Source organism: Sphaerodactylus townsendi, linkage group LG12, assembly GCF_021028975.2.
Source record: "Sphaerodactylus townsendi isolate TG3544 linkage group LG12, MPM_Stown_v2.3, whole genome shotgun sequence".
Lineage (NCBI taxonomy): Eukaryota > Metazoa > Chordata > Lepidosauria > Squamata > Sphaerodactylidae > Sphaerodactylus > Sphaerodactylus townsendi.
In genome coordinates this window covers 14628025-14690767 of record NC_059436.1, presented here as the reverse complement: position 1 = coordinate 14690767, position 62743 = coordinate 14628025, and the positions used below count along the sequence as shown (strand labels likewise).

Sequence of the window (62743 nt, the reverse complement as noted above, 5' to 3'; positions counted from 1 at the left end):
CATGCAGATCCATTTGGGTGATTTGTATATCAAACAGGAAGTGATGGTAGGGGGAAATGTTACAAAGAAAGACTGGTTCAAAACAAGAGCTGATCCGAAGCATAATCTGTTCACTCACAGCCCAATCCAAAGTGAGCCGCTCTGCCACCACCCCACCCTCTCCAAAGAACTTTCCCGGGGTGTGGGAAGGTCAAAAGAAAACAAAACCCAAAACTGCCACCAGGAATCCCACATAGGGGATAACGGAGATATGCCACAAAAAGTCTCCAACGCTGGCTCTGCCAGAGCATGGGGGTTAGGCGGGCAGTGGGAGTTGCCTAAGGTCAGCTCCGCTCTGTGGCCCGCCCTGGAATGCCCCCAGCCATGTCAATGCATCTTTTTGCACTGGCAGGCCTAGGAACAACTGACGGCTTCCAGGTTGGGCATCATGGAGCCGTGCAAAGCCTGACCACGCATGTAAGTTGCCCCTCCACTGGCGCATTTGCCCTTGCACTAGCAGGGTGGGGACCCATGCTGGCGCAGGGTTTCACCAGCTCCAGAGAAGGGTCTCCCCCCTCCCCACTCTGGACTGGGCTGTATGAGACACTCCCAACTCTTTTTGGATCTGCAAAACACAAAGCCTAGTACAGAATGAAACGGGGCGTTGCAGCTGAATAATTAACATCTGGAAAGAATAGGAAAAGCTGAAACGCATCCTGCTAATCTTTAAGGTGCCACTGGACTCCTTTTTTGTGGCTTCTTTCTAAGACTACATCTGAGTACATCTGAGCCCGCAAGGGGAAGGGCGGGATACGAAATCCAATAAACATAAATAATAATAACCTTCCCGTTCATATTTGGTGCCAAGGATCTACAAAATCTCTTCTGAATGCACGTGTGACCGGCTCATTCTATTTGCAGCCACTGGCGATGAAACTGCAGATGTAGACATGAAAAAAAAGACCAGTTGGATTCTCAACCCTTCAGTAACCTCTGCTCTATCTGTAACACCATCACACCAGCCTACCATGCTGACATCAGCAGAGGAACGAGACAATGTTATTCATCTCCCCCCCCCCCCATTTATTTATTTTTTGCAAAACAGTGTGATGAAAGTTGGCCAAAGTATAAACTTGAATCACATTTCTGGAAAGCAGCTCCGCGTTGTAAGTTATTACCTACCATCTGCCCTTGAATCAGATTCAAAAGTCGTTTAATGAAAATAGCCAAGCGGGCATTTATTGACTTGCCCACTAATTAAGAATATTACTTTTGTGCTATGGTTTCATTGGCACTTGTGTATGATTAATTAAGAAAACAAAGATGAAGGCAGCCGTTATGGGGGAAAATGACTGTCTTGAAAAGAGTGTGTTAGTTAGTGGGGAAATAAATTGTTACTGTGTGCACGTACATTAAACTTGCTTCAGTTTCTGAGTCATTACAGACGAAGCTACAGTTGGTAGGCATTTTCTGATTCCAAAAAAAAAATGCTACCGTCCTATATGAAAACCTGAAGGCATCCTTTAGAACAGGGGTAGGGAACCTGCGGCTCGAGAGCCACATGCGGCTCTTCTGCCCTTGCACTGTGGCTCCACGAGCCGAGCCGCTGGTCCCATCCTTGCCTGCCCTGCAGGCAGCAGGGTGGGCGCACCAACTGCCTGTGGCCGGCTGGGCACCGCCACGGGCTTCCCCTCTCACCTGCCCCATTGGAGCGGGGCAAGTGCTTTCCCGGCGGCCGGCAAGGCCGAGCCACTGGCCCCATCCTTGCCCACCCTGCAGACAGCAGGGCGGACACATCCATGTGCTTCTCAGAATGAGCGGAGTAAAAGGTAAAAAAAACCCCAATATATACAGTGTTATCTTTATTTTAAATGTCAAAAATTATTTGCGGCTCCAAGTGTTTTCTTTTCCCCTGGAAAACGGGTCCAAATGGCTCTTTGAGTGTTAAAGGTTCCCTACCCCTGCTTTAGAAGATCCTGACAGGTAGACCTAGAAAACAAAGCTGTCCAAAAGCATAATGATCGTTCACGCTCCTTCACAATCCTTTTGCAATTTTGTGGCCATGTTTTATTTGATATTTATCTCTCCATCAGGATTAGTGACTTAAAAAAAATAAATGTTGGGATTCTGAGAATTCTAACTCATCTTCCTGGGGGACCATACGCAGATGTGTCTGATGTTATCCATCCCAGCTATGGATTTCATTAACTTTCTCAGAGTAGAAGAGGAGGCGCATTAATCAAGCAGAGACAGCTTAAGTTTTCTTGTTTTTTTAAGTGTTGATGCACAGGATTGAACGTAATGATCCCAAAGGATCCTTCTGGTCTCCCTGCCATAATTCTGAAACCAGTCGGAAATTCAGGGAGGAATCGTGCATATTTTTAACACCCCAGCCCAAAATGTTTCCACTACACATGCTAAAAACCTTACAGTGTACATACGGACAAGGTAAACATCCTTATTCAGTTGTTGAATCCTACACATAAGTCAAAACATGGATCATATCATCTCATTCTTACTGTTCGCTGCCCAACTTGAACACAACACCGGGCAGCTTTGCAGTTGGCCAGTATTTTCAATAGAGAAGTTTGTGCCTTGCGGCGAATTCTGTACAAACATGGCAAGGGCTTTGTTTAGTTGTTAGCAGTACATGTGCTGTAGGCAAGTCAGCCCTTTATTATTTTTGAGCTTTAAAAAAAATGTAAAAAGCCATATTTGTAAACTGATGCAGAAAGAAGAAATAGACTACAATTCCCATGAGGCAGTGTAAGAACACACGTGCACCAATTGCTCCATATCCGGACAGTTTGGCAGCCATTATCAGTCGATCTGTCAGGACTCAGCAGAACACTCAGAAACAGATGTACCGAATGAATAAAAATGAGATGTTTTTCTCATGATTCTTTTCAACAATGGGGGACAACAGAATTCATTTCTGTGCATGAATTATATCGTATTTCTATGGTGGACATGATTGAGTGGATCCAGGCTAAATAACCTAAATGCCCAACTCCCATGACAGTAACAATTTATTAGTGGTCCCTGGCCCCTCAATGATGCGGCTGGCCTCCACGCGGGCCAGGGCCTTTACGGCTCTGGCCCCGGCCTGGTGGAACACCCTTCCTCCGGCTGTCCGGGCCCTGCGGGACCTTAACGAGTTCCGCAGGGCCTGTAAAACGGAGCTGTTCCGCCGGGCCTTTGGAGGGACCAGCCGCTGAAATGGTGCCCCCCAGCCGGCCTTTTCATCTAGGCCACCATCTATTATGACTCGCCGCCCTCCTCCCTCTCTCTTCTGGGGAGAATTTTAAAAGTAGGGTTGATCAGGCGCCCTGGTACTACTACTACTGTTGTTGTTATCGCTGTTTTAAAGATTTTAATAACTTCTTTTATCTATATTTTGTGCTGTACACCGCCCAGAGCCCTTCGGGGATGGGGCGGTATAAAAGCTGAAACAATAAATAAATAAAATAAATAAATAACATGATCAAAAGAGCAGCCCAAATGGTGGGCATTCAAGCACTTATATTTTGCACTGGCATTTCTTTTTATAGACCCAGCCAGCAAACAATCAATCAGCAGCGGTTGCTCAGGAAGGACATCATTTGTGTGCAACACGTCTGTGCAGTTATTCCAACTACATAATTAGGGTTTCTGATTATGAACTGATTCTTCTGCACTCTTGAAAACAGCCTTGATCTTATTGATGCTCATAGACACAAAATGTGCAATCAGTTGTGATTAGCAACATGAGCGCCTTCTCTTCTTGGTGATCACCCAGGAGAATTCCTAGCAGTCCACCCACTCCTGGCCAAAACAGTGTCATTTTCATTGCCTCTGTCCCCTGCAGTTCCCATTCTCCCTCCCAGTGCCTCTGGGACACTTTTTGAAAATGGCGATTGACAGTTGATTTTTAAAGCCCCTTGGTGGTCTGGAAGGGTGAATGTGCAGGAAACTATTGTGTGGATGCTCTGTTGCTGCTGCAGTCGGAAGGAACACAAAATTGTTGGTGTGTCTAAATAGCTTTGGAAAAGTATCACAGTGAGTTGTGCATGATCTAACAAACAGTAGGGCTAAGTAGAATAATGGACAACGTATTGTCAAAGGCTTTCACAGTAGGAATCAAGTGGCTGTTGTGTATTAACACTTTTTACCTTGACAGACCTCTGAAGACATGGGCCCTTTCACCTCTTACCCTTGTCGGAGGGTTGCTGCACGCAATTCCTAGTGCGCACAATTCCTGGCGCGCACCCCGGCTTCCCCATGCGGCAGAGCTTAGAGGAAACATCAAAAGGCGCTTTATTTGAAAAGGCGCCAGGAATTACGTTCGCTGAGCGGGTGCGAGAGAGGCAGCGTCGGGGCGGCTGCGTTCCCGCCCTGAAGTGGGGAGTGCAGCTGGACCCCGCGCTACTTTAGGAGAGTAGCGCGGGGCTTAAGGTAAGTGGGGAAAGGGCCGTAGATGCAGACAAAACATTAGGAGCAAAAACTAGCAAACCATGGCCACACAGCAGCCAGAATAATTGAACTTTATAGTAATGGAGTGATGGAACAGCCAGAATAAGGGAACATTAGCAACCAGTTCCAGCTCAAAGAGTTCTGGATGCATGCAACAGAGGAGGAAGGCAAAATAGACATGCTTGGAGCTTGAGAGCCAGCGTGGTGTTGTGGTTATGAGTGGTGGATGCTAATCTGGAGAACCAGGTTTGGTTCCCCACTCCTCCACACGAAACCTGCTGGGTGACCTGGGGCTGGTACAGTTCTCTCAAAACTTTCTCAGCCGCACTTACTTCACAAGGTGTCTGTTGTGGGAAGAGGAAGGGAAGGAGTTTGTAAACCACTTTGAATCTCCCTAAAGGTAGAAAAAAGCAAGGTATAAAACCAATTCTTCTTTTTCTTCTTCTTTACCGACGTGAGCGGTCATTGATTAATGTCAACATGATCACTAGTTACTAAATCCTGCCCTGTTTGACCATCACACGTGGTCCCATCCTTACGTACTGATTGGAACTGAATCACTCTTCCTCTGGTTTTGTGTCCCTTGTCCATCTTTCTTGCATGTTATTTCAGCTCCGAAGCTGGATGGCTTTCCACTAGAAGGGTACGTGTGCCTTTTTACACATCCATCCATCCCCTCTCCATCAAATTTGTCTGTATATAGGGCACAAAGACAGAATAAATTCCGTCATTTTACTGTCCAGAGTAAACATAATAGTAAATTAAGCCATCTTTGCAGACAACCTGTTTTCTGCTTTGATTTAAAGATTTGGCAGGGAGGTGGATGTAGCTGAAGAATGGTATGCATTTTGGAAATCTAAGCCAATAGGACTTTCTCACAGGAGGCTTGGAGCTCCCCCGAGCTGGATCAATCATCATTTAATCTCACTTTGGACTGAACTTGTGACCCACAAATTCTGTGTTCTTTATTTTGACTTGAGCTCATTGAATGGGTGAGTTTTGCTAATGAGCTCCATCAACTTAATGAAATTAACTCTGCATGCACAGCAAGCAGGATTGAAACTGGGGGAGGGGGTTAATTTGGATATTATGGGGGCAGAAGCTCAGTGATCCCGCCCAGAAGTTCACTCAATGGTACCCCTCTCTCATTCGTATGTCTAAGAAGAAAAAGAAGAGAAGTTTGAATTTATACCCCACTTTCTTCAACCATAAGGAGTCTCGAAGCAGCTTACAAAGCTTCTTTCCTTCTGCTCCCCACAACAGACACCTTGTCAGGCCCTTGTCCATCTTTCATGTTATTTCTTGTCAGGTCGAAAGAGTTCTGAGAGAACTGTGACTGGCTCAAGGTCATCCAACAGGCTTCACGTGGAGGAGTGGGGAAACAAAACTAGTTATCCAGATTAGAAATTACTCTTAACCACTACACCACGCTGGCAAAGAGTATTGCTTATTCTGGGATGTGACAATTTATGCCGATGAAAAGAAAAATTATAAATGGATTAATTTGGTAATTACTAGTCTGAATTTTTTTTAAAAAAAATTAGAACTATCCTCTGACAGAGTCTCATCCATAATTGTGTATGCCTCTTATTTCAGGCAATGCATGCCATATAACTCCCGTGCTATTTACACATGATTAAATGCCTTCCAAATATCTCTGGCAGGACAACACTGAGTAACGGGGTGATGCAATTCAGGCATTCAACTTAAAGAGGGGAGACCTGGATTCAAATTTGTACTTCCAAGGTCATTTCAGACAACTCATTCTCTTTTCCAGCCAGAAAAGACCCCTAAAAGCATTCATGGATTTGACTGTGCTTAATTCAAAGGCTGTTTATCTGCTAAAAATCATGCCCCCCCCCCCCCCATTGCATTTCTCTTCCACTTCCAGCCTTCTTGTGTTTGTGTTTAAAGAAAGAGAAAACATAAAATGGCAAAGAAATCAGGAAAGGCTTGTGGTTAATGGCTAAGTCAACAACAGGTGCCTGCCCTTAATAGGTACTTGAAAACTTTTGGCGCAGAGGTGGAGCGGAATTGGGCACTCCAATCTCCAACACAAAGGCCAGGTCAGTTCCATCCGGCAGGATGGCGGAATTTCAAAAGGCACCTGATAACAGTAGTATCCCACAGAAGTTAAACTAGCATTGAGTTCGTTAAATAATTAAGGGCAGAAACCCACACTTCACGTCAAAAGTACACACTATACAAAGGAAACCTGTGGGGTTTTGAAAGTGGAAGACAGGGAGGCCCTGGGCCACCAGCATGTGGACTGCTTTACCCATTGATATTGAGTGTTTTATACCTCACATTTCAAGTGTTCAAAGCCCTTTGCAGGCATTATCTCAGTGATCCCACGAGTGAACTCACACGAAGCTGCCTTATAAGAACATAAGAACATAAGAACTAGTCTGCTGGATCAGACCAGAGTCCATCTAGTCCAGCACTCTGCTATTCGCAGTGGCCCACCAGGTGCCTTTGGGAGCTCACATGCAGGATGTAAAAGCAATGGCCTTCTGCTGCTGCTGCTCCTGAGCACCTGGTCTGCTAAGGCATTTGCAATCTCAGATCAAGGAGGATCAAGATTGGTAGCCATAGATCGACTTCTCCTCCATAAATCTGTCCAAGCCTGTTATAGTGAATCAGACGCTTGGTCCACCTATACTCTTTCTCCAATAAGGATGTTAGGACAGTCAATTGAGGTTCAGCCATGGAGAAAACTGCATGTTTCCACATTAGAATATAGAATCAATGAGAATTATTTCCTGTGCAATATGTGAGACCTGATCATGATACAGGGCTGTCAGATCCCCCTCCCACCGATCACGGGCGGGGAATGGGGATGAGGTTTCCAGCTCCAGGTTGGGAAACTGCTGGAGATGTAGCCTGGGGAGGACCGGGTCTTCAGTGAGGGACCATGCCATCGAGTCCCCACCTCCAAAACATCCATCTTCTCCAGGGGAACTGATCTCTGTAGTCTAGAGATTAGCTGTAATCCCAGGGGATCCCCAGGTACCATCTGGAGACTGGCATCCCTATGGCAGGAAGAAGAACTAATCAAATGTCAACACTGTTTTCAACTGCTTCCTAAAGATTGAGAATGAGGGGTTCAGACCAATAGTGTAGTCCTTCTAACCATTCCCTACCTCTGTGCAGACGTTCCCTACAACCGAGCAGAACTTTGCTGCCAGCAAGAGTTTCCCCTGTTGGGCAGCTGCCCAATCTGCGCAACACCAATATTTATTTATTTATTTATTTTATTAGACTTTTATACCGCCCCATCCCCGAAGGGCTCTGTGCAGCCCACACAACTGCGCTGCTTACAGTGAACATTGGTCCAGGCATATCTTTGTTCCGTAATCTTTATGGGCCTGCGGGGTAAGAACCCCCCCCCCGGAGTTTTTTCCCCTCGTTCCCCCCATCCTTGGTAGCCCTGAATAAATCTTGTTTGAAGAATTGGGAACTGGAAACAAGGAAAGAGGAAGTAAAAGAAAATCTCCCCTCTTCTGTGTTCTGGCTAAAACAATGTCTACCATCCACCTGGTTTTGATTATTATTATTATTATTATTTATTTGACTTAATATACCGCCCAATCCCCGAAGGGCTCTGGGCGGTGTACATCATAAAATCACATAAAACATCATAAACATCCACATGCTATAATAAACAATTATAATAACAAGATGGCGTCCTGTTACCTCAGACCCAATCCCTTTAACAAGAGAGGTACGGTCCCGTGGTATAAGGGAACCATAGATCTATCAATGGATCCCCGCTGGCATTGGGATTCCAAATCCCAGGGGAAGGAAGGGGCACCAGCGGCGCTGCGTTTTTCTAAAAGCCCGGTGGAACAACTCGGTCTACAGGCTCCCTGCGAGTCCCCAAGGTCCTCGCAGGGGCCCGGACAGCTGGAGAAGAGAGTGTTCCACCAGGCAGGCCGAAAGGCTCCTGGCCCGGTGGAGAGGCCAGCCGCATCATTGAGGGCCAGGGATTCTCAGGGCCGCTTCCGTTTAACGCAGAGGTCGAAGCTGTAATATGGGTACGCGTCCGGCGTCGAGGAATCCTGCGTCAGCGTAAGGGCCTAAAGGTCAAAACCCACACCTTGGATCTATTCGAATAACTGGGAGCCAGTGCAGACGGCGCTAACACAGGTTGTATGGGGTTCGAAGGCTTCGTGAGCAGCCGGTGCCGCTGCTGAACGTTTCAGTTTCCGGATCAAACGAAGGGAAGGCCCGTGAGCAGTTACAATAGTTCAACCTGGAGGTGACCGCTGTATGGATCACAGTGGCCAGGTCCGTTGAAAGCGGCTGGTCGCCGGGTCGACGAGATGAAAACGCTAACTGTTATATGGGCCACCTGGGTTCCCATTGAAAGATTCAGGTGGACCCCCCAGGTGTGGGTCGCCGAGGCCCCCTCCCCACACCGGGCGCTTGAAATCCCCAACCCTCCCCACCAAAGGATCTCCTCGCTTCGATGGATTAAGTTTTTTAACCTGCTCTGTTGCAACCAACCAGCAACCGCCCAAACAATGCTGTAGAGCCGCAGGGCAGTGACGTTCTCTCCATCAACAGAATGAGTTGAGTGTCATCAGCGCATTGGTGACAGACCAACCCAAAGCATGCATCAACTGAGCAAGGGTCGAAGTTAAATAACAATAACAGTGCGCCCCTGGAGGTATCACCATTATTGAAGTGGGCATTCGGAGGCTTCTGGTCCCCACACCACATCTTTGCTGACAAATTTAAGAAACGAAGCATCCATTGAAGACACTGCCCGGATCCTGGAAGCGCCAGGCGGTGGGCTGGAAAGGTCATGATCGGTCTGCGTTCCACATAACCTCGGTTTGTTACAGTATTTAGCGTCTAGACAGTTGGACGAACCGGCTTCCGGCCCCATGCCTGTGCGCACGAAGCCCGGAGATCGGTGTATCCAGGAAGCCCTGAAGCGTTCAACACTTCACTAATACCTTTCCCAGAAAACTAAAGATTCAGACTGGCGTAATTGGCCAGGATTCCAATGATGGTCTTTTCAAGAGTATGACCACTGCTCCTTCAACTCCACCTCGAAAGACCTTGCTCAAGGGAGTCATTAACTATCTTTCAACAGGTGGGCTCTTAGCTCCCACCGTTTAATAAATGAGGCACGGATCCAGAGGACGAAAGGTCGTAGGTCTGGAAACCTGTCAACGCGCTTCGAGAGAAAACTGGGTCAAACAAGGACCAGAAGACTCAGTTCACTTATTGTAGTCAAAGTGGCGGAAGCGTCCTGGCGGAATATGCATTTTTATCTCTGCAAAAAAGCTCATAAAATTTCGCCGTTAATAGTCAATTGGGAATTTGTAGAACCTTCTGATAAGGAGGTCGTTCTAATTATAATGAATAATTAGAAATGCTTTTGTGAGCTGGGCAGATGCGGTTCTTCGCCTTCTTCGCCATCTCATAGGTTTTCATAAATTTATATGTTTCACAAGAAAGTTGCCACACGGTGATTCAATAATCGCCTGAGAGTACCGTTTCATATGGTTGTGCCTCGGTAACATGGAGCTTTTGTCGCGAACGGGCCAGAGGACGCCGGGAGCAACAACCTATGCCTCGAGTCGGAGTTCCAATCCTCCACCTGCTCATCGAAAAGTCGGCAGGCTCAGGGTCCCGCAGAGCATTCAGGAACCGCGGATCCATGTTCGCGGCGGCATAACGCCCATTGCCGCTTAGATCGGGTAGCGCCGCGCCCATCCGAACCCAGGGCATAATGGTCGACCATGGCACTTCTGTCAACAGAGTGATACGACCGTACCAACCATCCGAAGACCATGCGTGTGACCGCCTCATGAGTGGGGCCAATATGAGAGGCCCAGCGCTTCATGGATGCCACTAGTCCGCATCGCCGCAAAATAGTGGCGTTTATGGAATAAAGTCACCCAGAATAAGCCTGAAACCTCAACGCTATCCGCCACCACCTCCAGCAACCTAGTAGGTTGTTCCCCGGCGCTAGGGCGTCGGTATATACCAGTAGATAGCCACCTCCAAGGCCAACTTCACCTCCAGCCATACTCATGCCGGTGATCTCCGCCGGACGGGACTGCCCCGAAAGCAATAGAATTCGATCTAACATGCCACACTGCCCCCCCGCCCCGTGTTTCCGACTGGTGAAGTACGCGAAACCTGGTGGCGTGGTTCAAGGCGCATCGTCTTCACCCTCACTAATCTTTCAGGTTCGCGACAAGTTGTAGTCCAGTTCCTCGAAAGTCCTCAAAGAACTGTGGCGATGACCTGGCATTGATTAACACCAGGGACGAAGCGGGGTATCCTTGAACCAAGCCATCCTCGTTCCTAGGGATAGGTCGGAGGTCGGAAAGCGACACAACCCTCTCAAGAGTGCCAAGCCAAAGATAACAGTGGGAAGAACGGAAGGGTGGGCAAAATGCTGACTTGGCCTTTCTCTGGTTTGTCTTCATTCAAAAGGCTGGCAGAGATAAGAAACTGGATCCCAGCCTGAGAAAGTATAATCTACTTCCTTGTCACTATCTCGGCCAACAGCTCCAAAGCCAACCAGGAAAGATGGTTTCCTGTGTGGACTGAAATCAATTCCTGTAAAGAGTCTCAATGTGGCTTGCAAACTCCTTCCCTTTCTCTCCCCACAACAGACACCTTGTGAGGTGGGGGAGCGGGGGGCTGAGAGAGTTTGAACAGAACTGTGACTAGCCCAAGGTCACTCAGTAGCTGCTGCAAAAAACCAAAGAACTACATTCACCCAGAGACATGTTGGACCATTTCACACATTACACCGCAACCTTCCAGATTGGCAAGAACAGTGGTAACCAGTTCCAGTTCCTTGAAGAACGTACCTGTGCAATAACTTCTATACACCTGGTTGTTATATTCAGGCTTTGCAAATCATTTTAGATGCACCTTTTAAAAAGTATGAAGTGATTCCCCTGTCCCCAATCTATGCTTTTCTGCATTAGATACACACCTACTGCATTAGCTATACACCCCCATGCCATTTCTCCATATTGCTAGAACCCATGAACATGGAAGGCAGGTCACAGTTACCAGCAACCAGAGAAGATGCTCACCAGTGGCAACTCTGTGGCTCAGAAACATAGCCTGGAGTTGCCCAGCAACCACTTCTACCCCAGTCTTCCATTTTCGGGACTGGTTAGAAAGGAAACTCAATGAGGCAGCAATGAGAACATTTGCTAAAAGCGGAAGAATATTGGTAGTTGGCATGTTAGCATCATTCAAAAAGGGCAACACAATGGGTTGTCCCACCAGATCTCTGTCTATCACCTGGGGCAATTGTTCCATCCCTCCAATGCAGAGGTGGTCCTGGCTGGCTGGGCTTTGATAGAGTATCTCAGCTGCTGCCAAAAGGTAGAAGCCCACTGGAAATGTAACCACCACCATTTCAAGTAGATCGGCTCTTCTCCGTCAGCCAAATTGTATTGGTGTTAGGTTTTATCTTGTATTGGAAAGCCATAGAATTAAACTTGACAGGAAGCAAACAAATCAATGGGTAACACTTAGCAAGAAAGAACTCAAGTTCATTTTTCTCTCATCAGTGTCTAGCCAAATAAGTCTAGCCAAATCAATCTTAATGAGATCTGCAGAATTTTTAGGTCAAAACAGGGAATGGGGGAATTATATCGATCATTTTGCAATGGCTTCTTCTGTCAGCCACAGAGAATGCACTTGAGCAAAAGTATTCATAAATGACAAAAAATACATTTCGTATTGATTCTATTTATAATTATTAAATGCTCCAGGTAAGTGGCAGACACTTTTCTTTGATTGAGGAATCAGTGATCAAAGAATATTGGACCAATTTCCACCTAAAACTGTTCTTAGATGTTCACTAGCCCTGTTCATTTTACAGTGAACATACACACACAGTCTGTGCTTACAACTGTTAGTAAGAAACAGTCAATGTGCGCCCATTTTAGGAACCAATATGGATAAATGTGGCATTTATATCATATGTTCATCTGTACATACATTAACTATAACATGAGAATTATTCAACATGCATACAAAGAACAATCTAGTGTATACTGTACACAGATTGTATGTCCATTTGCTGTAACCTGTGAACAGGGCTTCTCTCTAGATTGCCCCAACTCCAGCCCAACAGATGTTTGGCACGAACTGGTTAACTGTGAATACACTCAACACCATTTCCCAGGACTATTGTGGGTAAAATGCTAGAAGATGTTCATGCCAATCTCACATCACCTCAAATGTAGTGGCTTCAATGTCCTGGGGTCACCATATGTACCTGTGGATCATGCCTGACAGGGCGTTCTTGTGAGAAAATATCCTCTGAATTCACAACGGTTTGCAAATCCCACTGACTGCCTTAGGTCGTGTACAGTTTAAGAACTTTACATACAGCAGAATGGGTATGGTGTACGGTGGCTACGGAGCTAGTGTCATCCATGGCGACGCTAGGCCTCTCCTTAGTAAATTCTGGCCTAATTATGAGCCGGGCATACAGCTGGATTTTGGTCTTTCGGTCGGGGTTAATTTGGTCGTGGTATCCTCTATTGAATTGATAGCGCCATGGTCCTACCTAGATGCTCTGAGGGTCCGATGGACACAACACTTCGTCTCTGGGCGACGCGGCTGATTCTATGCCGCCAGCATGACTGGCGGGATCCACTTGGTTTCCTGGACGCTCTACGGGACCCACCAGTACCCTGCCGGGCACACTCTACTGATGAGTGGAGGACTGGAAATCCCGGCTCTCCGATGCCATCGATGCTGTTGCCCTCGACGTCCTCTACGCCCTCGTTCTCGCGCGCCCGGTGGTATACAGAGGAGTTGGCGCCATATGAACGGGTGCTTCAGAGCCCTGCGGTAGTGTGGAGGAAATTCGCGTGTGACGAGGTTGGCACAACATCTTATAGGGCGTCTATGGTGCTCGCTATGAGATGGCTTACATTCGCAGTTTAAGAGGACTTTTCTCCTCCTCCTCCCTGCAGCATCCGCTAGCTCGCCTCGAGCAATATTGTACCCCAGATAATTCGGACTTTAACCTCCCTATCAGAGAGGTCGCCATTAGGTCAAATTCTGGTGAGTATTAGCCGTGAGGCTTTTATGAGCTTTTGGATAGGTGTGCTGCCGCCCGGCCATACGATCTTTCCACGCGCTAGCTGGCTACAATTTAGTAAACTGGAGGCTCCCCTGCGTCATTCAGGCCTTGTTTCGCCCAGTTTTCCCTGCTCTCTAGGCTGCTGTTAACAGGACCTTAGCTGCTGTTAGATCAACTTTACCTGTCCTTCTGGATCCGCGCCCCTCCTGGCTTGTAAAACCTGCAGGGCGGAGTTGCCAACCTTATCTGTTGAGTATCATCAATGGCTCCCTCGAGCAAGAGTCTTCCTCGGATGGGTTGGAAGCGGAGGTAATGGTCCCACCCACTCTTAAAAGGAACATCGTTAGATCCTTCTAGGGATCTGGCCACTACCCGCCCGTTCAATCTTCTCGTTTTCTGGGGAAGCGTAAATTGAAGAGTGGTGCCGGAGCAGCTTCAAGGCTTTCGGGATATCGCTGACGCAGCTTTTGATCCCTTCCATCCGCCCATGCTGGGCATGTGGTCGGAGATCGCCCTGCTCGTCGCACCGCAGACCAGTTTGGTTCCGGAAGAGACCCGCGCCAGCTGTCGCCAGACTTTGCCCTGAAGCGATCGACGTCTGGTTCCGGCAACGGTGCGGGAAGGCCGGTCCTTCAGTGGATTGCCTCGCCAGTCGAAGTCGTAAGGCGCAGAAAAGTGATCAGCCCCGAAAAGCTCCGCGACAGGGTGGCACCCAGGCTTCATTGATCCCCGCTGTTATTTAATATCTGGCGATGCACTCTGCTCAACTGGTGGCACGGAGTTTTTGGCTGATTTGTCACCAGCACGCTGATGACGTCTCCATTCTGTTGATGGAGGGCGGTTCACCGCCCCGCGCTTCTCAACACTGTCTGCCGGAAGCGTTGTTGGTTATGGCAGAACGGGTTAAAACTGAACCCACTAAATGCGGAGATCCTCTGGCCGGGTCAGCGAGGGAGAGGTATGGTCTTTTCCAGTCGCGCCCGGTGTGGGAAGGGTCATATTAAGCCTACCCCTCCGGCAGCATGCCTGAGGGTCCCACCTACAGTTCGTCTCTTTCAATGGAGACCCAGGTGGCTCCATATAACCAGGTTGTTTCACATCTCCCTGCCAGGCCCGGCGACGGGTTACCTTTCTCCCAAGCGACCTAGCCACTGTGATCCATATGCAACGGTCACCTCCAGGTTAGACTATTGTAACTTCGCTCTACGCGGGAACGCTTCCCTTCGTTTGCTCCGGAGACTAAAGCCGTCTGGCGCCATTTTAATAGGGTGAAATATTTACCGATCATATTCCAGCCTGTATTATGCCAGCCGCACAACCTCGGTGGATTCGATCACCTTCAAGGTATTGGTGTTGACCTTCGCTGCCTTTATGCCTGTATCCTCGCATCTTTCGACCGATCGGCCCCAGATAGCCCCGACCCGGCCTGTGGGATTAATTTATTCGTTCAACATGCAGCAGCAGCAGCACTCTGAGCAGCGCCATTTTACGATCATATTCAGCCTGTATTGCATGGCTGCATTGGCTCGGTGGAGTTCGGATCATCTTCCAAGGTATTGGTGTTGACCTTCCAGAAAGACCTTCACGGCCCTGGGACCCTGTTACCTTGGACGCATCACCCGTATGTCGAGCACGACCTCTTCGCTCTGTAGGCCAATTTGGTAATTGGTCCCTGCCCCTCAATAGCGGCTGGCCTCCAGCGGTGCCTCAACCTTCCGCGGCTCTGGCCCTCGCCACAGGTGGAACAACCTTCCTCCGTTGTTCGGGTTCTGCATGGGATACCCCAATCCACCTCAAGAGGGCCTGTAAAGCCGGAGTTTTGCTCCGCGCGGACGTTTCGGAGGGTCCAGCCGCTGAAATGGTGCGCCCCCCTCCAAGCTTGGCTTCCCTACGACGCTACACCAGGGCCTTCAATCTGGCTCATGGTCGCCACCTCTGTTTTCCTGGGGAGACGGTTTAAACTTGGGGTTGGCGGGCCGCCTCTTTTCTGCTATCGCTGTTTTAAAATGGTTTTGTGCCGAGCGGTAATTTATTTATTTAACTGCTGGTTTTAGGTTGTAATTGTACACCGCCCAGATTCTTTCCGGGGATGCGCTGCTTAAAAGTTTAAATAATAAATAAATAATAAATAAAATAAATAAATAAAGCAGAATTATTCAGGAGGGCAATTTTTATAATGGGAAGAAGGCTGTAGTTAACATCTGTGAATTTTAGGCAATTTTCACCTAGATGGGCAGTATGGCACCCTCCAACTCTATGATTCTAAAGCAGAATGGGGGGAAATCTGCTGTTCCTAAATGTTTTCCCAAAATGACTTTTTATTGTGCAATATGATAACTTCCATTCAAAGAATGAGAACTTAGTTTTATGCTAAAAATATTTCTGTTTTTTTTAAAATGGTTAGTGGATGAGTTCCACACACTTGCTCCCCTGCTCTGCCCTCCCAGCGTTCCCTGTCGTCGAGTACTTCCAGAGGGCCAAGGGTGCCCTAAAGCACTTATTATTCTCTTAGGCTGATTCGGCTTGGGCCAAAAACAGCGGTGTGAAAACAGTGTGAAAACAATATAAACCCTTTAACACCATTTTAAACCCTTTTACACCGTTTTCACACTGCTGTTTTTGGCCCATGCGGAATCAGCCTTACACAAAACATGTAGGAGAAAGCTGTGTTCTTGTTTGGGGTATATGTTTCTAATGCTGACAGTGCATAGACATTAAAATACAGTTAGACTTGGCAACAGAATTAGAGCTGTTCCTTTGGATTATGAATAAATCTCTGTTTGTTTGTTCCATTGAATTCTCTGAAGCCTTAGCAGGAAATGCAGCTGCCGCACCTATTACGAAAGGATGTATGCAAGGTTGTCTGTAACAAACTATGCAAAAACTAGCTCAGAGTTTGGCCTGGGAAGAAATATGCTGGGTATGTGGGCTGTGGGGAGCGTATATACCACCCTTGGGATGGGATAGATAGTTTGTTGTTGGGTGTGAATCTCTGAGAGGCTAACATTGCCAAAAGCCTCAGTCTGGGAATGTCTGCTTTGATAATAAAGGCCCAAGGAACCTATCCAAAGCTGGAACAAAATCATCACCCACACATAGGCATCCAGGTCAGAAATTTAATGGACAACCGTGGAATTTTCAGCCAAGGTCCATATAGCATTATATCTCACACACCTGTTATGCGCATGGATTCGTTCCATATTAATAAGGCTCACGCTGAGTGTTCCAGTTGGAAGTGAGTAGGTAGCACTGAAGGAGAGCTGCTTGTATAATATCACAAAAGCAACAGACCACAAGAGGTTGCTCAGAGTTTAGACATCTGGAACAAGCCTGGTGCCCAGCATGTTCACAAACCCAACATACCAAACCTGCACACTCAGGCTAGGCAAATGATTATACAGCTCATTCCTTTTTTCTGAACAGCCTATAAACCCAGCAACCATGCACTCTGGACAAAGGCCCTCTAACATTTGGGAATGGACTGTGATTATTAGGGTAATTCTTGTTGTGTTCATGCAACATCTGGATGTCTCACATGAGATCAGACCAGTCAGTGGACTCATCTCAATGGTCCTTTGATGGTCCATTGCAGAGGTCTCTCGAAAAACCTGCTACAGAACTATGAACCTGGACAGATCTCTTCCCCATATCCTAGGTGTGGGACCTGGTCTGGACTAAGAGGGACTAGTAAGTCACTTTGAGCTGGATGACCCAGGCAGTCCAAGGCCATCAGATCTCAGAAGCTAAGCAGAGTTGGCCCTGGTTAGTACTTGGATGGGAGACTACCAAGGAAGTCCAGGTCCTCTGTGCAGGGCAGGCAATGGCAAACCACCTCTGTTTGTCTCTTGCCTTGAAAACCCAATGGGGTCACCATAAATTGGCTGTAACTTAACAGCACATCCTGCCACTAGGATCAGGACTGGAAGTTCAAAGAGTTTGGTCTGGTCCATAGCATAGACCTAGTCCGAAGGACAACCCATTATCATTCACATCAGCCACCTTCTTCCACATGAGCTGAGACAGGGCAAAGGGTTCTTTGGTGACTTACATTCAAAGTAATAGCTGGTGTTTATGACAATAACTTTGCTTCTTCCTTTGTTATGATCCTGGTGCATGTGCCCAGAAAAAATGGAAAGGGATAATAAGGAGCACATAATGATGACACAACTCTACCAAGACCTTTCTTGCAATTCCCATGCGGGGAGAAAGGAGCTGAAGAGTCCTTTGCCTACACTTCCATTCCCACTTGGGTGAAAAGGCTAAAAGAGGCCTTTGCCTGTATTTGCTATTCCTACTGAGGAGGATGTTGATGTGCGATGGATACAGGGCCAACTGCCTCAAGGGAAACACACATTTATCTGTGATCTCTGCCATAAAACCCCTTATGTTATGCTCAGGAAGGAAAATGCACTTATGATAAATGGGGAAGAGAGCAGATTATTTGAAGATGATGTTAGGGATGGGAGAGATGAGTTACTCTTAATATTCTGACCTGAAGTGCTAAAATCAACAGTTCTTGGTGTGACATGATTGTCTAAATGCTGGTTTGGCAGAAAGTGGATAGCTCAGCCCGTGGATACAAGATTGGTCCCACAGAATCCTTCCCAACTGGCAAGGAAATGGTTAATCATTTAGCTTGATCATTAGAAGCACACCAAGAGCAGAGATAAAGTCTGCACCAATGCCAAGACCATCCTTTTATGGAAAGTCAGCATGGTGTAGCGATTAACAGCAGTGGACTCTGGGTAATCTGGAGAACTGGGTTTGATTTCCTCTCCTCCACGTGAAGCTTGGTTGGTGACCTTGGGCTCGTCACAGTCCTCTTAGAACTCCCTCAGCCCCACTTGAGACTCCTTACCGTTGAGAAAAGTAGAGTATAATCCCAAACTCTTCTTCTCTTTTTCTTGACTGTTTCTTCTGTCTTGTGTCCATTTCTCTGAGAGAAATGCCAATGTAACTCAGTAACCAGTCTAACTTAGCCGTATTCCTTCTGCATTTTATTTCCAAGTTTTCTGATTTGTATTCTGATAGATATTCCCCTGCTTTTGTGCTGTTAGTCTGCACAGGATGACTTGTAAAGAACTCAGGCCCTGACCTAGATGCCCAGGACAGCCTCAGATCTCAGAAGCTGAGCAGGGTTGGTCCTGGCTGGTAGTTGGATGAGAGACCACCAGGGCATTCCAGGGTTGCTATGCAGAGGCATGCAATGGCAACCCACCTCTATTAATCTCTTGCCTTGAAAACCATATAGGATCACCATGACTTCATGGCACTTTCCCCCACCAGAGATCTCAGACTGTGGTTAAACTTGCATCCGTGCATCTAGCTATTCCTTCACACAGAGATACAAAACACTTGGTTGAGCTAGAAAGGTTTATCTTGGTCTGGGAAGAAGGAGAATAATTATTCCATGCATGCATGCCCATGGAAACCCCACATTCTGTGAGTTGGACCATTGGAGGAGTTTATGGTGTGCATAGTTGTCTGACTGATGTCAAAGCACTCAAAAAGATAGGAGTGGGGCTCTGGTTTTCTACCAATGGGTCCAAGGGTCCTGACACAAACACTTCGCAGCCTAGAAACCAAGAAGAAGGGGCAAGAAGTCATGGGATCATGACCACCGATGGTAACTAAAGAGATTGTGGTGTTTTTTGCACCAGGGGGGAGGGGTGTGGGATGGCTAAAAGAGCCCTTTGCCTGTGGTGTTACTTCCACTGAGAAGGATGTGATTTTAAAAAACAGCTTTTCCCTGTAGTGTTGTTCCTACGAGGCAGAAAAAGAGTCCTTTGCCTACCTTGCTGTTTCTACTTTGGAGGAAGGAGCTGAAGAGTCCTTTGCTTGTGCTGCTGCTGCAGCTGGGGAAAGGGAAATAAAAGAGCCCTTTACTCATTGCTCTCCCTGGTGAGGAAGGAGTAAACCAACCCTTCACTTGAACTGCTGTTCTCGCTAAGGAGGAAGATGCTGAAGATCCCCTTATCATTCTTGCTGTTCCAACTGAAGAGGAGGGAGCAAAAGTGCCCTTTGCCCTATGCTGTTCTTCCTAGTTGGGACAAAGGTGTAAAAGAGCCCTTTGCATAGTTTTCTCATGGGGGAAAGAAGGTGTTAAAGAGCACTTTGCTTAGATCTTAAGACTGTGACAATGACCCTCCAGCACTCTGCTACACTAGTAATATTATCCTTGTTAAAAATGTATCATTGTTAGAAACATAAAAGTCCACCCAGGAAATGTCAGTTTTTCAGACTTCTTGTGAAACCAGTTTCATCTATTTTTAAAAAACAAACCAACCAAGAGTGCCCTCTGGAGTTTGTATAAAATTAAGTTACACCACAAAAGACCCAATAGAAGCATTGATGGTTTTCAATAGCCTAGCACAGTGGTGGCGAAGCTTTGGCACTCCAGATGTTATGGACTACAATTCCCATCAGCCCCTGCAAGCATGGCCAATTGACCATGCTGGCAGGGACTGATGGGTGTAATCCATGCTTTATCTGAGTCTCAAAAGCTTTCTCCTTTCCTACAAACCTATAAAAGCAAGAAATATTTTGGGAAGTTTTTTTATACATCATGCCAAGATTTGGTATCCTCCTTTTTTAAAACGTAATTGCCATTGTACTACTAGCAAAATGTCTGCTGTTGAGACCAGTGGGGACTTTTGCGGCAGGTATATTGCAAATACAAACTTCTATGAACAGAGGAAGTTGCCTTATGCTACTGACTGTTGAACTATCAAGATCTGTCCTGTCTAGGCATAACTGGCAGCAGTTTCCAGGGACTCAGGCTGAGGACTTTCATGTGTGTTAAGTACTGTCATGTCACTTCCGACTTATGGCAACCCTATGAATGAATGGCCTCTAAAACATCCTATCGTTAACAGCCTTGTTCAGGTCTTGCAAATTGAGGTCCATGGCTGTCTTTATTGAGTCAGTTCATCTCTTCCTCTTTTCCTGTTGCCTTTTTATCAATTCTATTAATGGGAAATGCCAGGGATTGAACCTACGACCTTCTGCTCGCAAGGAAGATGCTCTGTCACTGAGCCTCAGCCCCACCTGTAGGAGCCCTTGAAATGTGAATTATAGAATCCCCTGTATCTCACAGGAATGACAACTCACGTTAGCAAACTCTTAACATTACATCTCTAAATGGCAAATGAAATAGAGGATGAAATTGGGACAGCGATTTACCAGGCACAGGTAACATCCCTGAGAGATACTTGGACTGCAAGGTGGAATAGTTTGTATTTCTGTTGTTTGGGGCCACCAAGGTGTAGTAGCTGAGAGCAGCAAATTCTAATCGGGAGAATTGGGTTTGATTCCCTACTCCTCTACATGAAGCCTGCTAGATGACCTTGGGTAGCCATAGTCCTCTCAGAACTCTCTCAGCTCAGGCAAAGTCACACCAAGCACTGCCTAGTATCTCTTGCCTTGAAAATTCTACAGAGTCACCATAAGTCAACTGCAACTTGACGTCACACACAGAATTTGAACTGGTATTTCCACTTCATTGAGCATTCTCCGTATTTCTACATTTTCTTCTCACCATTATCAGAGCTAGTTATAGTTTACAGGTTGTATTGCCTTGGGTATGGAATATCTCTTGCATATTACAATCTATGATTGATTTATAGATTGTGTGTGTATGTGTGTGTGTGTGTGTTTTTCCTCTATTTTTTTAGCAGAAGGCAGGAGACCATGAGGCAAGACTGACATCTAGTGGTACATTCTGGAGGGATGGGCTTTGTTACAGGTGACGTTCATTCAAATTCAAGTCAGCCGCTCACATGGAGGAGCAGGGAATCAAACCCAGTTCTCCAGATCAGAGTCCCCCACTCTTAACCACGGCACCACACTAGCAATAGATCGGTAACTGTTCACAGTCTCTTCTGCAATTCCACAGGGTCTGCAAAACAGAGATGTTCCACCAGGCGTATCATTGAGAACAGCAAAGGGCAATATCTGTGCCTGGACTCCCTCCTTCCCATCCCCCCTCCGTCCCACCCACCCCCTGCTTTCTCCTTCCTCTTTGTTCCTGGCAGCATATGCCCTCCTGGTGTATGGTAGATGCAGACCATCTTCCTGAGAGATCACCTTTGGGATTATGCCAATCTAGGCTTATTACGATTACCATATTGCATTTTAATTGTACTGTGGTTTTAAATTGAATGTTTAATCTGCATTGCACCCTTTTAAGTACTGTAAGCCAGCCTGAGCCTGGCCTGGCCTGAGGAGGGTGAGGTATATGTATTTTTAAATTATTATTGTTGTCATTGCCTTTATCATCACTGTTATCATGATTTAAGTTTCTGATAGCTTGAAGGTTTAAGCATGGCTAGCGTGGTGTAGTGGTTAAGAGCGGTGGACTCTAATCTGGAGAACTGGGTTTGATTCCCCACTCCTCCACATGAAGCCTGGTGGGTAACCTTAGGCTAGTCACAGTTTTCTCAGAACTCTTGCAGCCCCACCCACTCCACAAGGTGTCTGTTGGGAGGAGGAGGAGATACAGGAGGGAAAGGTGCATTATAAGTCCAAACTCTTCTTTGTCTTCTAATTTGCAAGTTGCCCTGACCTGGACGGCCCAGGAGTCTCAAGAAGTCGGCTGTAACTCGATGGCGCTTTTCCCCACCAGTCTTCAAGTTATGTTGGGGCACGATGTCGCCTGCACAGTTTCGATGCCTGCATCTGCATCCTCAGGAATGAGGAGCTTATAACTAGCAGCTAGCAGCTGTCAAGCAGAACAGTTTCTGGCATCGTGGATGTATACTTTTCAGAGTTGGAAGATCACACAAGTTGTCATAGCTGACATCTACGAGCTACTGGCACATCTATTAACTTGCTCCTGTGAATACAGATGTGTGGGGAAGTTACTGTGCGTACAACATTCGGTGCCAGCATCCAGTGGAAACTAGCCCTAAAAGGAACTCTTTCTGCAGAATAGATCAGATAATAGCGGCTGTGCTGCACTCTGGGTAAGAGGGAGGGCTGTATTCATTTGCTGCTACACATCACTGCACATAGAGCGCTGGAGACAAACAGCTCTTGGATTTTCAGGATTTTAGAGCATCTCAGGGCAAATCCTGAAGGAAAAACATGAAAGGGGATACACAAAAGGAATAATTCCTGGGGACCAGCCATTCCAAAGGAGCCTCTTCACACCAATTCCAGCCTGCCCAATTATTTTTGCCCTTAATGTTGTCTTTGCATGGGACATTCAACTGATTGCTGGAGGGGGAGACTCAATCCAGCATGTATGGCTTTTTATCTGGAGCCCAGGTTAGTTCCAGATCCCAAGGATGCCCCCCTTTACATGTGAAGCTTGGACACTGAGAACCAGCATGATGTATTGGTTGGAGCAGGGTTGCCTCTAGACCAGGGGTGTCAAACTCATTTATTATGGGGGATGAATGTGGCATAAATGTGACTTGGTCAGGCTGGGCCTTGGGTGGGGAGTGGTTGCCACAGCTGATTCCAGAACGGCATGGGAGGGGGGTTGTCTGGACTGGTGAACCCACAGCAAGATGGCTGCCTTGAGAAGGTTGATCAGGCTCATGAACTAGCGGAGGCCACTCCCACCCTTGCTCCCAGAGCTGGCCCCCAGGCAGCATTATTGGCACCCATGCTTTAGATCATGCCTGGAGATCTCCAGCAACTGATCACCAAGCGACAGGGATGATGAGTTCACCTGGAGAAAAGGGCTGTTGTAAGATGGACTGAGTCATCACACCCCATTGAAGTGTCAGGATCTGTCAATCAGATCAGCAAAATCTATCTGACAGCCAGAAAGGGATGATGCAGTCTCCTTCCTGAGGAAGTCAGCAGGTTTAGGCATGACTCGTACCCTCGTGATGCACATCTGTACAGATAAGGTGCAACACTATCATTGGCTGTATATATGTATATATGTTGGCGAGGTGCTGGCAGTAGTGTGTGCTTTAGTTCACCTGTTGCTGCCCTGCACTCTGTCGGTCGGTTTTGTGATTTGCAAGAGGAATAAAGCCCTTCTGTGAAGTGAACAAGCTTATGTTCCTGTGCCTTACTTATCCTGATTGTCGTTACTGATACTCCCACGAACGCTGCCTGCTGGATCCTTAACATGAAGCTCTTTCCCCTTCCCAAACCCTGCCCTCCTCATGCTCCACCCACCAAAATCTCCACATATTTCCCAACCCGGAGGCGGCAACCCTAGGCTAGAGTGATGGACTTAGGCCCTGGATGATTCAAGTTCAAATCCCCTCTTCTGCCACGGAAGATTGCTGGGTGACCTTAAGCTCATCAAAAACACAAAGCCTGGCCTACCTTACAGTGTGGTTGTGAGTATGTGGAAGAGGGGAGAACAGTGTTCTAAAAACCGTTTTTCAATCCCAACGAAGAAGAAAAGCGGTATGTAAATAAATATATATATATGCAAATGCACAAATGCAATGGGCTTTCACACTTAGGCAATGTGAGATGTGATTCTGCTATAGCCTATTTTACTGGCCACATCTGAACAGACTGATGCACCCAACAGGTTTCTTAGAGGGATTACTACAACCCGTTGGCTCTTCCTGACATTTCTAACTGCTTGCTCCCCTTTTCCCTCTTTTCTCAGCTAAATGCTGGGATCTAACACCAAGTTGGGGGCCTATTCTGAGCTTTTGAGTGTTTAAAAAAAAAGATGTAGATTTATCCCTACAAAGCTCAAGGCAGCTAACAAAGAGCCTTAAAACAGATTATTTAATATCAGTTAACAGCCACCCACTAGCAATAGCTTAAAAAGTAAACAGTACAGAACCCAAAAAACCAACAAATGGTCATATGCACTTAATGCCTCTGCTTGGAAAGTTATAAGTTCAGTAGCACTTTGAAGACCAACAAGATTTCCAGGGTTAAAGCTTTGGCGAGTCAGAATTCCCTTTATCAGGTATCAAATGCTCTTCTGTTTTCAACTAATTAGGATTGCCAAGTTCCTTCTGGTCACTGGCAGGGGAGGGGAGTAGGATTGCCTGGAGATTTGGATATGGAGCCTGCAGAGGACAGGAACCCCATTGAGGTATGGTACCACAAAGCCCACCCTCCAAAATATCCATTTTCTAAAGGGAAACTGATCTATAGTCTGCAAATGAGCTGTAATTCCAAGGGATCCCCAGTTCCCACCTGGAGGCTGGTGTCCCTACATCTCCCCACCTGAATACAGCTCCCCACCTGAAACTTCCTCTGCTTGGGGGCTGTAAGGAACTGACCATCACTGGCTAAAGCCCCTAAAGATCATTGGGAGGGGGCTTCCCCTTTAACAAGCAGCTTGGCTCACTTGCTTGAGTTATTTGGAGCCGATATCTGCTATGCAGGATGGTACTTGCTGATTTCACATAGCACTCCTTCACCTGTAGAAATCCTGTTCCAGTCATCTGTTGTAGGAACAATGCTTTGCTCTAAAAGTTTTTCATTTACAGTGTCTTAAAGCCCACCCCCACCCCCCAGCAAATGCTCTTCTAAATGGCTCACAGCTTACTTCATGCACACTTGAGGGAAGCTGCAAATGCAACACAAAGGATGTAAGTTGCAAGCTGAACATCTTCTGAGCTGACTGATGACCCTTGTGCCGTATCTGTATCTGAGAGCTTGTGCCGTATCTGTATCTGAGAGCTATCCTGTTGTGGTAATCACACCAGCAGAGGGCCTCTTTGCCGGGCAGTGGGCCTCTGTCTTCAGTTCCAGTACTGGTTGGCCACAGTAATTCTCCTCGATCAACACAATTGGCCACACAACTGTGCATTTTACGCTGCTGTGGCTCTCCACTCTTCTTTCGGTCTTCCTCCTGCTTCAGCACAACCTGTCCCCACTTTTTGTCCAGGTTCCATCTTCCCCTTTCCTGATCTGAAAATCCCACCCACAGCTACAGTGCTGAGATCTCCCTCTTGCTGGGTCAGCCCAAATTCACTTCAGAGACAGATATCAAGGACAAATTGCACTAGGCCACTAATTTCAGTGTTTGCTGGAAGGAACTTTGACACCACTTACTGCACCAGCACTGACTATTTCTTTCATCTGGCATGGGTGGGAAGGACACCAATGAATGCTCGCAGTGTTGCCATTTCTACAGCCAAAAGAACTGTGCTTTATAAAAAGAAATTCAATAATTAGAAACTTTGTGCCCTGTATAACATGCTGCTATTTAAAGATATAGCCGATGTGTGTCTGAGTATGACAGAGATGGCTTTTCAGCAGAGATAAGCAGATGTTAAATATCCCACACTCACAAACACACACACAGATATTTGTCCAGAGTAAACAGTATTTAAATATTGACCCTCGACTGCAAGCCTGGGCTGATTTCCCCAGTTTTGGAAGAGCAGGTCTCCGGAACCTCAAAACACTGCTTATATTATTCTTTCAAATATTTCCAGGATTAAGGATTTCAAACAGCACATTGTGGAAAGGGTGTGTGTGTGATCTATAGCACCTCTCTGCTAACTGCAGAGTGGAGGAATCGAAGTCTGATCCTAATGACTAGTAGGAAACCATGAGGAACCATTCACTCTCATCGCTAAGGAAAAGTTATGCTGAACAGAAGAGCACAGTAATGAGGTTCTATTGAAATCACACCAGGTAATCAAGTGCATGGGATATTGGCCTTTTGGAAGGCAATTTCTCCATTTCTTTCTGCAGGGTCCATCCCTTATGCAAAGGATTTCCTCAGTCTTTCAATATTCTTGCTTTTCTACTACACCGCACAATAAAATTTCCTTAATATAGAAATGGAAGCAGGGTGGGGTGCAGGTATACATCCTATTTTCTCTGCAATGAAGTGGAGATTTCAGATTTAAATCCTTAATCTTATTCTGCGGACACTGACCAGGCCTTGTGGAATGCGTAGAGTTTTACTTTAATCGAAGAAAACAAATCAATTAAGGGATGGTTATTGTGTTCTGAAATTAAAACGTATCTGGCAACTCCATCGGCACTAGATAGGAACAAAAAAGCAAAAGTATACTACACAGTGGCCAGTAAGTGAGCAAAGACACACTGCAAGAGAACTAAGCTGAACGGGTCCAAACAGAAGAGGTTTTAAGGGTTTTATCTAATATTATATACAGCATTCATTTCTGCTGGAATGTCTGATTTTTTTTTCTTTTGGTCGTGGTGTAGTAGTTAACAGCAGGTGGACCCTAATCTGGAGTTTTACCTGGTGAACGGAGTTTTACCTGGTGAACAAGAGTTGTTTCCCCACTCCTACGTGACCTTGGGCTAGTCACAGTTCTCTCTGGGTGACCTTGGGCTAGTCACAGTTCTCTGGGTGACCTTGGGCTAGTCACAGTTCTCTCCAAACTTTCTCAGCCCCACCTACCTCACAAGGTGTCTGTTGTGGGGAGAGGAAGGGAAAGGAGTTTGTAAGCTGCGTTAAATCTCCTTACAGGAGAGAAAAACAGGGTATCAGTCCAGACACTTCTTCTTTGTTCTGATATTTGCATGCACTGAGGATAGAAGTAAGTTCTAGCTAGCGTTTTCCTTTTTAAAAAATGTCAACAGGAACGGTAGAATATCATCTGTGAAAAAGAAACAGGTGAAAGAATCAGTGTATGCAATTGGTTACTAGATAGGTGGACAGACACATGGAAAATGGTATAGTATACCCACTTATGACCTCTACCTATCTCCATATAACAACCCTAAGGAAATTCTGAGATTAAACCTTCATGAATTTTGGCTACTATGCTGGTATGATAAGAGAGAATCCCTGACTTTATTTAGTGGCTGTCCTTTTGGGGACTATGAACATTTTATTTGGGGGAGTGGGTGATACTGCAGATAACCAGTAGCTGATAAAATATATTTCATGCATTCTACGATTGAGAAATGTTGCTTTCCTAAGCAACATTCACACATATATAAATTAACCCAGCTCTTGATTACCGCACAAGCCTATCAAAGGCCCTTGAAGAGTTAACACCAAGAGAATAAGAGGGGGGGGGGAGAAATGTTTTGAGTTGACACTTAAACAAGAGAGGCGGGTCCTCCTGGTTTCTGATTGGCTTCGATTCCCATCCAAAATCTCTTCCCCCCCCCCCTTTTCATTTCTCCTCCTCCTCCTCTCTGGGTCCCAGGGGAGGGGAATGTGGAATAGTGAGAGAGATCAAAAATAAACCTCTTATGTCAAAGCAGGGGGAAGAAAGTATAAATACAGAGATCTCTGCTGCCGGCTTTGGTGCTTCAAAGTCTTTGGAAGGAGTTACCCAGGGAGAGGGAGAGAGAAAGAGAGAGAGAGAGAGCTTCCTAGGAAGAAACTCTCAGAGAGAAGAAGGGCAAGGAAAGGGAGAGAGACAGATATGAGAATCCCCCCATCGCCTTTCAGCTCAACGCGCTTTTCCAAGTAGACAACTCGTCTTCTTTTATTTTTTGGCTGGGGCTGTTAGAATTTCACGTCACCCTGACATCTTCCTTGGACCAGTGGAGATCGGGTACCAGAAGAAAGTCCAGAGCCAGTCTCTCGGTAGAAGGATCTTCTCCAACTCTCCCTGCACGCCGGGCAAACCGCTGCTAAACTTGGCAAAATAAAGCTCCACTCTCTCTCTCTCTTCCTTTCTCATCCGGCTTTGTTCTCTTCCCTGTCAAATTGCATCTAGCCTTTGGAAGCGTGGTTGTATCTTCCCTTCGCCCCGTCCCCCAAGCCTTCATTTTGCACATTTCTCCTAAAGCAGCTGGGAGTTTGCATCTCCCGCTGTGCCTGCTGCTCTCTTTCTCTCTCGCTCCCTCAGCTATTTGCTGTTCTCAGCTGCTGGCAGCAATGCCCCTTCCTCTTCATCAACAGCCTTCCTCTGGCGGGCTGGCACCTGCTGTCCCCTCCGTCCCCTTGCTGGGGCTCTTGATGCTTCTTCACAATGCCTGGGCACTGCCTGTCCAGAGCGGTGACTTCCAGGAGGTGGTGCCAGTCTGGACCGCATCTCCTCTGGAGGGAGAAGGGCACGTCTCTTTCTCCGTCGCTGCCTTCGGGAAGGAGTTTGCACTGCAGCTGGTCCCTGATGCCAGCTTTTTAGCGCCTCGCCTGAAGATCCAGCATGTGGGAAGGAAAGAGCCTGCCAGGTCCCTTGCAGAGGAGGATGCGGGGACGGTGCGGAGGTGCTTCTACTCAGGGACTGTGAACTGGCAGCCGGACTCTCTGGTGGCCCTCAGCCTGTGCCAGGGCATCCATGGCTCCTTCTTGGTAGATGGCGACAAATACTTGATCCAGCCCCAAGGGGACCCCAGTGGAGATCCTCTGCTGCAGGTCCACCAGCTGCAGAAGCAGGGATGGTTAAAGGAGGGAGCAGGTGACATTCCAACAAGGGAGGCCCAGGAAGACAACGCCACCACCAGAAGTAGAGCCAAGCGGTTCACGTCAGAGGCTCGCTATGTGGAGACCCTGCTGGTAGCCGATGCATCCATGGTCCAGTTCTATGGGGATGAGCTAAAGGTAAGGGGCTCTTTCATTCCTTCTTCTTGGAGGCTTGAAGCAGGTACGTGCAGCTTGTTCAGAGATGTGGGACACCTAGCAAGTTTGTGAGTCATGGTGGCCCGAGGTAATGAAGCTAGGATAGCACAGTGGCCAGTGTAGTAGTGTGCACTGGGAACCTCAAAATCCTGCTGCAGCCTTAAATGCATTAATGCTGCTTCCACACAATGGTGGATTTTCACGTGCCTTCACAGGTGCTGCAGCAATGGAGTGCCTGTGCAGCAGAGACCCTTGCTTTCTTGCCACCCTATCCCACCCACCCCCAAACCACCTGTTTTTTTAAGCCCCCAACAGTGCAGGAGGGGACACAGCCACGGAGAATGCAGGCAGGAAAAGTAGAGCCCAGCGGCATCAAAATCCACACCTTCCTTTCCACATGGCATGCAAGGATGTCTGGATTGTGATTTTTTTCCTTAAAAGATCACACCCAATCAGACTTGGGAAACATTTCAGCAAAGCTGGGGACATGTAGAAGATGCCAGCCTTGTCTGCCCGGTCCCTGAAATAGCACTGCAATAAGGAAGTCAGGGCGGAGCAAAACATCCGTGTGGAAACAGCCTAGGTAGCCTCCAATAAACTGTTGCCTCTCATCTTCAGCCTTCCACCTGTAAGGTGGGAACAAAACTAATAGTGTTCCATTTGCAGGGTTGTTGTAATGATTACTGAGATCACACATGTAAGCACTATAAGCACTGCATGAGTACTGTCATTAAGAAGAATGTCAGCAGCAGCGAAGGGAAGAGGTGGGCACCAGGCAAATCTTTGTGGGATAATCTGTGAGACTCTGCATTATTTAAGGGCGGAGCTCTATGTTCTCAGACACAGGGTTGCCTCTGGAAGCGGCATCCCTGCATTTAATTCTCCCCCAATCCCCTATAATGTATGATGCACTGCACAATGTGACATCATCATGTCACACATATTGATGCCCATTTCTGCTTTCATTGTTCATCAATGCTTCTGGGGACTTTGGAGTTCAAGATGTGAAGAAGTCCTGTGTTCGGTGTCCCTCCACATTCAAAAGGGAAGGGTTCCATAGTGGGATGCCATTTTTTTTTTTTTGCAACACCCACAAGTGTCTGTAACGTATGTGCAGTTCCACCCAATCTGAAAATGTGTAGCTTTGGAGAGCAGGCAGCCATCCCAACAGCATAGAGCATTTGTAACTTAATCTGTAAAGAACTGCTTTGCTTAAACTTTGGAGGCCTGTCCTTGCGGCTCCTAGAGCATTCTATAGAAGTTGGCAGATTAGCAGACTTTGGTCCTGTAAAACGATACATTTGGCTTACCTATTTTCCATTTTTTCTTTCTGGCGGAGACTGAGGCAGCAACTTTTTTTCTGAAACCAAGCCCATGATGTGGTAACCATAAAACAAACACTAAGATGTAAGCTTATCTGCCTATCTTATTCAAGATTCTACTTCTTCTGTTTATGCTCAGTGGTGTATTACTTCATCACAGAGCCCTTGAAAGGGGGAAAGTTATTTAGCAGAACTGGGAAGGCGGTAGATTCTGGCAGTATTTGATTAACACAATCTCTGTCCCCAGGGGGCAGGTTTTAGAGCTGGATCTCCGTTTTATAGAGGGGAGATCTCAGTTAGAACACCTTTTATCTCCATGGAAGAAAAGAGCCAGTAAATCTATAGCCAAACGAAAAATGTTTTAGCTGCAAAAGGGAAGACTGCAGCCTTGAATGTGTATACAACAGAAATCGTCCCTTTTGCTTGAGCTGCTGCTTTCTCATAGGAAAAATTAAGACACAATTATATTAAGGACATCATACTAAAAGGGAGAGGGAAACAGATGTGCACTGTTCATTCCAGTGGTTTCCACTGAATGTGTGGGTGTTCGTGGGTTATTGCTAATCATTTATCACAATGTTTTTTTGGGATGGGAATTATTTTGCCTAAGGACTTTATACCAAAAAAAGAGATCAGCACAAATAAGAGTAACTTTTCTGCACGTATGGAGCGGGTGGAATTGCAGAAACAGTGTGTTGTATAGTCTCCTTTATAGTTTATTCATATGGATTGAAATGTAAAGAGAATTGCTGATCTAGGAAGGGAAATCTAAGGCTGGAGAATTACGATAGTTTAAGATGTAGAGCTGAAAAACCTGTCTGTCCCGCTCTCTCACACACAAATCTTCAATACACAATCCTTTTTTTACCAGAACTGAAAGGAATGAGTAGCGTCACAAGCTGTGATCTCTTTTTCAAAACAGTTTTTACCCTGATTAAAACAGCCTTGTAACTTTGTAGTATTTCCAGACTGCACATGGTAGTGATGGAATTTACAGATCAGAGACATTCCCTTATGCTTTACACTGTTATAGAATTGGTTACTTGCAGACATGCCCTTAGATCACATGGCCTTAGTTCCAGAACAAGATTTAGACAGTGCTGTACAAGATGTTTGAGGCTGCAATCGTACTGGCACTTTCCTGGGAGTAAGTCTCATTGAATAACATGGAACTTACTTCTCAGTAGACCTTAGAATCACTCTCATCATGGCTCTTCATATTACAGCTGTTTTAAGCCATTCTTCATTCTCTTGTCTTTATCTGAGGGGGGGTCTGTCCCTGGGGACATATTAAATGGTGCCAGAAATAGAATATAAAACCTACTTTATCTGTACATTCACTATCAAATGGGTCTACTTCAAGCATCTGCCTTAACTCCCTAGTCCAGTGGTGGCGAACCTATGACACTCCAGATGTTCATGGACTACAATTCCCATCAGCCCCTGCCAGCATGACCAATTTCTCACTTTTCTGTCATTGCTTCCTTCCATCTGTTGTATCCTTTGCTATCAAAATTGAGGCTGGTGATCACATCCAAGATAGTCACTTCCTGTTATTATAGTATTCTGTAAAATATCTACTTATTTTCCTGAAAAAAGTATAGGTTTTTTTTTCCTTCAATGTGCCATAAGAAAAAGAGGGGGGTGTCTGAGGGTGTCCTAAATTTGGACACAAGTTACGGTTATGTACAATCATAAACAAACTTTTGTATATAATCCTTTTTATGGGGATCATATTACATTCAGGGTCATTTTCCTATTGGGTAAATTCAATACTTTGGATCAGAAGCAGAGCAAGGAGAAACCATGCCCGGAGGGCACTCAGGCCCTGCGCCCCTGCCGTGGCATCACCTGCCCCCGCCTCAAAACACCATGCCATGCCCCCCCACACCCCCTCGACGGCGCAGCCACACCTCCGCCGCTGTTCCACCCGGGGCGTCATCCCCCTTCCCCGTGGGCGCTATGCCACTGCTTTGGGTAGAGCCGTAAGAATGAAAACTTTTGATAAGCAGCTAACTAGGCTGAACTCTGGCTCAACCTATATGGTCCCTCTAGAGCCAAAACTCTATCATAACACCCTTGTATCCAAATGGAATCTTGGAATCTTGTCTACAGCAGCATGGTGTCCACAGGTCAAAATACAAATCACAAACACTGGAAGAGAAGAACAGAGCAGTTCCAAAAATAAGAGTGCTCGCATAAAAGGACCTAAAGTTGAAAAGTTCTCTCTTTAAAGGTTTTTCTTATTTATTAGGCAGTCACTCTAAGATTCGCCCAGAAAGCAATCGAACTGTGAAGTGGTTGATTATCTTCAGATTTTGTTTCAGTGGTATCACACAGGTACTCAAAATGCACCTGTAAAGGCTGGATACATTCAAATATGCACATGCATTGGGAAGAAACCTCTTTGTGGTTTTGCACAAGTAGGTATTCAGAATTTATCCCCACCCCCACTAGGTGTATCTTTTTAGCATACTGTCTACACGACTCTAAACTGTTCAGACTGAGATTTCAGTTCAACAAAGGGGAAACAGTATGTGGGTCTGATTGTTCCCTCCAGTGTGTGACACAATGGTAGGATTGCCAGCTGTGGGTTGAGCCTGAAGAAGGAGGGGTATTTTAGATTCTCTTGGAATTAACTGGCAAGGGCAGGGTATAAATTCAATAAAATAAAAAACAAAAAGACGTATTCAATCGGTGGCATACGTCTCTTTCAGGCTCTGTTTTCTAGACTGCCCAACAGACATCCCCTGTAGTGTTGAACAGCTAGTATAACATTCCATAACCTCCTCTCTGATGAAAAATTTGCAGTTCAGTTGACTGTTCCATCACAATGCTGACCTCAAGCATTTAAAATTAAGGAGCAGGGCTTCCTTCCAAGGCACATGCCAGACCTCAGCCCCAGACTTTCGTTTAAAAAAAGCAATTAAACACTCGCCACTCCTCCACTGAATGGATTCTGAGCATACAGCGCAGGAAGAAAAATCTGAAACTTATAATCTTTAAAGGAGTGACATGTTTCAACATGTTCATACGTGTCACTCTGTTTCACACGTTTCCAGGAAGACAGTCATAAACATGTCTGCGCATGTCACGTTGTCCCTCGATGAAAACCAGTCCTCTAGAATAAACAAGTCTATGTTTGAATTAACATTTCCTGTGGCAAGCATTGGCAACAATACCCTACACTAAATTAGAGGAAAAAATAACAAACAAAAAACAGAATCCCAGTAGCCCACCCACAGATGTACTGGTACGGCTGGGTGAGATGGAGGGCAAATACGTCCATGTCAGTCTGGTCTGACTACACATGTCATAGAAACATTGAGTCAGAAGCATCCCTGTTTATACAGTTCTTTTCTCTCTCCTCATGGTCATATTTTAATTACTAAACATTAAAAGGTCAGGAGCCTTGTTTGTTATTTTCTGACTTTAAGTGGAACAGAGGAAGGAGGCAGTGGTGGGATCCAAAAATTTTAGTAACAGGTTCCCATGGTGGTGGGATTCAAACTGTGGCGTAGCGCCAATGGGGCTGGGCGGGGAACGACGGGGGCGTGGCCGGGCATTCCAGGGGTGGGGCATTCCTGGGCGGGGCTGTGGCAAGGATGCAGCCGCTGTGCCAGTCCTTGGGCGGGAAACGAATGCACGCAGGCGCAGGCTGCCACGCACGCCGGTGCACCTCCTGCTAGACTGCTTCAAGTTCTGCGTGCTACTGCTGAGAGGAGGGGCATAACTAAGGCAAAAATCACGTGGCAAAATCACCAATTAGTAACCCCCTCTCGGCACACACAAATAATTAGTAACCTACTCTCGGGAACCTGTGAGAACCTGCTGGATCCCACCTCTGGAAGGAGGCCCATACACGAAAAGATGGCACAGGAGAAATAAAGCTTTTTGAGCTGGCCCTATTTCCTCAGTTCACACAACCATTATTTGATGTCGTGGTATAACCTGGAGATAACAATCCCTTCAATATTGTTTCAGAACATTTTTGCAGGCTGTTGCAGCTACTTGTTTTGCCCAACATGGCTGGTCACAAGACCTGTTTGCCTGGTGAATATTGACTGTAAATATTCCCTCAGAAAATGGATGTCCCACTCACTCTGCCATGGAGTTTCATTGGGTGACCTTAAGCTTTGTAAGCCCTCCACATCCACCCTGATACGCCATTCTAAAGGACTGGGACTCACCCAATTAAAGTCCATGACCTGATCTTTGCTGAACAGACTCTCCCAGGAGAGAGCATCACAAGATGAAGGCTGCCTGAAGAACATAGCTGGCATGCAGTGAGTATATCAGGAGTAGTAGAGCTGGCAAACTCAGATGAGGACTGGGGTTCTCCCAGAATTACAACTGATCTGTAGATTTCAGAGATAAATGCCCCTGGAGGAAATGACAACTTCAGCAGGTGAATCCACGGTATCACATCCCATCTTAACTTCCTCCTCAAACTCCACCTTTCCCAGGTATTGCCCCCAAATCTCCAGGAATTTCCCAAATCAGAGAAGCCAAAACAGGAGACATGGGAGTTGACAAATTACCAGCATGCCTGCATTTGTCCCAAAAATGTAAAAGAACGTAAAGAAAGTTCGTAGGAAAAGCACATGGGAAAGTCGCGGTGACGAAGGAGAATGTAGCGCAACACCCCCGTTTATTTGACTCCCGTGAGAATTCTCACTTTTAAGCTGTTGGGTTTTTTTTACAACTTGCAGAACTGGTGTTCACACGGTTTGCTGCAAGGATCTCCCCTCGCCCCCCAAGTTCTTCAGTGAAAACTATAGCCAGGTTTGTGGTTGCCAACTCCCAAGTTGATAAACTACTGGAGATTTGGGAGTGGAGCCTGGGGAGGGCAGGGGTTTTTTTGGGGGGGGGGGAGTTCCTCAGTGGCATATAATGCCATAGAGTCCAATCTCCAAAGCAGCCATTTCCTCCAGTCTGAAATCTGCAGTCTGAAGATCAGTTCCATGAGATCTCCAGGGCCCAGCTAGAGATTGGCAACCTTGGACAGGTAATAGGGGCAATCAACACAACTCAAAACAGCTGCGGTCCAGATTCTTCCAGTTGTGTCCCTGTGAGAGGAGTGTCTAGATTCATCCAGGCATTGGCCTTCTCCTCCAAGGTACCCAGATAGACAGACTCTTCCTTGCCTGTAGTAGATTGGTCATGGCAGCTTGAACCCTGTTTTTGCATCAGTGTGGGCCGTTTGGCTTGAGAAGACCCAGAATTAATATGCAGATTAAAAGGCATATTTGCAATTAAAGTGGTTACGGTCTGGGTCTGATCAATCCCCACCTCCCACCCCTCACAGTGGATGCAGGATTCTTCTAGCCTTCCGCCCCAAAGTTCTATGTAATGTTAAACAGCTGCCACAATACGCCTCTGGAATGGCTGCTGGCAGAAGCCGCCGCTGATTATGAAGCACTCTGGTATGAAAAATGTACCACACAAGTGAACATTGTTACGCTCCAAGCGAAAACTGGGGACCTGTGTGTGATTTCCAAGCACCGAAGAAAGCAGCAGGCAGGCCCTGGAACAATATTATCAAGCTGTCAAACAATTGCTCACATCTCACATTTAAAACTAACAGGTGACTTTGCTTCACATTCAAGACAAAATGTTTACTACATCAACACTTCCCAGAGTAGCTGTGGAACATTTTGCTGCTATCCCCAAAATAATTGTACTATTGCTTTGAGTAAGAATGGCCCACACTTAGAGAAGGCCCACCTCGCTACATGAGTCACTGATCTGACCAAACCTCTTGAGTGGAAGAAGACCTACCCAGAACTTCGACTCATACAGAGACACAACATTCAGAAGGTGGCTCAGCTTCCAGTCCTTAGATGCACTGAATACAGCAGGATTTACTTTGGAGCAGGCCTGCTTAAAATTGTATCCAAATTCTGCTCTGTACCAAGAGTGGTTGAATGCTCTACTCATAGCTGATGCCAACATGGAGAAGATTTACAGCCCACAGCACCGGGATATTGGAAAGAGGCCATTGATCTGGCGGAGGCTGGGAAAGGAACCTGTTTTTCAGATGGTTATTTAGGTCCAACCAGAAGCTTTCATCAATTTACTGCTTGCATCACAGCACCAGTTTCATATTTAGGAATTACACATTTTAAACAAGAGGGATTCATACTGTTGAATTCCCATGTTTCATACCAGCATCAGGATTTCTAAAATGCGACATTGGTATTCCTGAAGCGGATCCCTAAGAAATCCGTTTTGGTGGCTCGCTTGTATAGTAGAGGAGGTATTTTGGGAGACCCTTCAGCTGCTATCTTAGGAGGGCAAAATGGATTTAGGAGGGCTGAATTTTAGGAGGAGCGCGGACAGGAAGATGGGCTGCAGATGAAATATCTTCGGACAGTTCTTGGGCATTTGGGGAGAAATCAGTGAAAAACTCATTACAGTAGCAAATTCTAGAAACTATTGTTTTCTTCTGGGGTGCAGGGACATGGGTGGGCAGGGGTGGAGAGAAGGGAAACTGCACCGGGAGCACGCGAGCGCCCTGTGCCCTGCCACAGCACCACCTGCCCCCACCCGGCCCCAGAACGCCCCTGCCACATCCCTTCCATGGCCCGGCCATGCCTCCGCCACTGCTCTGCCCGGGATGTTGCGTCGACCCCGCCCCACTGGCGCTACGCCACTGTGGGTGGACAGTTGTCATCAACGATGTGACATCTCTTCCAGGAAAGACCTGGAAGTGATGTCATGCATCTCTAGAGACTGATGGTGGAACCCTATTGACAGAAACTCCTAGAGAGGATAGAAAGCACTTCCAGGTTTTCCCAGAAGTGATGGCAAGCCTTCATTGTGATGGCCATATTTTGCGGTGGTGGTGGGAAAGGAGATGTGGGGCAGGGAATTCCCTGCCATCATCTGGATACCAGCGACCCTCAAGAAGGGTAATAATCCAACTTCCAGCATGCATCTCTCCAAATCAAGCACGCAGCACACTTTCCCAATATGTGCTGGTTTAAAAACTTTCCTATTGGCTTTGAAAAACAGTCCTGCTCCTGACTGAAGAAAGGCTGGCTGCCCCAGATGGAGCAGAGCCTTTGGCAATTTGCAATCGCAGGAAGCTTGGGCCCTCATCCTTTGTGTGAGAATAAGCGTATTGCCTGCATTTCTTTATTTCCATCTGTGAAATGCCGGAGGGTATCAATGGGCAGAATTCTGATCAGGAAAGAGGCATTGAACGCCAGAGTGGGAGACCTTGGCCTTTCTAGCTGTCTCGTGCCCGTGCAGCGCCTGCGGCTTCCTTGACCCACCACCTGGATTTGTGTTTGGAGATTCCTGGCTCACACTTCAAAATGTTGAAGGAGGTGCTATATTTGAGGTGGGAGCCAAGACACCTGCCAAAAGAAGAAGGAGGAAAAGAAGCAAGCACCAGGACTTGGGAGAGATGTTCTGGTAAACAGGGCTGGCTGGCTGATTCGCTACCCTTTCACAAGGCAGTGATTCCAAACAAGCAGAATCTTATTGGTAGCATAGGGTTATCTCTCTTCTGATCCTTACTAGGGGGCAGTGATCAATTTTCAGTGCTCAGCTGCAGCCCAGCTTTCTCTCAGGCACATTTGTAAGGAAGGCACTGGATTTGGTTTTGCAAGGTGACACTCCATCATTCGCTCAAAAATCTATGGTTAAACTGTAGAGTCTAGGGCAAATTGCAGAGCATCATCAGCTCCTGACATCAGTTCTGGATCATGCTGGAAGTGACATCATTCAGCTGTGGATGCCAATCCGTACTCTAGCCATAAATCCTTGCCTCCCATAGTTGCCAGATTATGCCAGGGCTGAGCCCAGCCCTGTTCTACTGAGATAGCGCACCGGAAGGACAACAAGGTTTAATAGCTGGTTCAGGGAAAGGGATAAAACTCCCATCCTGTAACAAAATTAAATACTGCCTTTCACATGTGATTGCAAAACTCTACCCTTTTCTGGCCCAAACACAATTGTTTTGTAGCAGTCCAGTTCCAGCATTGAATTTTTGCCTGATTTCGATTTGCCGCAACTAAGTCCAGCTGGATTTCCTGACAGGAAGGCCATGTGTTTACAACGTCACTCACCTCAATGAGAGCCGTTAATTCTGTTTCAAATCAGGATGGGGTTATACTGTGTCTTGACTAGCTCAGTATGGCCCACCTGGCTAGGGGTGGCTCACCCGATCCTCAGCCAAAGTGCATACAGACAGATGTACAAATGGGGAATCTGAGGAATGAGAAACGAGCTGTGTTCTCTCCTCCCTTGTTTCCTAAATGACACTCATTCTTGCCTCTACCTTGCCTGTACCTACCTCTTACCTTTTATTATTCATTTTTCCAAACACCTGGTTGCAAGTTCCTATAACTAAAAGTTTATTCAGCACCTTAATTTCTGTAAATCTGTTTTCAAAACTGCTCTCATAGTTTGCCAAGGCAGGGGGGTGGCTTTGGTTTCAGTTGTTTTCCTCCCCATTTTCCTTTATCAGTCAAGTCAAGTAATCACTATTTCAGCATGCTTTTGACTATCGTGGAAATAAATTAATAGGTTCAGTATTCTGGGTCCAGTTTGGTTGTTTTTTGTAGTATCATCTGCAGCTGTTATTTTTTGATCTACTATTGTGTGATTAGGTTTCTAGTAGTTGTGGTACTGCCAAAACCCCCCAACTGGGGTAGTCAACCAACGTTGTGCACAGCTGGTTTCTGGTTAAAGCTATTAAAACCGGGTTTTCTCAAGAGTGATCTTTCTAGAATGACTAAAATGTGGTGTGTTGTATAGCCATAAAGGCCTACATGTTTGGACCCTCCAGCAGAAGGCTTTCTCAGTCCATAGAAACTGGAGATACCAAACACTAAAACTTGCAGATGTTGAATGCCAAACATCTGTATCACCACTGAGCTATAAATAAAGAGGCTAATTTGTAGAGAATATTTCGGCTGTTGGTCATCAGCAAGCTTGGGACACAGTTTACAGACTTGCCAAGTGAATGAATTCCATTAGCTTTTACAGAAAGGGGAAGTCGGGGTCCGAGAGGGTGCCAAGGAAGTGCATGCTATCCAATGAGTCATAATTTGTACTGAAATACACATGCTGCAGACTATTAATGAGGTAGAACTGAGTCACTTCAAGTCTATGTAGCACTGTTGCAATTGACAGTTAACTAGAAGGAAGTTCAAGCAATAATACATGGGACTAGTTTCAGGTGGGTAGCCATTTTGGTCTTCAGTAGGAGAGCGGGATTGGACTCTGGTGGCACCTTACAGACCTCCATCATTTCCAGGGTATACCAGATCTATGGTACTAGTCTGTAGCCTAAAGTCTGTCTCAAACATTTTGTGGGCTGTCTCAAGAAAGCTGCCAGCCCTCTGCCTCCTCAGTCATTTGCAAAATGGGTTCATGATGAGCCAAGAGCTGGCTATCGAGTTGCCCAAATCTCCCAGAATTTCCCCACCCTAGAAATTGCAGTGCTGTCTGCTATTGGGGGGGGAGGGGTTAGCAGGAGCAGAGCAAGAATAGGAGTGTGGCTATTGCTCTTGCCTGGTTCCATGCTGTTTGCTGCTATCCTCTGTCTCATCCAAAGAAAAAAAAACCAAAATTATAACTTCATTCGCCGTCTTTGTTTTAGAATGCTCCTTTTGGGTCCTAGTGCCTATCCAGTTCTGTTCTCTTATGGAAGGAGACTCACACTGTCATAGGGGTGCCAACCTCCAGGTGGTGACTGAAGATCTCTTGCTATTACAATTGATCTCCTGGTGATAGAGGTCAGTTGTCCTAGAGAACATGGCTGCTTTTAAAGGTGGAGAGCTTATGGTGGTCATACCCCACCAAAGTCCCTTCCCTCCCTCAAACTCCTCCTCCTCCCTCAGGGTTCCGCTATTCCCCCCCCCCCCCAATCGCCAGGTATTTCCCAGCTGGGAGTGAGCAACCCTACACTACCTATCTCTATCAATTTGTAATCAGCTTTGAGTCTGCATGCTGAGTGGAAAGGCTGTACACGGTTTTAATCAATGAACAAATCCTGTCTTACTGGCCACCTGCCCTTGCATGATGGCATCTTCCGGCATCTTTCCCAACCCTGCCTTTACCTTTGTGATTCATTCGAGAGCACTGGGAACGGTTCATTCCAGAGGGAGGCAAAAGACCATAACATGACTTGGCCTCGATTCTGCTCTTTCAGGGATTGGCTTCAGCAGGCCTGGGCTTTCAGGAAATAGCTGGAAGGAAGGCAGGATCTGGGTCTTCCTCGCTGCTTTGCGTGATTGCATTAAACCTTGATAGGAAGATCAACGGAGGCAAAAAGGCTACCGAGAGCAGCGTGCCAAAAAGCAAAGCGGCCGTTTCTCAATAGCTTGCCATTGTGTAATTATTGCATTTTTGTCTCATAACATGATTCCATAAGTCGGTGCCAAACGGAGCTGGAATTTTGACTCGCTGATAAGATATTCGCATCAGCCCTTAAGCATTGCTGGAATGTCTTCCGTATGAGGTCATCTCCATTCGGTCTCCTTAATCCAAACAGCAGGGTAAACAGTGGCAAGTGTGCGTAAATGGGCTAAAGGAACATGTCCCATTCACAAAGATGTCATCGGTGTGTGTTCTCTGCTCATTACTTTGAATGCAACGTGCTGTCAAAGTGTTAGCTGTTGCATCTCTTAAAAGGACTATCAGCAATCCCTAAGGGAGTTTTTTTTCCCCTTTCCTCTACAAGCCAGAATTTAAATTAGGTCTTGCTTCAGATATTTTGCATGCGGAACTGAAAACTTACATTGGCAAGGATGCTTGTTCCCATGACAAATACTGCTCTTCAGTATTAACAAATAGTAATTAGAAGTTGCCTGGAGTTGGTTAGCCCAGATGAGACTGATATCAGCAGATCTCAGAAGCAAAGTAGGATTGGCCCTGGTGGGCACCTGAATGGGAAACCGCCAGGGAAATCCAAGGTCACTGCACAGAGGCAGCTAACGGCAAACCACCTCTGTTCATCTCTTGCCCTAACAACTCTATGGGGTTGTCATATAAGGCATCTGTGACTTGGCAGCAGTTTTCACTGCTGTTCAAAAGGTAACATGGGGTGGGAGCTCAAAGACAAATACACCTGCTTTCTGTTTGTAGAACTTTGAAGTGTGGATTGTGTACGCCGATATATAGAGGGTTGGTATATTGTAGGGAAGGGAAATCAATCATCTTTTGGTCCCTTCCATTTCTAGGACTGGGTGTCCACTTTTTATATACTATAGGAGTGGATGGAGGGGAGAAGCTTGTCACTAGTAGCGCAAAATACTTAGGTCTAAAACTCCTGGTTCCTAGTTTCCTTAAACTCCCACTCAATTCTAAGCCTAAAGATCTCCTAGGGAATTCAAAATTGATCTCCAGACTACAAAAGTGGTTCTTTGGAAGAGGGACTGTGGAGCATTGCACCCCGTTGAGTCTCTCCCCTCCCCAAATCCTACCCTCATAAGGCTCCACCCCCAAATCTCCAGGAATTTCCCAACCTGGAGTTGACAACCCTAACAGTAATCTACAGTCTGTCTCAGAGGTCCCCAGAGTCTTGAGCCACTTTCAGTTTTTGAGGGATGGTTGCCAACCTCCAGGTAAGACCTAGAAATCTTGTGGAATCACAACTGATCTCTAGCTGACCGGAAACAGTTCCCCTGAAGAAAATGGCTGTTTGGGAAGTGGACTTTATGGTAGGCTGACCAGCCGTCCCGCTTAAGGCCATGGACTGCCACGCCTTTGGACAATTTTAGTCCCAAGCCATCCCAAGTGGGTTCTCACAAATTGTCCTGGATTTTTGGGATGGCTGGCTGCAATCTGCCTTGGGGGCGCAAGGCAGTGCGGGCAGCCTCCAGTGCGCCGCAGGAGGGCATAGATATTTCTGGGTTTGCCGCTTGTCAGCTTCCACAAGCAGGGATGTCAAGTAGGGAGGGAACGGTGTAAGTCTCCCAGAAGCCTGTATTGCCCTTCATGGGCCAGCCTGGCCCCTCTGCCCCTGATCGCTGTAAAGTGTGACCCATCTGGTCACCTTACTTTATGGCATTGTACCACGTTGAGGTTCCTTCCACCGCTGTCCCCAAGCTCCACTCCAAATCTCTAGGAATTTCCCAACCCAGAGATGGTAGCCCTATTTTGATGCTCCTAATGTAATAAAAATTTAAAAAGACAAAATTATTAAATTTGAAGATCTAAGCTAAGAAAGCAAGTTCCATTTTCATCTGAAAGGGATGAGCATAAGAACAAGATGTGAAAATGGTCAAGTGACAAAACACTGTCGAAATCTGAACTCTTCTTTCAACTTGAATCCCTGGCCAAATGGCCCTTTTGGCACCCCATCCCCACACCACCATAGGTTCTGGCATCTATTGCCAGTAGTGCTCTTTTTCAACTCTCGCATATATACATTTTACACTTGTGTGTAAAAGTGCATGCAAGGTATGTATGTATGCATGCTATGTATGTAAGGCAAGGCATGCAAGTATGCAGTGCATGCAAGGCATGCGTGTGTGTGTGTGTGTGTTGGAACTTTAAACTGCTAGTTGGCTACAGTGCAGATAAAACCTTATAAAAATAGCTTGGAATCAGAAGTAACTTCTAAAAAGTATGTAGCTGGCCGTTCCGCAGTCGAGACATAACACTGTCAAAATATACTGTCCAGTGTACTTTATGGGGATGCATGGAATATTTTTAAAGTTGTTTTTCTCTTTTTTGTAATTCATATTTGGTATTTTTGTAATGCATATTTGTAATCTCAAGGCTCCTCTGGGTCCAAACTGTGAAAATGATAGCTTTTATGAATTGCAGTATATCTGTTGTACCTTTTGGGCTGGAAGCATGATTTCCTTCATCTCTTGCCTGCTGTTGTTCTTCAGAATCATATTCTCACTCTGATGTCAGTGGCTGCTCAGATCTACAAACACCCCAGCCTTAAGAACTCCATCAGTTTGGTTGTGGTGAAGGTGTTGGTGGTAGAAGACACTAGGGAAGGCTGGATCCAGAGGGTCTCCGGGACAAATGGAGGGCTCCAAGTAAGCCTGAATTTCTGCAACTGGTGCAGTGCAATCGCTTCAACTCCTCTCTGGCAAGTGACTGCTCACCCAGAGCATTACTGCATACATGCCATACTCATCACTGACTCATTAGACAGGGTAAGCTACAACTTTAGACCCTCTTGCTCAGAGCCATCCTAAGGAACAAACTGGAGAAAAAACAGGAATGTATCGATAGTCCAGTCCAGCAGTTCCCAAACAGTCCTCCACTAAGCATCTCTAAGCACTCCGCAGAGATTGGAATAAATGTGACAAGTTTTGAGAAAACTATATTTAAAGTTCCAATTTTAAATGCTTGTCAGTGGCAAAATTTGTTTAGATCAAAATTTAAGCTATATAGAATTTGAAAGCATTCATGTAACAGTAGTGCTCTGTAATGGATTTCTGTCCTGAAATGTGCTCTGTGACTCAAAAAATTTGTGAACATCTGGTCCAGTCTAATAACAGCCACCTTAGTGTCTTGTTCTTCAGCATATTAGATATCAAATCTGCACGGTCACCTGTAGGTGAGCTTAAGTTTGTGCAGCCACTAGGCTAGTGACTATTTGAAAATCTGAAAGAAATACAACATGGGAAAGAGAACATCTATTTTCAAATTGACACATACGAGCTAACGTGGACAGACACAAGAAATTCCTATCAAAGGCAGCCTAAGAGACTTTGCTCCTGAAGCTGCACATTCAACGGTTAAAATGAAATAACATTAAAGAAATCAACAGTTTTCTGCTATTTAAATGATATTTTATATCTTCTGCCTGAGATGTAGTCCTGAGTCCCACAAACAGTCATTTGCCCCACATTAATTTGCAAATGAATTCAGATTCTTCTTGCAGCTTTCTTCACCCTTCTTGCTCTCCTTACTTAACAGGACTTCTGTGGACACCAGAGCTGCAGTACTCTCGGAGTGGCTGAGACAGGCACCATGTGTGATCGAAACAAAAGCCATGTCTTGGTGGATTGCAGAAGATGAGGGGCATTCTCCCAGGGCTGCCTCTACACCTTAGCCCTACCTAAACTAGGGTAACCTTCCCTAACTTGCTGTATCAATACAAGGCAGATAGCATCTCACGGTATGGGAATCTCTGGCCAGAATCACAGAGTTGTTGGTTCTAAGCATCACATGTCGGCATGGCAACAAAAACAACCATAAGCACCAACATTTTGTCATCGGGTCAGGGTCACTTTCTTCCTATGCATGGTTTGGGGAAGCAGACTGATCTTTTTGGTAGCCATTTTGGGCACGATAGTACAGTGGCTACAATGGGAGATTCAGAATGTGTTCTGTTATTCCCATCTCTGCAGATTTTCCATAGTAAGCAATAATGTGTTCTTCCACACCTTCAAATGCTTGCCTTGTTTGGTTGTAAAATAGCTTGTTCTGTACACAATTGTCATCAAGACACAAATGACTTGTGGTGACCCCACCAATGGGCTGCCAAGGCAAGTGAGAAGTAGAGGTGGTTTTCCATTGCCTTCCTCTGCAGAACCTTCCTGGGTGATCCCTCCATCCATGCGATGACCCTGTTTAGCTTCTGAGATCTGATGAGGTCAGGTTCCATGCCACCTGCCCTCCTTAAAACTCCATATTACACAACTCAACATAATACTTCTCAGCCTCGTTCCCTAATTTGGATCTCTCTTGACCATCTGTCAGCAACGTAGGTGACCGAAGGACAAAGAACTTCAGTTTGTTCTGCTGAGCATGTGTCATGTGCATGCTCAGTAGTGTCTAGCTACAAAGTCCTTGCTACACCAACTCACAATCAAGAAGACAGCTTTTGTCTCTGCAGAGCTTGTGTTACTGTGTTGCAGAATTTTCAGCGAAAGGATACACAGCCTTGGCAGAAACTTTGTAGTGTATTTTAGATTTATGTTGGGCAAGGAGGCCATCAGTGGAGCAAATATGGGTTCAGAAAGAGAAGAATCCGCTAACCTCCACTTTTTCCTCTTCTTCCATTTCAGGGCATGTCCTCAGCATGCCCCATGATGACTCCAAGACTTGTGAGAGGCTCTTTGGCAACTTAGGGAAGCATCACATGATGGCCCCTCTCTTTATCCATTTAAACAAGACTCTGCCCTGGTCTCCTTGCAGTGCCATGTACATCACGGAGTTTCTGGACGGCGGGCATGGTAGGCATTGTGTGTCTATTCTTCTACACATCAGCTGCGGCAGTCCCAAGGCTCTGTGGACATCGGCTGTGCTGTGCACAAAACTAGCATGCCAACATGTCTTTACTCTTGTTTCTCTCTTCTTTTCCAGGTGATTGTCTGCTAGATGAACCTGCCAAACCCATCGCCCTCCCCACAGACCTTCCCGGCCAAGCACCCTTGTACAACCTGGATCATCAGTGCCAGCAGATCTTTGGCAAGGAGTTCCGACACTGCCCAAACACCACTCATGAGGACATCTGCTTGCAACTCTGGTGCAAGCTAGAGACTGGGGAGCGCCTTTGCCACACCAAAAATGGCAGCTTGCCCTGGGCAGATGGGACACCCTGCGGAGCAGGCAAGATGTGTTTGGATGGCCGCTGCATGGCACAAGACACGGTGACACGCCAGGTAAATTCACTGGGAGAGGCAGACATCCCTTCTCAGGCTAAGGACCAACCTGCATGGGATGATAGCTCCGTGGTTCTCAAATGAAAAACAGCTTGGTGAGGCTGAAATTGGGAGTGGAGGAAAGGGATAGTTAACTTTTTACCTTTTTTGTTCACTCAACAGCACGCAACCCTTCCATGCACAAAGGAAAGCATATATCTTCTCCACTACCACAACAAAGCATAAAGTATGAAACTAAACAGTGCAGCAGAAGGGTATTACACAGGTTTAAAAACAATGAGAGTAAGGTATATAAAGCAAACAGATTATACATACTATACACAGTTGTGTTGTTCACAGTCCCATTCCTTTCATAAAAGTGCCTTCCTGAACTGTTTTGTTGTAATGTAGTCTGACTGGTCGAAAGCTCCGTCAAGTTACAGCTAACTTTTGGCAACCCAGTAGGGTTTTCAAGGCAAAGAACAATTAGAGGTGTTTTGCCATTTCCTGCCTCTACACAACAACCAATTTCTTGGTAGTCTCCCATCTAAGTACTAACCAGAGATAACCTGCTTAGCTTCTGACAAGATCAGGCCAGCCTGGACCATACAAATCAGGGTGTCAGCCTAGTACCTTTATAAAAATTACTACTTCTCTTTGCCGCTCTGTGGCCCTTTTCGCACACGCAATATAATGCGTTTTCAAACCACTTTCACAACTGTTTGCAAGTGGATTTTGCTATTCCGCACAGCTTCAAAGAGCACTGAAAGCCGTTTGAAAGTGCATTATTCTGCATGTGCAGGATGAGCCTAAGAGTTTCAGATCAAAGACAGAAAAAAATTCCCAGAATGTTAAATCAATGCCATACTTTGCCTGTAAGGAAACTACAGTTGGGTTGCATGGCAAGTGCACCTGGGGACAGCAGATCAGTTGACTTGATTTTTAGTGCGGGACAAGTTCTCACCCCTTTTGCTCCTTTAACACACCAATAGTTAGAATGTTGATGTGTCTTCTTTTCCACCCCTTTCCTTCATGCTTCAGGCAAGCTGTTCCTTTTGGATTCTTCTTTTCCCCCCCTTGAATCCATAGCACCCACATGTTTAACGAATTAAATATCTGTTCGGCACTTCCTTTATTTTTTAAAAAGATTTTTACAGGGTCTGGAGTTTTTAAAAATACTTTAATAACTTGTGCCAAAAGGAATTCTGGCTTTGCAACAGGCATAAAGACGAGCCAATTGACGCTGTGCATAGCCCCGCTCTGTGAGGGAGATTAGCTTTGTGAACTGGCCAGTCAGGGCTGTGCAAATCTATGGTTTCTCCTCCATCAGGGAACACAAAGAACACAAAGATCTGTGTGCGATCCTAGGAAGAAACTGATTTCTGTGTCATCATGGCAGAAAATGCACCCCCACAGCAGACTCACTAAATTATATACATCTGAGTGCATTGTTAGTGGAATTTGGTAACCCAAGGATTTGTATCTTGCAGCCTGCAGAGGATGGAAACTGGGGTTCCTGGGGCCCATGGGGGCCGTGTTCCAGAACCTGTGATGGAGGAGTGCATTTCTCCTACAGAGATTGTAACAACCCTATGCCTAAGAATGGAGGAAAATACTGTGAGGGTCAAAGGATCAAATATCAGTCTTGCCGCACTGAGGAATGCCCATCTAACGGTAATCATCTATTTGCTAGGAATGCTTGCTTCCTATTGGCTTCAGGAGGAAAGGCCAGAATTTCCCTCAGAAAAGCTTCAGGCCTGAGGGAAGTCGTTGCAAGCCAGAGCCAAACATCTGGCTGTCAGAAATCTGTTCTTGCATTGTGAGGGCATATCTACGCTACAAACGTATGTCAGTTTCATAACAATTTAACTATCAGCTGGCTGTTGTGGACTTTCTGGGCTGTCTGATAGTTTTTGCTGCTAACAATTCACCCACATCTAGGGCTGGCAATTTTAGATGCCAACAGCCAGTTGATTCCGGCCATGAAAGCCTTCAACAATACAATTTAGCTATCACTTCTCCCCTCAACACACACAAAGAATCTTCAGAATTATAGTTTGGTGAGTACTTTAAATTGGAGATACTGAAGAGCTCTTCACCTCTACAGCTCTAAAGAACTCTTTCTACTGTCCCTGACAGGCCAGCAACTCAGGTCATTTGCCAGGGCCCTTCTCTGTGGGCCCCCACCTCTGGAAGCAAGGTATACAGTACAGCTATCAAAGGCAGGGTCTTTTCTAAGTGGCTCCTCATTTAGGGAGTACTCTCCTCTCGACTGTCTGCCTGGCTCCTAGTCTTGGTCAACTGTATTGGTTTGTTTTTATTCATTTCTGGGGTTTTCCATTCCCATCTCTTCCCCCCTCATGTCCTGGTTTTATAGGGTTTGATCCTGTTTTGGCTGGGTTTATGGGTGTTGGTTTCGTGCCTTCTCATATTTTGGAACCATTTTGAGTTGTGTTGGATTTTATGTTTGCGGTTTGCTGCCCTGAGGAACCTGCTGTTTGAGTCTCTAAAATAACTAATCAAACAGCAGTTCCCTGGGTTCTCTGACAAGAGCGACTAACTGTTAAGTCTCTGCAAGCCTGTGGGCTAGCAGATATGCCGCCAGTGTTGAGTATCAGCAAGATCAGGAGTGCTGCCTGTGCTGAGGAAAGGTATCAAAGGCAGCTTGGGTCCCTCTTCTTTGTAGCTGCTGTTAGAAAGCAGGGGAATCGTGCATCCTTAAGCTTTGCCTAGGGCAGGGGTCTTCAAACTATGGCCCTCCAGATGTCCATAGACTACACTTCCCATGAGCCCTACCACTTGGCTATGCTGGTAGGGGCTGATGGGAATTGTAGTCCATGAACATCTGGAGGGCCAAAGTTTGAAGACCCCTGGCCTAGGGCTTCAATCCAGGATCCTGTTTTCCATACAAGAGGTTCGGTGTTGCAGAACACAACTTGGGGTACACAAGAGGACTTGAAGAAAGTTGGAGCTTTTGAACCCTGAGATTGCTGCAGGAAAGCAGAGTCATCCAGGTGTGCTGTGCTGAGTTGCCCAACTGGGGGTTGAATCATTCTATCCATGTGCATAGTGGAGATCAGGTGCATGGGAGGTGAATGCTCACTCCCCTGTAGTGCACCCACATGGATGCATCTCTGGCTGTACACACACCATTGGGGCATAAGATATCCAGTGTTAATAAACTGTGGTCCAAATGCGGCAATTTTCAAAGTTTCCAGTCTCTTAGAGGATTTCTCATCTTGAAAAGAGCTTATTTTCATTGAGACCTTTGCTTTCTTTGCAGGCAAGAGTTTTCGAGAGGAGCAGTGCGAGAAGTACAACAGCAACCGCACGGAGCTGAATGGGAACAGGCAGGAGTGGGTCCCCATGTACTCAGGGGTGTCACCTCGTGATCGTTGCAAACTGTTTTGCCGGGCTAAAAGGGGGAACGAATTCAAAGTGTTTGAGACAAAAGTAAGAGCTCTGTTTTTGTATCTGCTGGACAGTAATGAAGGCTAAAGCCGATGGTTGGTTCCAGCTAATGTTTATTTACATTTGATTTTCTAAACCGTCACCTTATATTAAAAACCTAATGTGATCCGACTTCTGACCCTTCTACAATTCTGTTTTTGTATCAGGTGATAGATGGGACACTCTGTGGCCCTGAGACTTTCTCTGTTTGCGTACATGGCCAGTGCATCAAAGCGGGCTGTGACCACATCATTGAGTCACCCAAGAAGTTAGACAAGTGTGGAGTGTGTGGCGGCGACAGCTCGACTTGCCGGAAAATATCTGGCTCGCTTAACAAATCCAAGTAAGAGACTTGCTGGGACAGCTTGGTCCGATCCTGGTATTCAGAGGAGGATGCTGGGGTTATAGAATGCACTGGGGATCAAGGACTGACTTGACTCCTTATTTAGGAACCTGTTGGAACTAGTTCTAAGGATCTCTTTGGGCAAGTCCATAGACCACTTGAACATTGGCTCTGCAGCAAAGCACACGGGGATCCTAAATGGGCATACCACATGCCCCACATTGCACAACATGGGCTATTTTTATGGCACGTCCTCAAATGAAGTTCATCATACTGCTGCTTCCCAAAGCAGATAACAATATTCCTTCTGCATCTTTTAATTGGGTTTGTTTTAGAGATGGGCAGTGCGTACAGACATTAACAATTATTGTACGTGTGGTTCTCCTTCCATATCTGTCCATCTCCCTACTTTATTCCAGTTTCTGCTGGATTTCAAGGGTATTCCTTGTGTGCAAAGGCCTGGCAATTTGCAGCCGACTTACAGCAACCCAGTAGGGATTTCAAGGGACTAACAGAGGTGGCTTGCCATTGCCTTCGTTTGCATAGGAGCCCTGGAATTCCTTGGCGATCTCCCATTCAAGTACTAATTAGGGTCGACCCAGCTTAGCTTCTGAGATCTGATGAGATCCTGGTCAGGGCTTAAATATATTATACTGTATAGCAATACTGTGCTCTAATGTTAGTTTTATATCTGCTTAATGGGCAGATCTCAGAAGCTAATTATATCTGCTTAATTCTCCTCCCTCCTGCCCTCTTAAGAATCCTAATGGTGCTCAGCATTCTATTTTAAAGATCCCTGGTGTTGGTGGAAAGTGCCATCAAGTCACAACTGACTTATGGTGATCCCATAGGGTTATCAAGGGAAAAGACTAACAGAGGTGGTTTGCCATTGCCTGCCTCCACATGACCCGAGAGAGTTCTAGGAGAGCTGTGACTGGCCCAAGGACACCCAGCAGACTTCCTATGGAGGAGGGGGAGTCGAACCCATGAGTCCACTGCTCTGAGCCACTAGTGGAGGTTCATAAAAATCCCTAGCCCTTTTCATGTAGCTACAAATTGCTTAGGTTTTGTAGGGAAAAAATGATTGTTTAAAGCAAAAGTCCATAGTGTAGATATGCTTCTAGGACAGAGGCGGGCTAATGATGGGGCCGTATCCAGCCTTTGGGAGCTTTGCATCTAGCCCAAAAGCTCCTTAACAGTTTGTCAGGAACATCAGCCTTCAAAGGACCACAGCATGAGCTTGCAAGCCAATGCTGCCCCAAAAGCTGTTCAACACTTGAAGGTCCATGTGTCATTAAGGGCCACTGATAGCAGCAGAGGCTGTGTTTAGATCTCTATCTGCTTTTGGGGGCTTCAATTTGGGCATTGGCAGTACTGATTTCCAGCACTAGTTGGCCCAGATAAGACCTTTAGACCAAAGACATTGCCCACCTCTGCTCTAGACTCCAAGAAGTGAATCCATAAACTAGCCTATGCTTGGCACAGAGTAAAAGACTAAGCAACACAAGTTTGTTTGATGGTTGAAAAGAGTTGAAGAGCTTGAATTTATACCATGTCTTTCTTTCCATAAGGAGCCTCAAAGTGGCTACAGACTCCTTCTCTTCTTCTCCCCACAACAGACACCTTGAGAGGCATATGGGGCTGAGAGAGAACTGTGACTAGCCCAAGGTCACCTAGCGGGCTTTATGGGAAGGAGTGGGGAAACAAACCTGGTTCTCCAGATTAGAGTCCATCACTCTTAACCACTATGCCACACTGGTTGATTATCGGGAGGACCTTAATCATCCCTTTTGGTATCTGCAGGTTTGGGTATAACGACATTGTTACAATCCCCACTGGAGCAACTAATATTGATATCAAGCAGCGGAGCCACCGTGGGGTGAGACACGACAGCAACTATTTGGCTTTGAAGACTCTGGATGGCAAATACCTCCTGAATGGAGATGAAGCCTTTTCAGCTATGGAGAAAGACATTTTGGTGAAGGGCGTCATTCTAAAGTACAGCGGCTACCTGACCTCCGTGGAACGTCTCCAGAGTTTCCGGCAGCTCCCGGTACCCCTTGTCCTCCAACTGTTGACAGTTCCCAGTGAGATGTTCCCTCCCAAAGTGAAGTACACCTTCTTTATCCCTAAGGATGTCCACTTCAACAAGCAGAAGAACAAGGAGAAGAGCACATCCAATGTGATTAAACCCATGCTCACTTCGCAGTGGGTCCTGGGTGACTGGTCTGAGTGCTCGAAGTCCTGTGGCTCCGGCTGGCAGAGACGGACAGTGGAATGCCTAGATGTGGAGGGGCAGGCCTCGTTGACCTGTGACAAGGCCCTCAAGCCTGAAGATATCAAGCCCTGCAGCGACCTCCCGTGCCCCATCTGGCAACTGGGTTCTTGGTCCCCCTGTTCCCGAACATGTGGAGAGGGTGTGCGGACCCGGAACGCCTTGTGCATTGACTACGCAGGGAAAATCACTGCCTCGGAGAAATGCGGGTCCCCGCGGCCGCTATCAGTAACTACCATTTGCACACTGCGACAAGAGTGCTGAGGCACCGCATGGGCCGAGGCGAGATCTGAGGCATGTATGACATAGGCTAACTACTAACCGAACTTGAACCGAGCTTGGTGTTGCCGAGCAAGGATGTAGGTCAAAGGTAAAAGTGCACTAATAGACCTGAACAGGACCCCGTTGGGTAGACCTGTTTGAAAGGGTAGTGGGCATCACATAACGACTCATTTTCTGCTTTGTCTTCCTCCAAGTAGACATCTACCTCAGTGCGGGGCAGGGGGGGAAGCATGGGATTTTAGACATTTTTAAAATATATATTTTTGCAGGCTTATATTGAACATCTAAGCAGAAATAGAAATGTGTTCTAGGCTATTCCCAAAGATCACCTTTTTGGGTCTCATTGGAGGGACATCATCTAAGAAAACCCATTACTCTTCAGATACAAAGATACCCTTTCTGAATGTTACCATTTTGCATCTCCCGTTGCCACGAAAGTGGTGATCCTCCATGGACCTATAAGCTTGACTTGGTATTGGACAGTAACCTTTCTAGATGACTTAGTGCAAGTTGTTTAACCCTAGTCTGGCCACAGTTCTTCATGTGACTCGGGTCAGTAGGATTCCTTCCAAATAACTGATTTTGCAAATCTTGCTGCTGCACTTTAAAGCTGCGGCCAAACAAGACTCCTGATGCAAACCTGTTCCGCAAGCTTTTGTGAGGATTAGAGGAAGGCTTAGACAATGCTTCAAAGGTAAATGTGAGAACCGTCTCTCTTGAGAGGGGGTTCATTAAGCTGTGGGCTGCAGTTTGGCTGGTGGAGAGACTTTGATCAAAGTTTTCAAGCTAATTGATCGGGCACTTTTCTTCTTCGTTAAAGCAGCATGTCCTGGGAAACAGCATCTTCATGTTTGCCAGTTCAGTCCCCCAAACTTTGGAGGATACAGAATGGGGTGTGATCTGTCCCTCTATTTGTTGCTTTGTAATGGCTGCCATTTTGGGAAGTGTAGAATATTCTTTTTCTAAAAAAAAAAAAAGTGTATGTATATATGTGAGTTTGTGTGTTTTTAATAAGCTTTCTCTTCTGGAACTGAAGGGGGAGACCAGTGTATGAAAGCTGGGGGCCTTTTTTTGACCTTTCCGCCTTGTGCTGCTATCATGCCGAATATACTATCTCATACATTTTGCACAGTAGTGGTAAAAAACAATTCAGGTGAGGAAATTTTCAGCCCGGCAACAGCTTAAGGGGAAAGTTAGTAAGGCCCTTCCTCTGTGCATTGTTCTTCCCCTTCAGAGTGCATCCCAACCAGCTGTGTTTTGCAAAAAACCAAGAATGTTTTAAAAGAAACAACTGTAGAACAGCATATAATGCACTGTTCTGCCCTTGCTTAATAGGTAGCAATGTAAATGCAGGCAGTGGGGGATGAAGACACTTGATGACGATATAGGAGACCACTTTGTCCTCCCCAATTTTAGGGGGTAGAGCTCTTGACTGTCTTTTGCCTTCTCTGTCCAACTTTTGGGACAGGACCACCAAATTGTGTGAAGCTTTTGGTGCTTTAAAGTGGCCCCCCAGATGATAGCACCAGCAGAAAACGTCCCCCTGTAGCCTGCAAGGGAAACTGTCTTTGGCTACGGGTTGGAATTTAGTGGATCAGGAAGTGAGGTTAGCAAATAATTCCTGTAATCTGTCCACAAAACACAATTGACAGAGGCTCATTGATCCAGAACACTGAGGTGCCGTCTGTTGTGTAACACATACACACACACACACACACACAAAGAAAGAAAGGAATTGCAGGCCACTGAGTGTCTTCTGGCTCCAGCTAAACTGCAGGTGATCATTTCCTCCAGCTGTTGCTTCCAAACCATTGTGTAATTAGTCAGCTATATGCTAAGCAGATTATTGGTAAAAAAAAAAAAAAGGAAATTAAGACCCCTATTGACCAAGTAGTTTGTTTCTTGTGAGTACCTTGTCCAGTTTCAACAGTGCCTATGGATAGATATGCAGTATTTATACAGATAGCTCTAGAATTCATTGACTTACTTCACTTGCAAAATTGCTAAATGCCTCATGTCTGCATTCTGCTTTCTTGCCTGACTTGAGATGCAGACCCATGAAACAGGGAACCTGCAATATTACCGCTATTGTAGCATTCTGCTCAAAAATGCTTCCAATAACCCCCTATTATTAAATCCAATCTATATAGTCTGCAAAGATATGAATAGTTTTATGTGTGTTAGTTTTTACTAGACAAAACTTTTTCAAAGGTCACTTTCTTTTCTGAGGTATTGTCCCCTTTTAGCACTCCTTATAAAAAGCAATATTCTCTTCTTCACTGCCCTCACTTGCCCTCAATCCCAGTTTCCCTTAGTTAATGTAGCCGTACCTGACTGACTGTGTAGTGCTGTGCTGGTACCCCTGAGTGATTTTTTGGCCACCACGTGACAAGCTGCAAGCGGGGTTAAAAAGTAGATCTGAAATTGCATTTGACAGGGGAAATAATGGTGCTCAATAGAATTGAGGAAAAAGAGAATATTTACATAACCTCGTTATTTGGAACCTATGTCTACCTCTACAAAAACTTCCAGCTTACTTCTGAAAATTGTATCCTAATCCTAACCCTATTCCTTGAAAGTGAATTGAAATTATGATGTATATTGAAATTGAAATTATGATGTATTTCACTCTACCCATCCTCTATTCTTAATACTGATTTATCTACCCTTAAAAACAAATTACTTTATATTTGTAACAGACATTTATGGGGCTCCCGATATCTTCTACAGCGCGTGTATGCTGCAAACTGAGTTTGCGCCACATTTGGAGGAAATGGAATAACAGCAGCTGCTATTATTGCAAGATTTTGTCCAATAAAAGCATCTAATAGAACCAGATCATGCAATGGAAGGGAGATCAGACCCAGCCCCTCAAATGACAGGCACCGTCGCCAATGAACTCAGCTTGGAGTTTTCCTTTTCAGTGATTCCAGCTCCTCATATCCTCTCCTAAATTTACAATTGCAAGGTACCGAGGAGTCCTCTTAGAAGTCTCCTGCCATGATAACCTTGAGAAAGAAGGCCTCCCTTTCCTCCCGTTCTCATCAGGTCCAGGTATAAAAGAGTTCATTCGAGTCCAATTCAGACTGAACCAAAATTAACTCATTTGAACTGGGCCCATTCCAAGTGGAGTCCAAGGCAGCTCACCCATCATTAACAGTGAGCACGCATAGAATAAAAGAAGCGTTGTATGCTCTCCAGTCAGTCAGTTGCTAATCCCAGTGATCAAAGAAGTTAGTTAATAAGGCAAGATTTCATTTCATCTCTTTCTTCCATGGCACAGTGCCAAATCTGAGAGCTGGAAAGCAAGCCAGGCCTCAGCACTGGAAACTAAGCTGGGTTCTTTTACTACCAGAAATAAAAGCTTCTGACAATCAAAACTTTGCTGCTAGCTTAATCAGGAGTGACAAATACAGAATGCAGCTTGCAAACTCTCCTTCATTTCAGGAAAAAGATTTGTTCTGATGAAGCCAACTGATATTTAGGATGGCTCGTCAGTGTGCCTTGAAGACAAACAAGGGACCCTCAATTTTGCTGAAAGGTGGGGCAAATTTCAGAATTATTTTGCAAACCTTTTTTGTTCAAGATTGGTTAGACTGCAGTGTATGTGAGTCCTTATGATGGAAGGCAGGGTTCTATTGGGTTTTAAAAAACAATTATGATGTTCTTGTACCAAGGCATTAAAGGTATCCTAGCTGTATTTCAGGATCTAAGATATGAGGCACGCCGATTTCCCCCTGCTTGATGCAACTATACCCAAACCCAAGAAACCTACGTTAGACCATTGGTTTCTCAAGGGTGTGTCTTCATGGTGTCTTCATGGCATTCTTGGCATATAGAAAGTCCCAGATTCAGTCCCCAGCATCTCTGTAATGAAAAGGTCTGGTAGTAGATGATAGGACAGACCTCTAACTGGAGGTACTAGAAATTGAATCTTGGACCTTCTGCAGCAAGGTGTAGTGGTTAAGAGCGGTGGACTCCAATCTGGAATACCATTTTGATTCCCCACTCCTCCACAGGAGCAGCCGACTCTTGTCTGGTGAACTGGTTTGGTTCCCCTGCTCCTCCACAGGAAGCCTGCTGGTGTGACCTTGGGCTAGTTACAGTTTTCTCAGAACTCTCTCTGCTCCACCTACCTCATCAGGTGTCTGTGGTGGGGAAAGGAGTTTGTAAGCTGCCTTGAGTCTCTTTACGGGAGAAGAAGGCGGGGGATAAATTTGCCATTGAGCCATGGCCGCTCCTGGTTCTATTTTTGCAACAACTACTTTGCTTCTGTTTTGCCCCTGCTTTGTAGCTGTTCCCCTTGCAAGTTGTTTTTGTTCGTGCCAGTTCTTCCCCTTTCCATACTGGAAAAGTCTGCTCGGTGCCGTGTGTGGAGGATGCAGCTCTTCGAAAGGGTATTCATGTCATCATCTGTTTCTGTTTGGGAGGACAGAAATAGTTGTGCTGAATTCCAGGAAGTATCTGCACTGCCCCGCCGAATGCCTGTTCCCCTGGGACGTCTGCAAGTAAGACTGGATCCTGCAGCCCTCCCTGTATCTCAGACAGCAGTAGGCGTGGTGCCACAAGTAATTCTAGTGGTAAAAGCTAGAGGCCAAGGCATTAGAGAATATGAAAATGCTTTAATTTAATTTAAACACATTAATTTCCTGAAACCGCTAAAACTCCACACAGAGTGGAACAGCAAAGACAGAGTTCTCAACACTATATCTGCCTAATACCACCAATGGGATGGCAGGGAGGTTGGGTTGCCAGCCTGTAGGTAGACTTCCTTTCTGAGGCCCCTTCTGCACACCAAAATAATGCGTTTTCAAACCACTTTCATAACTGTTTGCAAGTGGATTTTGCTATTCAGCATTGCTTCAAAGAGCACTGAAAGCAGTTTGAAAGTGCATTATTCTGCATGTGCGGAATGAGCCTGAGTGAGATACCAAATGTTGCTCTTCTGCTTTCAATGAAGTGGGGTTACCCTTGGCCACTGGCAGAGGTTGGGTGTTGGTTTGCCAGATCCAGATTGGGAAACTGCTGGAGATCTGAAGGTGAAGCCTGGCGAGGGCAGGGAGGACAGAGGGGTACAAGGCCAAAGTCCACCCTCCAAAGCACCCATTGTCTCCAGGAGACCTGATCTCTGAAGACTGGAGATGATCTGTCATTCTGGGGAATCCCCAGGTTCCACCTGGAGGCTGGCATCCCAAGCAGCCACTGTGTATGTAGGCCTGTTGCTGTCTACTGCGTGGACTTTTGGATAGCACAGGAATAACTTGAGTAACGCAGTTGAGCTTTTTCTTTACCACTCCTCTCTTATCTACCAGCAGCCTTCTGGGCTTAGGTTTACAACTAGGACATTATTCTCCAGGCCTGTTGGCAATTCATCGTATACACGAGCAGAGAACACTCCCTCTGCAAATATGATCCTAAGCAGGTCTACTTAGAAATGTCCCATTTTGTTCAATAACTGCTTACTGCCAGGGAAGTGTGCTCTTAGGATACAGCTTGCAAGCCTTTGGAGCTATAGGCACAGTGGAATGCTACCTTCCGTTTTGGGGATACAAAGGAATTCGGCATCCCCCAAGACTAAAGCCCCTCCGCAGATATCCCTATTGTAACATGCCCAATGATATTCTGGTTTTACTAAAAATAAGTAAAAATTCTGATTTTTGGATTCTCCTGAACAGCTGGGACAGCATTTTAAAAAAGCAGGATGAGTTTGATTTAAGCTCTATCGAGGTTTTCGCCCTGTCTTCAAGAAGGATCCTATTTCTGCCTTTCAGCCTGCCCCTATCGTTCCTCATTCATGTTCAGCATATCCCATCCTCCACCTCCCTTTTGGCTGTCCGTTGCTGAGCAGGCGGCTGGTCTCCCCTAGGCGGGAGCTCTTCCTTCCCAACAAAAGATCCCTGCCAAAGCCAAGTAGAACTGCCAAAATATCTCCCTCTGGCCCAGACTGTCTGGCCCTAAAACAGACACCCAATCAGTCTGTGAACCTTCACCTTTTCAAGCAAAGCTGTCTTGGACAGATCTGGCCCTGAGACTCAGGAGTCCTGTGGCAGCTTGGAAAACTAGGGTTGCCAACCTCCAGGTGGGGCCTGGAGGTGGGGCCTGGAGAGCTCCCAGAATTACAACTGATCCCCAGACAACTGAGCTCAGTTGTCTGGAGAAAATGGCTGCTTTGGAAGGTCAACTGTATAGCTTTATATCCCGCTGAGGTCCTTCCGTTCCCCAAACCCCGTGCTTCTCAGGCTCCACCCCTGAATTCCCAGGAATTTTCCAACTCAGAGCTGGCAACCCCAGTTTGCAAGGATCCTAAGCAAGAACCAGTTTGGGGATTAAGGAGCAAGGAATAATCCAGAACTCCCAATTTGACACTTTCTCCCTTCTTACATGTTGGTCTTTTCCATTTGGTCTATGAGCATTTTGCTTTTTGAAGGAAAGCCAGCAGGTTCCACATTAGTACGGCTGTTTCGGTTACTCTCTCCATGCCTCTTACTGGCATTTTAAATTAGGTTTTTTAAATTAGTGAGAAAGCACCTTGGCCTGCTTTCTCAGCAGGTAGTGGTTGCATCAATAGCAAAGAGACAACCTGTTCCTTCACTCCTGCAGCCAGAAACAGAACTACCTATCTGTAACGAGATTAACTTATTCAATGTGTTTGAGCTGGTGTATCCTATCAGGAGATATGTTGCAGTGCTTCTTTGTGAGTCGGTACACTGAGGAAGGGATGGAGAGAACTGCAAAGGGAAAGGCTATGGCTTAGGAATTCATCCATGTAAGGTTGGGAAACACCTGGAGATCTTGAGGTGAAGCCTAGGAAGGGTAGGGGTTCTAAAGGGAAGGGACCTCAGCAGGGTATAATGCCCTAAAGTCCATCCTCCAAAGCTGCCAGGGCAACTGATCTCTGTTGTCTAGAGGTGACACTGCAATTCCAGGGCATCTCCAGGCCCCAACTGGAAGCTGGCAACCCCATGTGGTCTTTGGCATTTCTAGTTCAAGGGTCTTGCGCTGTTTGTGGCTCCCAAAGAGCTGCTGTCAGTCAGAGAAGGCACCGCTAAGTTCAATGGACCAGTGAGTAAAAGACAGCTTCAACTTTCAGCAACAGGTTGGCGTTCTAACTTGGGACTGCCCTGTCCACCTCTTAACGCAGCAGTTGGGATGCTTTGGTGTCAGTGTGCCAACAACTTTGTAGGGCATTTGGGGAGAGGAAAGGACAGCTCAACCCTTCAGTGTGGCCCCTAGTCTATGCTGTTATCAGTTACTCCAGTGTAGTGTAGTGGTTAGTGTGATCTGGGAGACCAAGACTGAAACCCTAACTCAGCCATGGAAGCCTGCTGGGTCAGTTGAATGCTCTCAGTCTAACCTACCCCATAGGGTCACTTGAGGGAAAAATGGAAGAGAGGAGAGCAATGTAAAGCATCTTGGGTGCCCCGCTAGAGAAAGGTGGAGCATTAAATCAGTAAATAAGGTGATGAACAAGGATGGTGGAATTTATTTTTGTATATATTTATTTCATTTCGTAAGCTACCCTTCCCCTCACAGGTTCAGGGTAGCTCCCAACCTTTTATAAAACCATAAAAGTTGGATTTATACCCCACTTTTCTCTACCACAAGGAGTCTCAACTTACAACTCCTTCCCTTCCTCTCCCCACAACAGATACCTTGTGAGGTATGTGGGGCTGACAAAGTTCTGAGAGAACTGTGACTGGCCCAAAGTCACCCAAAAGGCTTCACACGGAAGGAGAAGGAAAACAAATTCAGTTCACCAGTCCATTGCTCATGGGGAGGAGTGAGGAGTCAAACACGGTTCTCCAGATTAAAGTCCACCACTCTTAACCATGAGTTATACAAGAAACAAGAGGTCAGTTGTAATTCTGGGAGAACACCAGACTCTGCCTGGAGTGGCGACTCTAGCCATAATAGTGCTATTCCATGTCCAATGGCAAATGGTCATTGCTATGAATGGAACTGGAATCCCTGGCCTATTTTCTGTCTCTGGAACTGAGAATCATGAGGAATATTTCTGGAGCACATGTAGAATTAATGGGTCCCATCACTGAAGGTCATTCCATGTCTGGCCAACCAGGACGTTGTGAGACTCTGTATTTTCTGAGGAAATAGCAATAGAATTCCACCCTGTGCTGCCCGGCCGCTCCCACTGTGGGACTGTAATGCTTGTGAATGTGCTCTGGCAGCCAGAAGCAGGGTGGAACAAAGGCAGGACAACACTGGTTTCCTGCAGATGGCAACCTTGCAAACCTAGCTGCTCTGTACACTTCCTGTGTGTGTGTGTGTTTGTGTTTTAAGAGTAGGGTTGCCAACTCCGGATTTGGAATATGGATGCCAACATCCAAATGGGACCTGGGTTTGCCAAGCCCTAGGTGAGGGCTGGATATCTCCCAGAATTACACCTGATCTCCAGACTCCATGAATCACTTATTATTTATATAAAACTCCGATTCCTCTTCTCCCTGATCCTATCTTTCCAAGCACTACACTCACTGGTTCTAAAGAAGATTAAAGAAACGGGAGTGTGCTTGAATGGCATTTCCTGCAGTCTTGCTGCCACCCCTCAAGCAAATGAGTGCAGGCATAGAAACAGTTCCGAATGGCTAAGTTGAGAAGCAAAGACTGGCTTCTCAGCTTGGCCATCAATAATCACAAATCCCTATGTAAAATCTGCTCATTACAGGACAGCAGAGGAAGGGAAACCAATACCGTTTTTCAGATCCATGTGGCTGCAAAAAATAGGTTTGGGTGTGGCAATATGTTTGGAAATATGGAGCAGCTTTCCACTGTGGGGTGGATAGCTTGGGTGTGGGAGAAGATTCTTAGCAAGGTTTAAAGATCTGCTCTAGGACACAGTCAATTTTACATTGTAAAGATGTTAAATGGCACATTTCCATACCATTTGCTGTGATAACATTGTCTGACTCCTTTATAATAACTTCAGCAAGGTTTTCAACACAAGATGATCAATTGCCCTTTGCTTAATGGCTTTGAGCCTTTAACATGCAACCCAAGTCAGAATAAATTATGCATAAGCAAATCTGCTTAGTTTGCTTAATATAGACCAGCTGCAGAATACAGCTTTTTATGGCCAATCTTGATATTTCTTTTACATATTACACACGGCCCCACTTAAAGGTATATATTAGAGGAATGTTCCCAATTTAATTCTGCAGTGCTAAACTGGAAGCTCAGTGCCATTGCCACAGTACATTTTTAAGGATAACTTAAGCATCCATCAAAATATAAATGACAAAAGCATGCATTTGGAAACCTGTGTGTCCTACTGATATACTCATTGGGAAGCTGAGTTTAGCAAACCTGCATTAAGCATTGAATAATGTGTGAACAGACACAAGAATCCCCACTTTGAAAACTGGATGTCATTTCTGGCGACTGTGTTTGGCCCCTCCCCTTTGTTTGTTGTGGATTGCCCAGAACCAAAGGAGGAGGGTTCTGCAAAATTGCAAATGTAATGTGCAGCAACTGTAGGGTTTTCAAGGCAAGAGACAAATAAAGATGGTTTGCCATTGCCTGCCTCTGCATTGCAACCCTGGACTTCCTTAAGGAGGGTGGGTCTCCCATCCATATGCTAATCAGAGCTGACTCTGTTTAGCTTCTGAGATCTGATGAGATCAGACTAACTTGGGCTATCCAGGTTAGATTCAAAAGTTCTTTGTATGAAACTGCTGGATCCTGAATCAGGCGGGGTGGGTCCAATTGGCCTTTAAGTAGCCTTCCTCTAGCCTAAAGAACCTTCTCCTCGCTTAAGGGGCTGTTCCTCCATTTGTTGGATGGCAAGTCCTTAGATTGGAGGAAGGCTTCGACATGAGCCAAAAGGAAAGGTGGGGATGGAATATTTAAATAAATAGATAAACAATAACCTTTGATTAGCGGAGCAGTGAAATAGGGGCTTACCCCTATCTCACTAAGCCCTTCTCTGTGTTCTCTGATTGACAGCCGTTCTTTGTGGCCTCAGACGGTCTTTCCCCCCCAAACCTGAGGCTTGAGATCCTTTCAGTGGGAGATGCTGGGAGATTGAATTCTGGACCTTCTGTATGCAAAAACATGTGCTCTTCCACAGAGTTATAGCCACTCCCCCATCAGAGGCATTTCTGAACCCTTTAAAAAAACATGGAGTGGGCAGCTTCTATGAAACCACGCTGCACAGAAGGTTTTCAGCTTGGGTATGGGAGGAGGAGGAGGCTGACCTAAATCCTTGCCCCGTTTTTGAACTGTGCCTCGACATAAAATCTTGGCTGCTCCCGCTGCATTTCGAGGTTCTACATAGACCCTGGAGCATAAATTCTAAAATACCAAGGCAAAAGGCAGCTTGACAGTCTTGACCTGAAACAGAAAATGGTGTAGATTGTGGCCAGAAAACATCCTCACCAGACAGCTATCTTAATTTTGTGGGCCCAAGACATCCAGCCACAAATGTCCCAGTCTCCTCTTAGCAGGATAAGAAACGTCCTAGGAAGCCAAGGGAATTCCTTATCCTAGGAAGAGGGCTGCAGAAGAGATAGAGTTCCAGATGA

The 62743-nt window shown here is 46.1% G+C and overlaps 1 protein-coding gene across 1 annotated transcript; it reads left to right on the top strand.

The window, feature by feature from the left end:
* The first annotated feature begins 27607 nt into the window (after positions 1–27607).
* ADAMTS8 (ADAM metallopeptidase with thrombospondin type 1 motif 8) lies at positions 27608–53193 on the top strand. The gene is given in 9 exon segments (XM_048513544.1): positions 27608–28943; positions 43141–43378; positions 44151–44269; positions 45231–45447; positions 45578–45876; positions 47346–47529; positions 49139–49308; positions 49473–49648; positions 51452–53193. Coding segments are annotated over 9 exon segments (2805 nt in total). The 5' UTR covers positions 27608–28277; the 3' UTR covers positions 52188–53193.
* The last annotated feature ends 9550 nt before the right edge of the window (positions 53194–62743 follow it).